This window comes from Haemaphysalis longicornis, unplaced genomic scaffold (assembly GCF_048455015.1).
Source record: "Haemaphysalis longicornis isolate Haplotype H1 unplaced genomic scaffold, Haemaphysalis longicornis Haplotype H1 scaffold_5, whole genome shotgun sequence".
Classification (NCBI taxonomy): domain Eukaryota; kingdom Metazoa; phylum Arthropoda; class Arachnida; order Ixodida; family Ixodidae; genus Haemaphysalis; species Haemaphysalis longicornis.
This window is the reverse complement of record NW_027526385.1, coordinates 119,016,066-119,088,154: the sequence shown is the minus strand read 5'-3', so window position 1 is coordinate 119,088,154 and position 72,089 is coordinate 119,016,066.

The following is a 72,089-nucleotide window of genomic DNA, read 5'->3' as shown; positions in this document are numbered from 1 at the left end:
TTATACAGAACAATTTAATTATTCTTAAGATAAAAATTATGAGGTGGAGGAATAAACATTTAATTGAGCAGTCAATGTTGTTGGGTTGACCGCCAGGTGGGAGACCTCCTTATTCGAAAACGCTCTGGGTCTTGGCGGCCTGTCTCGCCAGGTCTACCAGAGATTTTGATTTTTTTTAGGCTTAGGGACCATTTCAGAAATGTTTTTACCTGCATAGGGCTCAAACATTTCAATATATGTTAAATTCCTCAGGCTTTCTTGCGAACCAGAATAATAATGGTGGCCATAACCGTCGAATGAAAAAATATATAAATAGCAAAAACTCAACTTTGATTTATTTTTAGTGAAAAAAGTGTGAATAAAAAAAGAAATTTTGGTGAGAACTTGCTCATTCTGATTCAGAACGTGCATATAGCATTCATACCGAATTCATACAAAATTGGTTTCGGAAACTCAAATATTCAAGAGAAAATGTTCCTTTTCTCACCGGAAATGGTGTTTTGAGAAATCTAGCTTCAAAGTTTCCGTTTCATTTTTTTTAAATTGTTGCTCCTTGCGCAGATTATGTGAAAAGCTAGACAATGCTACTACCACAGTGGACTCCGGGGATTGCTCTAATATGTCGAGTCGAAAAAGCATGTAATGACACTGGCGCGAACAGAATGATAGGCGACCGACGTGATGTAAACAAACGTTTTGCAATGCACGTGCAATGTTTTTCAACTAACTCACCGCCATTGCGGCTTACAGTGAACTAAAAAAATATTTATCTAGCTATGCGCTACAATTGTAGGAAATTCTAGAAAACATTATCACGCGTTTTTAAATAATAAATAATAATGACAATACCACTGTGAATCACGTGAAACATGAAGTGACTAGGCGGGGCCACATGAGGGCACATTTCGCGCCATTTTTAAATCACTTCATATGTGCATCTGAGGATGATACTTTGTGGGGAAATTCTCGAAAAGTGTTCGAATATTTCTGCACTATAATAACAAAATCCCATTTTTACCCATTTTCCTCCTTCGACACCCATGATGATGTCGTGCCCAGGCTAGCTCTGCCTGGAGGCTGGCCAGGAATGCCGTGAGGTTTATGACTTCTTGATGTTAGTCTTTGATTACGCTAAGATAAGCAGGGAGCACACCAATGGTTTTAAACTTACACCTCGAGCACCACAACAAACTTTATTATTAAAACAGAGTGTTTTAATAATATCTGGGGACATTGTGTCTGAAGACTCGTTAAGCTACCCGCAGTTACAGGGACGAACCTCGGTGAGATTGGTTAAACGCGGCACCTCTGCTAGTCCAAAGTTTCGGGGTCACCACACGGTTTGGCGGAAACATGGTAGCACGCATGCCGTTCGTGCGGTGCCTGCCAGTGCGTACATTCGCAAAGTAGTAGAATAAAAATGCAGCATCTACAAGGAAAACTTCTGGCATGACGTGGAAGGTTTTGGGGATATCGAAAATTTACAAGAACGTTTGAGAGAGCAGCTAGTGTGGAAGTGCGTAGTGATACAGTAAACTCTTGGCTTACTGCCATACAAATTAAAAATAATAGGAAAATAAGTACTAGATACTGCGTTCACAGTAGGATGAATGATGTTCTGTGGGTTCGGGTATGCTGAATGCCCATTTATGTGTTTATTTTTTAGCCACAGTTATGTGCCGCACTCTGAGAGTTTGTTCCTGTACGCATTACGCTTCTGTTAGAGAACATTTAACATGGAAAAGTAACTGACGAATATTACTGAGCCAGGTTATTTGTTGCAGGTCTTGATCCGGCATCTATATTTTTTGTACGAAAGGTGGGGACCATGAATAAAGAAGATGCTGATTTTGTGGACGTTATTCACACGTCAATCGGAGATAGTTGGTGGCGAGGAAAAGTGGGCTACAAGGAACCATTGGGGCACGTTGATTTTTACCCCAACGGAGGTAGCACCCAGCCTGGGTGCAAATGGACGCGTGAGTATTTCCTAATTTACATGATGTTGAATTGGGCGAATATTTCACTATGTATGTGTAATAGCTGAACTCCAGATGCCCGCTGTGCCCTACGTTAAGTAGGTGCCATACCACCGTAACTTCCGCTTCTTTATCAAAATATCGGCGGAGATTTCTGATATCAACTCTGGAATCAATCATTGTTTTACCAAATTAACCGGGCATACAGTCAGAACCTGGTAACTTCGGGAGAGAAAGGCCCTGTTGGGCTTTACTTCACTGTAGTAAATTTTATAACTGCACAATCAGTCACTATCTGACATAACACTCTGTGAACTGGTAGGGCTGCCTTGTTGGTATTTTTTGAAACACTCTGGGCTACAAAAATCGCCGAAGCGGCAATTGCAGGTCTGAAAATCATAAAAAGAATGCCATTTTACCAGAATCGTACAGGCAGGCAAAACAACAAACAGGTACCCGACATATTAGGCATAAGATGGGAATCTAACTTTTAAGTTATTTTAGTAGATTTGCAGACTCAAATCATGACGCGCCAGTTTGTTCCAGTCTGGTATTAAGAAGGGAAAGGAGTACTAAAGCTGTTAGTGGTTGCAGAGATAGGCGTTAAGCTGTAAGAATTGTATCATATGGCAGTACGAGAAGATAAGGCAGTGAGACGCTTGAGAGGTCGATATTACTGCTTTACTTTGATAGGTAAAAATAAATTTGTTTTTCCAGTTTTTTGGGACTCTAAGGTAGAAAATGAATTTCTCTTCTATTCATTACGTCTGCATGGGAGTCTGAATGTCGGAAGCGATTAAAAAACGAAGAGCCAATCTATGGGTCCTCTCAAAATTGTTAGTGTGTTTTTAGTGTGGGGATCCCAAACCCCAGATGCATAATCCAAACAAGGCCACAAAACTGTGTTGAATGCGAAGAGTATAGTTATGGGGGGAGAATTCGGGAGGGGTGTCTTAGTAACCCGTATTTTAACACAAAAGTGTTTTATGCTCAGTTACACAAAGAGTTTGGTGAAGCGGTACCCGTCACGGAAGTGACGTCACCAGAAAAGTGCCATTGACGCGGCGGCGCCCGGTTTCGATCCCACGACTCTCTGGCCGCAACGGGAGGTACGTGGCGCTCTTCCCACTGCGCTACGAGCCGAGACGTGACAATGCTACGAACGCGCCTTATGTCTTGACCTATGACTCATTCAGATGGTGCGCGCCGTCTAGAAGAGGCGAAGTGAAGTAGCGCATCATGACGCTAATGAGCGCCGACAGTTGGCGCCTCGATACCGCCGCCTTCGTGTACGAAGGACGCGCGCGAATTGAGGCACCCTCCGCTGTTTTTTGTTTCTTGTGTGTCGGTGTCATTTTGTCAGGCGGGGTCAGGCTCGCGAACCCTCCGCACAAGAAGGAAATTCATTTAACATTCAACTGCACCTGTGAAGGCCCCTTTCAGTTTCGTGTTTTGCCGATTCCAATGAAAGAGGGATCAACCGCATTTTGTTTGATGGTGGACGAGCAAATCGTTTCTATGTGGATTGACCGAGGTAAATTGGTGGTGATTGTGAGGCCAAGATGTCTATAATAGTCGGTAAGCTAAGTGGGCGCTCTTTTGATACTGTAGAAGTACACGAGTAGTGGTTTTTTGTTAGTAATGCGGATAAAAACTTTTATCCGGGTGTGCGTGCACGTCCTAGAATTCACACAAGGTAATAATTGCCTCAGTAGTTTGGTCCCATATTATTTCGTACCATGTGGAGGTAATTGAATGATATAGAACCAATCCGTGCGTGCACGTCCTAGAATTCACACAAGGTAATAATTGCCTCAGTAGTTTGGTCCCATATTATTTCGTACGATGTGGAGGTAATTGAATGATGTAGAACCAATCCGCGCCCAACAGCCGCCCTCCAACACCATGTTTGATACATGTTGTAATGTCATTATTATAAATTAGTGAAGTAGATGTCTAAGGACGCTTTCTTGGGGAACCCCGGAGTTGACGGAAAGAGGATTACAGTAAGTACCATTTCTATCAACAAAGTTTGCGAGAAAATATATACGATTTTACCCATTTAACAATGGTCGGGGGAAAACCAAGCACATAAATTTTGTAAATATTATGGAGTGGGGTATTTTATAAAACGCCCTGATGACGTCAAAAAAGATGATTTCGGTTTGACCGGATGTATATAGAACTGAGGACAGAGAATTAATTCAAGGAACAAATATTATTGTAGTAATAAGACCTTTCCAGAAACCGTGTTGAAACGGTCATATTACGTGGTCACGTCTCAGAATTACTCATGTAATTAAGAATTATGTTGTCCAGTAGGTTACAACATGTGCTTGTAAGCGATATAGGTCTGCTGCTAGATAAAAAAGTGGTATTTCCATTTTAAGCACGGAATTACTTGAGCAATGCGCAAGTTTGAGGGAACAATGCCTGGTGATAACGGTAAGATTACGACAAGGAAGCGGGAAAGCGATTCGGCGTAACAAAATTGCATTTGGTATGTTGTCCGGACAGCAAGAAGATTTAATTCATTGTAGGACCTAACGCGGCGACGCAACGCAAGCGATGAGGCGCACCGTAGTGCAGGACTTCGGATTATTTTGACCACCTGGGGTTCTTTAACGTGCGCCGATATCTCGCACACAGGGGCGTTTTTGTTTTTCGCCTCCAGAAAAGCGGCCGCCGAGGTCAGGATTCGAACCAGCTGCTTCGTGCTCAGCAGCACAACGCCTTAGCCCCAGAGCCACCACAGCGGGTCGCCAGATTTTCTTTTTAGGTTCAAGAGACTGAAAAAAAAACCTTCAAACTTTATGGTGTCACGATCAATTTCTACAGACTTCTTACCACTAGCATTATTAAATAGGCATCGGTTGAAAAAAATTGAGCGAATATAACTGTTAATCTATGTGAACGTTCGCTTCGCAACTGAAGTAATTTGATTACCAAACACAATCCAATCTACAGTTTTTTTAATTAGTTTTTATGCGGTGCCAAATTTTAGCTGGATTACTTTCAAGAAATTGAGGCAGTTTAACGTAATAAAATAACGTTTGCTAGACCGTGTTTTTTCTGAAAGAATTTCTTTTACTTTTCAAATGAAAATTTTTTTATATTGACCATCTCCTACGTTTACCCTTTTGTGAAAATTCAATAATTTTTCAGTAATTCCACAAACGACTTTTTAGTTTTGCTTCCAAGTTTTGTTTCGAATAAGTTTTTTAAGGCAATAACAGCAGAGAGGCGGGAAATCGTTCCAAAGACAGGTATTATCATCACCACAAAAGCGATCACACGCTGGAACGAGGTAATAAAGAAATGACTCCTCATGGGCTTTAAAAAGTTTGATACACTCTTTGTTTCCTATGCAAATTGTAATATTTTTTGCAACGCGGCACGCAAAGAGAACCTATTTGTGATGAGACATTCCACCATTAACAGATACCTGCACGTTAGCGTGGGGTTTGCTAGGAACTACGAGACATAAAACCGACGATGTGTGATCCAGCAGCCTTTTCGGCACATTCACTGATTGTTCAAGATCGCATGGAGGCATTATATTGAAAACAAACTGAGAGTTGAGGATGGCGAGCTTAATGTGTAACACTATTTCTTTGGTAGAATAAAATGTTAGTAATATAGGTGGCTTGCAAAACATTCTCCTTAGAATTGATATATTTTATGCAAAAATTCACATCCGAACAAAAAGAACGATAGGCATTTACTGCAGTAATAAAATTCTCAAACACGTTTATTTCAACATCCTCTTTCATGGTCATCCGTTTGTTTCCGAGGAGTAACTGTCACGTGAGTGCTTAAACTAACAGCCAAACCTTCGTCACGCATACGTTTGCCCTCCTACATACTTTAATGTGTTGAGAAACAATTTGAGCATCAGTAAAACCTTCGTGAAACTGTTTCGGTTGGGATCATATTGTGGGCAGAGTAGGCTACCATTATGCTTTCTGGTTCAACGATTTTGTTAATAACGCTACGTGCGTTGATATTGAGACGGTGCAATATATAAATGGGCAATGGTTGGGTGATGCATTATCCGGAGGCTGAATTGTGTAGGCCGCACCTGTGTGATGCAGCGCACGCTGCCAAGGTACCCACAATGGGTTCAATGAGCCAAGCCGTATACGGCAGTGGCGGCCCTCGCAACACGTGTGCAGTCACTCCGTGAAGACGAAGTAGCTTCTCAGAACAGAATTTATTTCCGGTGTTTCACGGTACAGCAACCAGTCCTGGTATAACCCTTCTAACCCTGGGGCTAAAAGGGAGGTACCTGCCGGCTGTACGCGTCAAGTCACGAAGCCCGACCGCGCAGGACAGGTAGTTAGTGGAGTGGCTGTTGGTCCAGTGGCGGGAGCCACCGAAGCGCTGCGGGTGATGGACCCCGGATAGGACCGGAACCGACCACCAGCCTGACCGAGCAACCAACAACAACACAAATCACATGCACAAGCAGAAAGTGCAATGCCCTAGGGTGCATGTGAATCCGACTCCCGGTACGTTCGCCGACCTTGTGAGAAAACTGCGGCCGTTCAAGCCTAAACGAGCGAGCTGCGTGCACGGTTCCTGACGGAGTCAGCGCTCGGCAGTGGTCTTCTGGGTCAGACCCGCACGCGCGCCCGCCGTGAGTTCAGGCGGGGCCACTACGTCACGCCCCACGTGCGCACGGCCCGGCGCGCATTCGTTGACCCGTACCCCCTTATGGGGAGAGGGAGCGAGGGGCTATCCCTGCCCTTTTGGGAGAGGGGATCGCGGGCTATGGCCGACGTGATGGGAGCAGTCCCATCCGATCCCCACAAAAGTAGTTGGTACAGTTGGACGGGCAATGATTAGAACTTTTACGCGGCTGTTGCGGTTGTCATTCCACATGAAAAGGTCATCATTGATACAGAGCTTATCGTTTAAATGGCAGGGTGTCTAGCCGTTTGCCTTATCAATTTGAGCACTGTGCGAAAACAGTTTACGCCAGCGAATCGTGCAGTAGGAAAAAATCATTTTGGAGGAAGACCTCGGTGCCTTTATGCTTCTTGGTGTTCTTTAAAATTTCTTGCTTTTCGTTGTAGAGCGAAAGAAAGAGGACGCCTTTAATGAAAGCTGAAAAGTTCAGCCCCACTAACGGTGGGGCTTGCAGAAACAGGGCTTGAAGAGGTTTTCATTGTAATCCTGTACGTACAGAATTACGGGGCGATTGCAAGATTTCCTCCAAAGTTTTTCTACGCGTCCCTGGCTTGCAGTTTACGCCAAGCTTTTTCCCAAGTAGTTCATTAACGACCCGATTTTTCATAACATTTTCACTTTAATTAAGTTTTTCTACAACACCATACAAGAATTATTTACTTTAAATGACGGCTGCCATCCTCTATGTCATCAATCTTTTGTGACATGCCACTACCGAAGCGGGGCTGATTGTGCATACGTAGCAGCGCAGGTTTTCAGAAGTGACAGTTTGTGGGCTGTATAAATGTTGGGTTGCTCTAATTCCACGAGATTGTAATATCAAGTTTTAAAATTATGAAGTATTAAGAAGTTTTGCAATATAGAGGACTTGGATACTCGTACAATAAAAGCGAGTCAATTCGACCTCCACTAATATTACTTTAAGGATACTACGAACTGTATGATTTGGGCCAGCAAATCCGAAATAAAAGCCCATGCATCAAAAAGACTGCTTACTCAAAAACGAGTAGGTTCCGCAACGAATGGTTCGAACTACACGCCACTGCACAGGTGGCTTGCCGCCTGGTAAAAGCTCAGAGCAACGGACCCACTGCATATTCACAAGGCTGTGTCGCCCCCTGAACCAAAAGAAGAACGGAGAGCAGAAGCAAATTATGCAAACCAATCAAAAACGCCATTGCGGACGTTATGGTGCCGGTATTTTGTGCTGACGTCTTCAATGAAGACGCTAGTGGAGTAATGTGTATACACATTTGTAGGGCGCAGACAGATAGGGATGTCATATGTGCAGGTCAGAAGTGCAGAACAGGGAGTTGGCAGTGAATACGGGGAGGGAGGGACGAAGAACCCACGTTTCCGCTTTTACAAACTGGTGGCTTGATTTATTGCTACCCGTCTGTTCAGTTTTCAAGAGGAAAAATTCGAGGCGTCGTGTACGTTTGCTAGTGAAACGAAATAGTGCCGGCTATCTTTTTCAATGGCACCAGGAAGATTGCCATTTAGGGCCTTTTTAAACATTAAATTGTGGACATGCCTAACGCTGCCCCATCGCACTCTTTGTTGTTGACTTTTATTAGTGAGAACTTTAATTCATTCTAAGATGGTTTCTTTTTGCGGTTTGAATTGGCAACGTTTCACTGCACTAACCACATGTCCCTTCCTGTTTGAAACAAGGAATTTTAGCCGCGCTTAACCATTTTGTGTTACGCATATGTTGCTCGATGATTTCACTAAAAATAACAAAAGGTTTATATAATTCATAAAAGGCGCAGGTATATGTCTCAGAATGACTGTAATATAAAAGGGAACTCCCCTTACGCGGGTCCTACCAAACCTTGAGGGAATTGTGGCACACCATACAAGTTCTTCAGTTACGGGTTCAATAACATAAGAGCTCAACAACGCTTTATAAGGATACACCAAACTACGCGGAAAAGTTCTCAACCCTATCAAGGGTCCCCTTCATGTCCCCCCTATTATTCATAGCCGTACGGATTTCATGACTCTACTAATGCGATCAAAAATTATATGGTCGCCCTGTTCAACATTTTGTTCCTCTTCCGCTTAGTGCAAATTTAATCCCGGAGGCATATGCTCTGTGTCATCGTTGTCCGTCCGCACTGGGACTTATAATAGCGCTTCCTGCTCAGCATTTATGCAGTTTTGTATATCAAGAGTTCATTTCTTTCCTTTTACTTTTCTTTATCAATTTATTTTATGAATTTCACTGACACAAGACATAAAAATACACGAAGAAGCAGGTATAAGCTGCTTCAGCCAGCCAAACTTTGGCAGCAGCATCTGGTTGAGTCCAACCATAATGCCAATAAGTGCAAATACTGGAACATTTATGTGACAATTATTATCCTCTCATCCTTAAGAGATTCCTATCAATGCCAAAGAAACAAGATCTATGCAAACGGGTTTATAAATCTGTGAGGGAGAGTGCAAAATCCAGATACTTAGTAGCAACGCATTTAAGAAATTTATAGACTTTTAGTCAATGCATGAATTCATTAATTACGTCTAGCGTATAGGACGGAGCCCCGAGAATCGCTGAGAGTCGTATATATCTACCGTAGGTGCACAGAATACCGTAGGTTGGTGGTTGGTAGTGCTGGTTCAAGCTGCGAATCACGGACCAAGATGAGGTGTGAATATTTTGCTTAATTGGAATGATGTGGTGACGTCAACTACTTCATAGCGTACCCATAAAGCTAAAGGACACCACTCTTAGCCAACTGCCGCCGTGGCTCAACGGGTGAAGCATTGCGCTGCTGAGCCCAATGGCGCGAGTTTCATGCCAGCCAGGGTGGCTGCTTTTCACGTTGGAGTGAAAAGCCAAAACGCTCGTGGTTGAGAATTCGGCACTCGTTAAACGACAACAGGGGGTGAAATTATTCCGGCCACCTCCCCCACGGCGCGCCTCATAGCCAAGGTGTAGCTTTGGTGTGTTAAAGGGCATAATCAGAAGCAGTACCATTACCATAAGACGATGCTGGTGTACCGGTTGTGTTGAGTTTTTTTGATATGAGGACAGCCAAACTCCCCAGTTCACTTCGGACTGCGTGCGTCGCTTTATGGGGAAACTATTATAACATTCGTTAAAATCGTACACATACAGTAATTCAGCTTTGTTCGCTTATTTGAGGAGGAGAACGAAAGAAACTTTATTTTGAGCCTGGAGATGAGGGAGTAGCCCAAAAGGCCGGGAGACAATGGGTCAATAGTGTCGTCTCAGCCCTTGCAACTAAGAGCTGCTGGGCATCGAAGCTAGCGCTGGTTGTCGGGATCGCCCACAGCAGACAAAGGAAAGGGTAGTGCGTAAAGGCCGGATGGCGTAGTTATGTCGCATCCCATGCTAATATACTGTCACGTTGCCAAAGACGACGCAGTTGTCTTCAAGAAAAACAAGTTTATTCGAGCGAAGTTGTGCTCCCCTAACAACTCATAGAATACAAGGCGGCGATACAGGAATCAACAAAGTGACCTGCGTAAAGTGGTGTCGGCGATTCCAATGTCATGTTGGCTGCTCTGCAGGCTTTTATCTCTTGGCGCGAGTGTTTCTGGAACCGTCGAGTAACATCCAGAACATTGTAGATCAAAGAAGATCATTCTGGGCTAGTGACGTTAAGGCGAGGCAGTCGGCTTATCTGAATGTGATAGCCCGTGCGGGATAAAAATAAAGAATGGAAGACGCGTTTCGCTTTGGACGCAGATAACACAGCCGGGCATGGCCGGGCAGCAAAAAAAAAAAAAAACAATAAACTTATTCTTGGCTCGCGGCATTACCCCCCTCTAAGAGTGCATCGACCCGATGCTAAAAAAGAAAGTTCAAGCAACAGCAACAAAAACGTCCGTCATCTTGCATAGTAAGGTTTCAAGCAAGCCACGTGGACGACTTCGGGCCGCGTGTGCCGTCGTGATGTTCCGGAATCACCATCGGGGATCACCTCGTAGGTAAGTTGGCCGACACGTCGTAGAATCTGGTAGGGTCCGAAATACCGTCGCAGAAGCTTCTCGCTTATTCCATGTCGTCGGATGAGAGTCCAAACCCAAACACAATCCCCTGGGTGATACTCGGCGTCTCGGCGTCGGAGGTTGTAGCGCCCAGCATCCACCAGCTGTTGGTCCGTTGTACGAACTCGAGCGAGCTGGCGGACCTCCTCCGCACGCTGAAGGTATCCTTGGACGTCGGGTTAAGGTCGTCGTCTCCTACATGATTAAGCATGGCGTCAAGAATCGTAGTCGGCAGTCTTGCATAGACAAGCTGAAACGACGTCATCTGCGTTGTTTCCTGGATAGCCGTGTTGTACACAATCGTGACATACGAGACCACTTCGTCCCAAGTGTTATGTTGAACGTCGACGTACATTGACAGCATATCCGCGATCGTCTTATTCAGACGTTCTGTTAGTCAGTTCGTTTGGGGGTGGTACGCCGTCGTTCTTCGGTGATCCGTGTTGCTGTAGCGTAAGATTCCTTGCATAAGCTCTGCAGTGAAGGCCGTTCCGCGGTCCATGATAAGGACTTCCGGGGCCCCATGTCGCAGCACAACTTGGTTTATGAAATACTTTGCGACTTCTTGTGCAGTCCTCGTCGGAAGAGCGCCGGTCTCTGCGTAGCGCGTCATGTAGCCTGTCGCTACAACAATCCACTTGTTCTGTGATTGTGACGTAGGGAACGGGGCTAGAAGGTCCATGCCAATCTGTTGCAACGGCCTCGACACGACGGCGATCGGTTGCAGAAAGCCGACGGGTCTTGTCAGCGGCGTTTTTCGTCTCTGGCAGTCACGGCAACTCCGAACGTAGTGAGTGACATCGAATGTAAGGCGGGGCCAGAAGTACTTCGCCTTGATTTTTGCTATAGTGCGAGCTGTGCCGAGATGTCCGGAAGACGGGTCGTCGTGGCAGGCTTCCAAAATTTTGTCACGGAGGTCTGCGGGGACGACAAGGATATAATTCGTTCTCGTTCCGGGGCTGAAATACTTCTTCACGAGGACAGAGTTTTTGAGGCTGAATGCTGGTAAGTTCCGCTTGAATGCCCTAGGCACGGCGACATTGCGTCCTTCGAGGTAGTCTATCATGACGTGCAAGTCGGGGTCGGCACGCTGCTGGGCGCCTAGGTCGCTCTCAGTCACGACTCCGAAGAAGGCGCTATCTTCATCGGAGTCTTGTGGTGCTGGGTCAAGGGGGGCGTGGGACAGGCAGTCGGCGTCGGAGTGTTTCCTGCCGGATTTGTAGACAATTGTAACGTCGAACTCTTGCAGGCGCAAGCTCCACCACCCAAGGTGGCCAGAGGGGTCCTTCAAATTGGCGAGCCAACAGAGCGCATGGTGGTCTGTCACAACAGTGAATGGTCTACCATACACGTATGGGCGAAATTTTGAAATGGCCCATATAATTGTGAGGCGCTCTTTTTCAGAGGCTGAGAATTTTTCTCCTCCGTCGAGAGACCATGGCTGGCAAAGGCGATTACGTTTTCGCAGCCACTTTGCTTTTGGACGAGAACGGCTCCCAAGCCTATATCACTGGCGTCGGTGTACATTTCCGTTTCGGCGTTTTCGTCAAAATGAGCGAGCACGGGAGGGTTTTGCAGGAGTTGTGGCAGCTCGCATAATGCTTTCTCTTTGGCGTTTTCCCAGGCGAAAGGGGTGCTCTCTTTTGTCAGGCGCGTGAGTGGCTCTGCAATGCGTGCGAAGTTGGCAACGAAGCGCCGGTAGTATGCGCATAGTCCGAGAAATCTTCGCATGGCCTTTTTGTCTTTCGGTCTGGGGAAGTTCGCTAAGGCTCATGTTTTCGCAGGGTAAATCGGGACTCCTGCGGTGTTACGACGTATCCCAGAAACTTGAGTTCCTCGTAAGCGAAGCGGCACTTTTCAGGCTTCAGCGTTAACCCCGACATGCGAATAGCCTCAAATACAGACTCCAATCTTGCCAGGTGTTCGTCGAAAGTTTGGGCGAATACCACAACGTCGTCAAGGTATACGAGACAGGTGTGCCACTTCAGGCCAGCTAACACAGCGTCCATGACTCTTTGAAACGTTGCTGGCGCCGTGCACAGCCCGAACGGCATCACCTTGAACTCGTATAGACCATCCGGAGTTATAAATGCAGTCTTCTCTCGATCTTTCTCGTCCACTTCAATTTGCCAGTAGCGGGTCTTCAGGTCCATCGATGAGAAGTACCTCGCATGACAGAGGTGGTCGAGGGCGTCGTCGATTCGTGGCAGGGGGTACACGTCCCTTTTGGTGATTTTGTTCAGTCGCCGGTAGTTAACGCAGAACCTTAAAATGCCGTCTTTTTCCTTCACGAGTACGACCGGCGCAGCCCACGGACTTTTCGATTGCTTTTTAATGTCGTCGGTGAGCATGTTGTCGACTTGAGGCCAGGTGGCTTTGCGCTCGTGTGAAGAGACGCGGTACGGTGACTGTCGGGTACGTCGGGCTCCATCTTTGGTTATTTTCCTATGCTTCGCCAGAGGTGTATGACGTAATTTTGAGTTCGATGAAAAACACTCGCTGTAGCGACGCAACAAATCCAATAATTTCTTCCGTTCTTCTTGCGGTAACGCCGGATTCACGTCGAAGGAATTAATGAGCTTGAAGGTATCTTCGGGTGAGCGTTCAAAGTCGGCGATCGCAATCACGTCACTTGTTTCTTGCGTTTCTTCGAGGAACGCAATTGCAGCGCCCCTGTTTAAATGCTGGTATTCCTCTGTGAAATTAGTGACCAAAACTTGCGATTGGCGTTGCTTAAAGTACGCAATGCCTCTTGCGACGGAGACACCGCGGTCGAGGAGCAACCTTTGATCACTCTCTACTATAGCGTGGATGTCAGGAACAGCATCTTCAAAGTAAATCGTGATCATCAGGCTTGCGCGGTGTGGCAGGGTGACATGATCATCGGCGATCCTTACAGAAGAACAGTGTTCGGGGTTCGGTTCTGGCGTCATGGAGTGATCGGAGAAAAAAGGTATAGACTTGGCCTGTAGATCAATTATTGCACCGTTGTCCGTCAAAAAGTCCATTCCAAGAATAATGCCGCGGGAGCAGTGAGGCAAAATGACAAACTCCGCAGGGTACGTTGTGCCGTCTATGGTGACGCGCGATGTGCACGTTCCAATTGGAGTCACGAGGTGGCCTCCTGCTGTGCGAATGTGCGGACCATCCCATCTGCTCATACGTTTCCTCAGCTTAGACGCAAATGGTCCACGTATTACGGAGTAGTCGGATCCCGTGTCTATGAGGGCGACAACATCAAAGCCGTCGATGGACACCTTGACGTCAGATGCCGCCTTCCTCGAGTTCCGGGTGCGTCGGGGTGTCGCATCTCGGCTTGTGCCGTTTGACGGTCGCGCACTGTGCGTCGTCGTTGTCGTCGTCTTCTCAGTGGCAGATTCGGTCATGTCGGGTAGGCGTCGCACCGTGTGGCTGTCGTCGTGTTCGCGAGTCTCGTCAGGGTTAGGCCGGGTCGTCGGGATGAGGGCATGTCGTGAATTACTGTCTTCAGCGAGTCGCTGCGTGGTTGGAGGTTTTTCATTTTTCCGCCGTTGTGCAACTTTTCCTCCTGAAGTTTCTGCTTTTAGTTTCCCCTGCGTGGGCAGGGTGACCTTCAACGGGAGAAGTCAGCATTGCTACAGCGGTTCGGTGATTGGTATCGGTAGGGTGATGGCGAACGGTGGAAACGGGCTGTGCCACGGCTGGTTTGAGAAAGGTAGTCGTCAATTTCCCGTGGTCGTTGCCCAGGGAGAGGTAGAGGTTAGTCGAAGGAGAATCCACGCAGTCCGAGTCTCTTGTATGGGGAACGACGGTAGATGTGATCGGCCTCTCTGCAGTGGTATCACAGCGGACGATTATTGGGGGTTCGCCAAACGTCGGTCTTTCTCGGAGTCTGATTTTGGGCTGTGGACGACGGTACGGTGTATGGCGGTGACAGTGGGGACAGTGGCGAGAGTGGATGGCGGTACGGCGGAGCTTCTTGTACACGGGCTGGAGCAGGGCGGGGTTTCTGCAGAAGTTTCTGCAGAGGTTTCTGCAGAACTACAGGATGGCTCGTGGTCATCGTGGATGCGTTGTTCCTGACAACAGCCGTAACGTCTTCCGCTTTCAATTTATCTGGCAGTCGTTCAAACTCCGGCTCTAGGCCTTGCTGTCGGCGGCTGGCACGAGTTGGGCTTGCTTACGACTTGAAGACGGCTGAGGGTGCATGTACCCAGGACCTTACCAGATGTCACGTTGCCAAAGATGACGCAGTTGTCTTAAAAAAAACAAGTTTATTGGAGCGAACTTGTGCTCCCCTAACACTCAAAAAATACAAGGCGACAATACAGCAATCAACGAAGTCACGTGCGTAAACTGGTGTCGGCGATTCGAATGCCATGGCGTCTGCTCTGCAGGCTTTTATCTCTTGGCGCGAGTGTTTCTGGAACCGTCGAGTAAAATCCAGAACATCGTAGATCAAACATCATTCTGGGCTAGTGACGTTAGGGCGAGACAGTCTGCTTATCTGAATGTGATAGCCCATGCGGCATAAAAATAAAGAATGGAAGACGCGCTTCGCTTGGAACTCAGATAACACAGCCGGGCATGGCCGGGCAGCAAAAACAAAAAATAAACTTATACATGGGTCGTGGCAATATGAGGGCAAATGGGTTACGGCACAATTGACATGTGGCAGTGTGTTCGTTGCGGTACATTCAATGTTGCCAAGTTGGGTGAGGAAAGACGTCTTCTCTTTTAGTAAGATGTGGGTGAGGAGTTGGGAAACCTTGTTTTACACTGCAGTGATGTTGGGTGATGTCTTGAGATGTGAGTAGGGGAATGAGACTCGAGAACGTAAGAACTAGACTCGGCAGGGAAATGAGACTCGGTTTGGGCGAAGTTATAGCCCGTTAGTAAGGAGTGTCCTAGCGCGCACATAACGTCAATCTTCCTACTGCCGGCATCGTGAGTGAGGAGCTTCCATTCAGTTGAGCACACGTTGCCTGCTAGAAACCTATGACAGACTGTTTCACAGTCCGTACTAGCAATTGTTGCGGGAATTTTAGGGAGGGTGATGGCCACAGCAACTGCTTTCACGGCCCGGATAGAAATGGTCTTGATTGAGGCGCAGTTGACGTTCTTCTCTTTGAGGGTTACCATGGCTAAGCGATGAGAAGAACAGGAGTAAGGCCCGTTATCTGTGTATGACACATTAGTATTTGTACCGTAAATTCGTTCTTGGGCTTGAAAACGAGCTTGCCGACGAGCAGAGCGTAAAGCGCACGCATGTTGTTTGGAAGAGGGCGGATGGGATTGGACTGGCCTCAGTTATGGGTAAGAGATTTTCAGTCCGTTGTCTGCGGGGTTGACAATTCAATGTCCTGTAAAAGTGCTGGCCAAGTTGGTCTTTCAGTCAGGCGGAGACGTTGACTTGACAGAGGACCTTCAACGAGTTCCAACACGAGTTGTGAACGTCTAATTGGAAGAGTTCATTGGTCTCGGTGGACATAGAAAGTTTTAGAATTTTTATTGATTTCCGGAAGGGGCGATTGATGGCTTCAGTGTCACTTTTGGTGAGAGTAAGGTTGGGGCGATGTAAATGACCTGTGATTTGAGGAATGCGCTTGAGTAGTCGACTGCACTTTGCTGACTGAGAAAACAGACCTACAAGCAATCCAAAAGCAGAAAAACTGGAAAGTAAGCATTTTGATTTTTATTTCTTACAAAACCTGGGCAAAGCCGACGGACTCTTAGTACGTGGTTTGGGCTGTTTACAGTATAATAGAAAACGAGTTTTCATACCTAGACATGGTGCTAGACCATCTGGCAGCCTTGGCGGGCACAACATATTCTGATGGTTGCTCGCCGTGTGCCATTAAGCTACTGGTCCTGGGACCGGTTTTGCGATTTTGTGGTTTATTTTTCTCTTGGCACCCTCGGGAAACCGTGGTTTGAGGTGCCGCACGTATTATGTCGGGCTATACTGTGATGACTAGGGCGGGATTCTTGTATCAATGTGAACAGACTACCAGCTCAACAAAAAGAGTTATGCCTTCACTTTAAACATAGTGTATGCGGTATTTTTTTGGCCTTCAATATTTTTGTTAAACAAAGAATACGGTGAATACGACAATAGTACTGTGTCAGCCCATGCATCCCATGCGTTCCTGAAAATACTTGACGAACCATTCAGAAACAGGATACAAAATTTACAGCCTATTGCGCTTGTGCTTTACGCCCTCTCAAGACATTATAAAAAATACTGCACAAAGCGTTGACTACGCAAAAGTACAGGTAATGGTCAGTTTTTAAAGCGCGTTGTTCAAGCGATCAAACTGAAGGACACAATCTAAAATAAAGGGGAATGTAAAAAGCTCCAGGTTTTTTTCTTCTTCGGGTAAACTGCAATTGTAAAAAACCCATGACAGGAACTATTGCTGGCGGAGGAAGAAGGCCAGCGTAGTACGCTTTGAACCCCTTCAAAAAGTCATCCCGATTTTCTTGTAAAGTCGGATGCAGGGTCGGTGGACTCCATTCTCGTCTCATTTTACGGGCCCATCAAAAGTTTGGCATCTTGAAATGACTCCACTCCCTTGAGAAGCGCGAGTGATCTAGATGCTTTCGCCTTTATCTACACCCTCGGGCAATATTGCCGATACGATGACCATGAGAATGCTATGCTACACAGCGGACCACTTTCTGAAGTAATATGCGGATCCTCAATAGAACCGCGGTTCTCGCGTTTAGTAGTAAAGAAAAACAATAGCCGATATCATTATGTGTAATGCGGGTTTCAAATATTTATTTATACCCTCTAAATTAATGACAAACAAAATTTATTGACGCACAGTCTATGTCAAAATTTTGTAGGCTAAGCCGAAATCGCGCAAGCCGCACAACACAAAATTCAATCTACAAGCTTACGTCCCAAACGAGGCTGAAACGTTTTATGCCCGAAAGCTGGAGCAAACACCGTTCCTTATTGTTCTCATAAAATGTTTTTTGTCAAATTTAAAAGTAAGTATTCTTTGAATTCTTTCTGGTCTAGAAGCCTTAGGATTGGCCTAGAAAATTTGGACAGGGGGGTACATGGCCGTACGAATTAGTGTAACGTCTTTACTTCACCCTCCTCTTTTGTGCATATCATGGCCAAATTTTGTAGCATTGACCAAACGACGTTTGAGTTTTAAAGCAGAAAAAGACTGAAAATTACAAACTTTTTATTATGTATTTCTTACCAATATTATTGGGCTAGTCAGGAAATGTGAGCCATCGAGTCGTGGGCAGAGTGAAAGAACAGCAGCACACGGACAACATGTGTGAAGGTGACCTCAAGCAGAAATCTAGATTGCGGCGGCATTTGCCACGGTACCGCCGTGATGGCCGCGCAACAGACCCCTCGTACGGCTTCCCCACGCGTGCCTTCACCTTTTTACGCGTAGTATATTTGAGCGCACAACCAATGCAGTGCCGAGCAGCCATTACAGAACGTAGGAAGGGATTTACAGTGCCGAAGTACCGCTTCTGGTGGAGAATAATTGGACCGTCAGGCAGTCAGTTTCGCTGTTAAAAAGGACAAGCGTGACATCGTAGACGGGTACAAAAAAGCATGCTTGTACGGTGCGGCAGGAGATCGCGAAAAACCTGTGTTGCGGACCGGAACAATGAGTGTTATTAGGCAGAGCCTGACGTTCGCAATAGAAGGATAAAATTTTCGGGAATTCCTAAAGATCACCTAACTGGTTATCCACTTTTTTTCTAGTACACATAGAAGCGACGCTGATGTTCCTTAGGCACTCCAATTACAGTATGTATCTTTTTAAGCTTGGTACAAAAGTTTCCAGTGGGAGAATGTTTATGCCTTTTGTAGAGGACGCCACCTGATGATTGGAGTAATGGGGAGGTGGCGCCCGCACTCTGTATAAAGGCATTGGTGTGCATTAAACGAGGCTTTTGGTGGTTTGTTAATTAGTGATTACTGGATCATTCTTCAGGGGCATCACGCCCACAATCGGCCCGGCTAGCAGCGTCTGCGCTACCCTGGAGCGTCTCTAAATGGTGTCAGAAGAGGTATCCTGCGACAATCACGCAACATGCATGATGGCCCAGCCGCCACCTCCGCCGTGACCGCCAGCTTCATGTTGCGTTTGCATCATTTGCAAACCGTTTGCAAACAGACTGTTTGAAAAGGACGCACTGAACGTCGACGCTGTAGCGAATAAGCAATACAGAACGGCTGCCGCCCCAGCGTGCGAAACCCGAAGTAACGTCTGTCGGCCTCAGCACGGTGGGCAACATATAACCACGGTCGCATGAGCGGACGCTTCGCGGTGGTTTGCCGCTCGAATAGTAGTAGGCGCTTTAGCCAAATCCAGCTCTGTGCCTTGGGTGCAACGCTAACAGAACGCCGGCACGTCATCATTCATGTCAACGGACGCACCTTAAACTCTAGGTGGGCATTAGTAAAGGATGTTGTTAGGCTAGTTTGTGTTGCATATTTACAGTAGCAAAAACTGCGCAAATGGACGGGACGGATGAAGAAGGACAACAAGACAGGCGCAGACTCACAACTAATTTATTGGAAAAAAGCCTCGGCACCTACATACCCTTACACGCACATGCGCGCAGTCGCAACTGTTTAATCACAAGAAATACTTGTTTAGGAATTCATATTCACTGCGCAACCCATATACGGTGTAGTATGGGCCTGAAAAATGTAGCCGACAGGCACAGACTGCAGGTAGCCTTCTCTGCCCCCCGGAAGTTGGCTAGTCTGCGCCCAAAGATCCTGAGAGGATCGGACAACAAAAAAGGCTCCCAGAAGGCACGTACTACACCGTATATGGGTTGCGCAACTGGGGTCGTATACATGTTTCGGCTTACATGCAGGAAGGTATACACTGGCCAAACTGGCCGCTGTTTGAACGACCGGCTAGAAGAACACCAGTTGTCGATAAAGAATAAAACTGGCTCCCACCTTCTGCACACTGCAAGGACTGCTTATACAAGCCCTGCAAGCCGCCACCAGATAGAACCAAAATGCTTGGCAGGAACAAAAAAAAGGTGGCAAGAGAACTTATAGAGGCCTTTTATATACGAGAAAACGGTAATAACTGCGTTACGAAGCGTCCCAATTTTTGCATTGCAGTGAATATGATTTCTTAAACGAGTCCTTCTTGTGAGTAACCGGTTGCAACTGTGTGCGTGTGCGTGTAAGGGTATGTGGGTGCGTAGGCTTTTTTCTGATAAATTAGTCACGAGTCTGCGCCTTTCTTGTTGTCCTTCTTCATCCGTCCCGTCTATTTGCGCAGATTGTTTCCTGTAACTATCAAGGTGGGCATTAGAGCGGACGTTTCAGTGGCATCTCCGAGCTTGGCGGGGTGCACAATACACCTAGACAAACCCAGGGAATAACAGCTGATGGGTCCGGGCCGGCGTGCATTAAACGAGCCTTTTGGCTTTTCGTGAACTGGGCGTTGTTGGTTCATTCGTCGGGGGCAACACGCCCACATTCGGCCCGGCTAGCGGCGTCCGCGCTACTCGAGCGCGTCTCTACACCGTCTTAGCGCCTTTCGGGGTAGTGGATGTCTTTGGATGCCATCTTGTATGCGAAGGCAGCATGTGGCTTATGTGGCACCGGTACTAAGGTTTGTTCCTTGTTGTTCAACTTCTGGAATATCACTACAGAAAAATTGATTGGTATCTTCTTGAAATCTGTTGGTGTATACGGAACACAAAAGGATGGTCAATGAAACGGGTTGGTTTTCGGCAAACTCAGGAAAATGCACCAAAATGATTATTACATACACATTAGACGGAAAAATCCAACCTCATTGAGCGCACTAGGATATGGGTATTTAAACAGTAATATCCGTAAGCCTTGTACACGTTGTAGAAGATATGGCCTGTCGCATTTAAAAATGTGGGCACGTGCGTCTATTTGTAATTCAAACTTTTGGTTTGGTTACCTTCTCCCATTTATGTATGACGGGATATGTACGTTCCTGTTGCAAATTCTATCAACGAACCATGAAGATTCATTACTGAGAAGGTTGATGGTCATATTACGAAGCTTGATGTACGTAATCAATTGTAGTGGAAGGCACAGGAAGCGACGCTGGAAGATGCTGCCAGGCACGCTGCGCCGTGACAGCAGATGGAGTAATGCTAGGCTTGACTGCTATATTCATGATGGAAAGGAAGTTTCTGAATGAATAGGACAGCAAGCCAAAATTCAATTGATACTAAGGAGGAACCAACATAACCGTGACATTGAACGTTCCGGGAAAATTAAAAAAACGGCCTTTTTGAAAAGGTGTTGCCGAAAACTGTGCATATTCTACTTGAATCAGCGCTTCTGGTTTTTAGGCCCAAAATCTGGAAGATTGCATCGAAAGTATTCTCTTTATTCGCCGTTTTATGGGGGGGGGGCAGCGCCGATTCACTCGTGCAGAGCATAGCCAGCTTTTTTTCACTCCAACATGGTCAAAACGGTAATAACGGTCTCTGCGCTTCTATTCGTTTTACACAGGCTTAGGCAACGGACATAACCATTTCTGCATGGCTCATATTGTGTGCGGCAGAGACTACGGGCCTAGCGCTTTTGATCTTCCTTAGAGGTAATCAGCTGCCTTGAGACAAATTCAACCTGTGTAATCACACAAGACAAACCGCATTCCAGTGGCGCATGCCATTTTATTCTTAGCTACGGTGGCTTTCCTTGGAGCGGATGGCGATGTGCGATCACTTTTTGAATTTGAGATGGCTAGCTACATTGATTAAGATGGGGCTCGTTTTGGAGATCTGTTCGTTAAAAATAAGCGGCGTGACTGCACGAATAGCTGACATGCAAGAAAAAAGTAGACGTAACTGGCAATACTACTGTATTTGTTGGTCCCCCGATGTAGTGCGCTACTTAATACCGTCAGTTGGGGGCGCTCCCGCATTGGCGTCGGTACGGCAGTTGTTATGCACTTGGTTATTGTAACAAGAATAGGGGTTCGATCCTTTCTCGGCGGTAGTTTTTTTCTTTTTGTGGCGACACTGTAATATTTTTATTTACCAGTACAAGTGTCTGTTCCTCGCATTTGTTTTCAACCGCAAGCGATTTCCCAAAGTGACTTCGCAGGTTTATTTGCTACACCTTGTTTATGCAGAAAATAGCACAAAGAACTCTCAATTTTATGCTGGATATGAAACATGGTCTTTCAATTTTTATGCTGAGTGCGTCTATGTCAAGCCAGAATTTGGTTCGGTGTATTTGTTCAGTTTGAGTCTAGTTGTAAGAACTTCGGCGAAAGTCCTCGTACAGTGACTGACTTTAGGAACCTTTACTCTAGTGCTTTTGCTTACGTACTTTTCGTACGCACTTTAAAAAACTCCTGGTTATTAAAAAAAACCAAGGTAGTTCCGCATTCAAAACCTCGGAATCAAGGAGACTCCACTGATTTCTGCACGATCGCTAGGGCCAACGCCTCTCATTTTCCTCTGCGTGGCGAGTCACGAATGCTTGCCGGCTCACTTTATTTTTTAGTTCCTTTGAAGACTGTGGATCGTAGCTTAGACGAAGAGATACCGCCGGTGATTTAAGGTAAGTGCGAGTCAACGTTGCGTACTTGACTTGTGTATTTAACAGTATAGGGTGGTCCAGTGTTAGCGGTCTGCCTTGCAGCTTAGCCCTTATGCTTTGTGGCGGCGACCTTGGGTATTGCGTCTAGGACCAGCATCAGTGTTTAAGCGTAAAAGTGCCTGCCCAGTTGGTCTTTCAGCCAGGCGGAGATGTTGACTGGAGAGAGGACCTTCAAAGCGTTCCAAGACAAGTTGTGAAAGCCTAATTGAAAAAGTGCAGTTGTCGCGGTGGACATAATAAAATTAGCATATTTTATTGCTTTTGGGAAGGGCAATTCATAGCTTCAGTGTTCCTTTTAGTGAGAGGTGCAGGCAAAGTAGATGACCCCGTGATATGAGAAAGGCGCTTCAGTAGTCGATTGCACTTCGCCGACTCAGAAAGCTGACGTATAAGCAATCTAAAAGCAGAATGACTGGAAATTAAGCATGTTGATACTGAGTGCTTAAAAACCTGCACAATAACGACGGACCGTTAGTCCGTGGATTTGCGCGGTTTCCAGTATGACAGAAAAACAGTTTTCCTACTTACACATGGCGCCAGGCCCTCTGACAGCCTCGATGGACACAAGATACTCTGACGGTTGCTCGTTGCGTGCCGTTGAGCTACTGGTCTTTGGACCAGTTTTTCTATTAGTTGGTTTATTTTTCTCATAAAACCATTTCCTCCGAAAACGATGTTTTGAGATGCCGCTCGTAACATCTCCGGCTATGCTCTGATGACTCGGGCGGGATTTTTGTAACAATTGGAACAGAGTGCCGTCCCAACAAAAATAGTTATGCTATCATTATATACACAGTATATTCGCTATTAATGCGGCCTTCAATATTTTTAAGACGAAGAATACGGTGAATACGATCATCGTACTGTGTGAGGCCCTCGCATCCCATGCGTTCCTGAAAATTGCTCGAGGAGCGATGCAAAAACTGGTTGCAAATTTTGCACCCTATTGCGCTTGTGCTTTGGGCGTCTGCGACCAGAGTCAAAGTTAAAGCTGTTTCTTCGTTTTTTCTTTGGTGAAATGGGATCATCCTGCAACGTTGGCTAAACGGTTTCTAGCTCGCTACATATCGTCAATACGCAAGGTCGACCAATGTGACACTGATACGCCGCTCCCGGTTCAATTTACAACAGTTCCAATTATTTTTTGTAGCTACTTGTTTAAAGAAATCGAAAACGTCTTCGCATCATTTTTCGGGCCTGGAGCGCGGTGGTGCACCTTGGTTACCGTTCAATCCAGACGCAAAACACTACCCTATACTGCAGCTACTCGCAATTTTTAAAGCGATGACTCGGTTATTAGCAATGCTACAAAGAAGGATGTCTGCGTTCCGACTGAGGGTCCGATTGCTGAAACCGCTGTCACAGGCCACGCCCCGCATTCGCAGTGAATTTTCAAGTGTTTTAGTGGTTCAATAACAAGCATAAATGGCTGTGTACGTGTATCGATAGCACCAATAACTTGCATTGAACCCGAATTTGCTACCAAGTTTAAAGTACACGTCTGGGACAGCGGAGTAAGAACCACTAAACGCGCATCGTAGGTGTTGAAGCACCGCGAACGTTTATTACTGACACCGAATAATGCGAGGCCAGGCGTAAAGCCAAGTCCTAATTTGCGTTCGGCTCTCATTCAGCGGGTTAGGGCAGCCCGAACGAAAGCAGGTGCTCTAAAAATTTTTGGTCTCATGTGCACTGGTTCATTAGGAAAATCAGCTTTTTCCATTCACCATTTATAGCCGAAGATATCCTTCTAGTAGCTCGTGGACAGCGGAGATTACGCGGGTTGTCAAACACACTGCTAGATGTAAAAAAAGGAGAAAGTGGACTGCTATAGAATGCGTGGTATCACCGCCTTTTTCCTGATGTGCAATGGTTATGGCACACTGAATTTTTATGTTTTATAACAGGACATCACCTTGATCGTTGCAGTAATTATTTAGGCACTGGCTATATGCTTCTGCATTATTGGTTCTGTCTTTGTGGCCGATAAAATTGCGTCTCTAATTTTTGAATATACTTCAAATGGTTTCATTGATGTGAAGGTTATAAGAACCTACATTTAATGCCCAATGATTCCCTCCGACATTGCGGTCATCACTGAGACCCAATTAGATGCAGGTTTAAATATAAAAAGGGGAAACTGATATTGCCATAACTACTTGAAACTTGCACTAACACATCACATGGGCTTCAAGCACTGCACGTGAAGTGGACTTTAATCTTGTTTAAGCTGCAAACGCATAAAAAACCGTCAAAAGCAAAATATTGTTTTTCTTGTATTTTAGTTCAGAAGTTCCCCACATGACCCACCAGCCTCCTTTAGCGTAATCCTTAAGGCGTAGTTGTTATCACCATTTAGGTCCGGGCTTTGTCGCAAGATAGAGGAGGCAATAATTTGGCGAAGTTATAATAAGAGAGCATATCTCGGCACCTCTCCGTGCCCATACTTATTCTCACTACTCAGGAAATGGGTAAAACATTGCGATACCGAGGGATTAGCATATCGTAATTGTGCTTTACCTGAAGTTATTACAATGTTTCTCCTGCCTGCTGAGAAGCTTGTCCGTACAAGGAAGCTCTTTATGATTTCGTGTATAATACTGACTTCCCCTTTTTATTAATAAACTGGCTATTTGCACGTTGGATACAGCAGAAAGAAATACAGTGCAGCTAGGACAAAGGACAAGACACCATTCACGACTCCTGACATTGCCCTTCCTTCCAGCTGCAGGTTTTTTCCGGCTGAACACACTTATATTGTATATAGGATTTAGAAGGAGTGGGGAACATGTGCCTTGATTGTAGATTTCTACTAAACTCTTCTTGCAGGCCACTGACTGTTACACTGATACACTGAGTGCTGTGTAGATAAGCTTGCATGGCCAACTGTGATAGCCTACGAGGACTCCCCATCAGATATCCTCGACTGTTTTTCAGGTTAGTTGCAAGGGATCGACACCTTGGTTCTATATAATTGTAAAGTGTCTCGCTATAATGTGCACAGTGGCATTCATTTACTGGAGCTTGTTTGGTTTACTGGGAGAGTGTTTGAACAGGTGTTTTGGTTTTCTGATAGCGTTGTATACCTGCAGGTTGGCTTCATTTGAGCAATTCATTGCTTGAGTTTGGATTAAGTGAATATAGGTGTACTGTATTTTATTACTTGATATAAAGTCTATCCTGTACCTGTAACGACAGCGGAAGGGTGTGAGTTCTTAGTAAAAAAGAGAGAAAGAGTATAAGCAAAAATTGATATGTTCATTTTCCACACCTCACCTGACACGTTCAACTGGAAAAACAGGAGACCCATTTCAAACTGTGGTGGAGCATCATCAAAAATTTCGATTCATGCAACAAGGAATATGTGGTGCGCATTTGCACTTATCCACCCCTTCAGTGCACCTGGGTGGCAGAAGCATTGCAATGACTGGTCAGGCATTGTGGTCTACAGAGGCGCAGCTTGTTCTGACTTCTTGTGTACTGCGCAGGTGGCTATACCAAGAATGCTACGTTTTAAAAACAGCTGCCATCTGAGCCGAGTTGTCAATCTAATATAGTAGCATGTGCCTCTCACTTAGATCACAACAGTGGATGTGCAATATTGATAGCACATAGAAGTTTCGTGAAACCACTCGTACGGGATTGGATGAGAAAAGATTCGGTGATAGTCAAGATAGACAGCTTAAAATGCGAGGTATTCACTCTTGCACCCCTAAGTTGTTTCTAAATTTTTCGCGTGTAGTGCTAGATTCAGGGTTTCATTTGGGGAATGAGCGTGCAAGAAGGCAAAAATTCATAAGCGAAGCCGAGAACAATAAACAATCAACAAGTTCAAATTACAAAAAAAATATTTTGATGTAGTGAATTTATATCTGCGCAACTTTCCTCTTGTTTTTATATGTGTTTTCCTTGGACTATTTCCAAATTGCTAATCGTGCAAGAAATCTTACGCGCCTCATCCGCTTGTTACATTGCTTGAAACAGTGAATTGTTTATTGATACACCTTATGTGGTAATAGAGTTAGGACACTCTCCCTACGTTAAACATTTCAAGATCCCCACCCATTTCATCCTGGGTGCGAGCAGTTCTGTGTGCAGCTGTATTGGTTTAAGCATGTTGTGTTCACAACTGTTTAGACCACGTCCTGAGTGCAGAAGGCATGGCAACCACACAGTGGTCTTGGGGCAGAACTCTCAGTTGTTTGTATGAAAAATGTCCAGTTCCTATCCGTTTCAGCCAAAAAAGTGGCAATCGTGAGGCCTCTTACCTATCGATGTGCTGCGTCCCATATGGTGTCTGCTTTCAGCCAAGCAGGGCTTGTTAGCCACATACACCTTAAAGTGGACATGAAGTGGTCAAAACTGAGAATTCACTCCCTGTTTATACAATCACACAAAGGCGTTTCAGAAGTGAGAACAGCACCCACAATGGGAACATCCCGTCACCTGTGCTTTTTACCTAATAAGTCTCCGTCTAGACACCTGAAGTTGTGGAGCGGCTGGATTGAATTGTGATCCGAGCTTTTTGTAGTGCAGTGGTTTTTCTTTGTGCAATAACCACTGCCCCTATCTAGATATGTTAAATAATAACGAAACTGTATGCTAAGTATTCACAAGGAGAACCTTTACCAGTTCTGCAAGTGGTGGCAGAATTCATACATATCATTATTATTAAAAGCACTGACCTCCTAAGAAAAATATTACTGCAAATCAAGAATACATAAGGGAATATAACAGCATTCTGCAATAAAAAAACACGCATCAGACCTTATGTCCAACAGCTGCCCTCAGATAGATCAGTCTTGCCTCAAAAATTAGGTATATACACAGGCGTATGCTGGAGCTCAGAGAAAAATCCTGGGTAATATAACAATGGCAACTTTATTAGCTTGCAAGCTTACATGAGTTTAAAAACTGATATTTAGGATTATGGTTAAAATAAAAACAGTGGCCATGCGTCCTTGTTTGAATAGTGTCCATGTAATTACGATTTTTCTGGTGCGATGAATTTGAGTGACAATCTCTATGCACTGCACCTAAACTTACCATCCTCTGGCATGCAAGGCTGGGATGTTGGATTGATGCTTTGCTTGACAAAACACAGAGATACCGACGGAAAAAATGGCTAAATAGCCCGCAGCGCAAATTGCAGTAGAATAAATATCTCCGAAGTAGCGTCAAAAATATACTGGCACACCTCTACCCAACAAAGACAGATTCTCCTCTCAAATCTGTAGTGGAGATAAATTTCAACACAAAAATGTTTTTTTGGCGACAAACGACCATCCCGCCTGTTAACTCAATTTCTAATGTGACTGTGCTAGATCATCAACACTTATTTGTTTGAAGTCTCGATACGGCACCTGCTTGCTAAACTGGGAGGTGATGTTAAGCCTACCTTTCCTTTTCAGAAATCTGGCTACACCTAAATGGATGGAAATTTCAATAGTTCCTTGTGCTACCCGCAGTCATTATCTTATAAGTACATATGCTTGCGGCTAGTTTATCAGTTTGGGCTTTGCTCCTGAGCATTGTTTTCACTCTTGTACAACCCTGTAATTGTACTTCACTATCTCACGCATGGATTTTAAATTTAATTAGTCTTTAGTTCTGCTAGCCAATATTCTTGCCCACACGTGCATCTTACAGGCGCCAAGTTCCTGACTTCAAAAGACAAATGACTGATTTTGTAAAACTGAAATTAACAGATTACACAGGTCTATCAACGGTTCATCGGGTACCCAAAAATTGAAATCAACTAGACTTTCACACATGAACCATGAAAATGACGAACGAGAATTCTGTGCTCCGAGTTCGATTGCTTTCCTGGGTTATGCTCGTGCATGGCTGGCAGTAAAGGCGTTCTACTGGAAATAATAAAAACAGGACCTATAAATGCCGGGGTACAAATAAAAATGGTCTTTTAGGCAGCGTTCTCCAGTGTCTTAAGATTTCGCCTATTGTAGTCGAGCGGCGAAGATATTCATGTCCACCCAGAGGCCCCATGCAAAGATGAAATTCTGAAGAGCTTTTGAAAAAGAGCACAAACACAAATAGCAAAACCCTGCAAACCGCCAGTTCGTCAGAATATGGTTGCTAGACAGCTGAAGCGGTTGCCTCACTGGTCACATGGAGATAAATATTTTTGGGGTGATTAAAATGACGTCACGCTAGTTGTGTGACCGACTGACAGTATCACATGGTTATTGAAGATTCATCGAGAAATGAGCATTTAAAAGTCGTCTTCCTAATTATAGAAGTAATGAATTGTGAAAGTGTTTTGCATTTTTTTTAAATGGCTGTTCAAGCCTATAAAATTAGGCAAAGGACAATTTTCTTAACGGCACATTTTCTCTGAAGGGTTAACTGTAGAGTGCAAGCTACTACACTGGTGCATACCGTAGCAATGTTCTTACTTATATCCTTGTTCGAGAAAGACATTGCTAGCATTCGGTGCCTCCAATCACACAGTGCCTTGGCCTGAAGGGATTGCTAGCCGGATGGTTTCAAATTATTTTGTAAATGGACTGAACTTGTTGAATGGTTTGTTTTTTATATTTTCAATTTTTGGGGCGATGAAGCATGGCGGCAAGCTAATCAGTCAGAAGCAAAGAACCACATCGGAATCACGACGTCAGCGTTAACGAAAGCCTGTGTGTTGTGAGTATGCATTTGTATTGAGTTGATCGTGTTGTGTAAGTTTTGGTGTGTAAGAAAAATATTTTTTTCTTTTCAGCTGCCCACTTGTTCGGAGATAGTCATGCTTTTGTATATTTATTTCACGGCAATACAGTCGAAGTAAAAACAAGTTTGCTTCCTTTGATACTTTGAAGCCCCTCAGCACACACCTCTAAACAACTCCCATAAGATAGATGCTTGATGAATGTTTTGAGCATTGTGGCAGGATAGCAGAAAAATGATCACGACACGAAGAAACAGGGAAAAGCACAAGTACGGAGTATGAGCTTACTTATTTGCTGAAAATTTGTTTTTATAAAATTCCTCACAAGAAATACAATGAGTTCAAAGATAAAAATGAGCAGGCTCTTTTTTTACGCCATAATCTTTTTTTTGCAGTCTCTCCTATATCTGCCTTCATAGCGTCATCCAATCTGCCATCACTGACAATACCCATGTCACCATGGTCATCTACTAACATGCCATCGTCACCATCATGCCCACATCCAACATGTTGCCTTCGTGCAAGCATGCCATCATCTGCCATCGTGTTACCGTAAATGCCATTACAATACTTCACTATTGAGATATTTGATGGGTTCTATTAAGTCCACATTTTCAATTGGCACACCATTTGTAAAGCAGGATATTTTTATCTGATTACGTGATGCACATCATAGAATTTCAGTAGATGTTCATTGAAAGGCCCTTAATCAATCTCGCCGTTGCTTGGTTTTAAAGAAAGAAACCATACGGATAAGTGTTTGTTATAATGCTCTGGAGGAAGCTGCTAGGGGTAGCTGCAGAGATTTCTGCTCATTGCGTTAGGTACGCACATTATTACGTTAACAACGCTTAAAATTTCGCAGTAAAACATTTTAAACTTTCTTCGAGTCTTTTCTTGATATAAAATCATTCTTGCGTTTCCGAACTAGGATTACAATTTTGCCTTCTATCGAAACAACATAACTTGGACCTTAAAGTGGATTTCGCCAGAAATACTCGCAGCAATCAATGCAAAAGATCTGCTATGCGTGCAATCAAACAGAAGTTATTATTGTACTGCTTAGCGGCTTCGGTTTAAAGAGCTTCGAAATAAGGTCAATGCTATGATTGCTTGTGGAGTTCGCAAAGCATGTGACAGCGTCTATCAGAATATATTATTCTCTAGACGTTCCTTGCTAGGCTTTCAGGGTGCATTTTTGCGGCTGCTGAAAAAAATCGTATCACACAGGCACTAACGTGTGTCGATTGGAAAATTTCGTAGCAACTTGACAAAAATTAAGGCTCTCGTCCCTCAAGGTTCAAATTTAAGTAGGTTAGTATTTACCTTATATATTAATGATTTATCTGATGTTGTGAACGCCAAATTATACCAGTACGCTGATGACACTGTCCTTGTTTCCTACGCTCGAAATTACACTGACGCTATCTTTTTACAAATGGCAACCACAAAAGTGATGGACTGATTTTAGAATAATGTGGTCGCTATCAATGTGTCAAAAACCAAACTAATCTGTTTCCACAACCCTGTGAAGCAAATTACCATATCGTCCCCATTATATTGGTGCATATCATGTCGCAACATTGTTCGTGTAACCCTGTGCAATACGCCCGTTCAGTAAATACCTGGGTGTTTTCTTTCACAGTGATTTATCCTGGAGTTCTCATTTCGCGCATGTTTATCAAAAGCTTCGCGCAGTGTCTTGTGCTTTGTACAATAATAAATTCTGCATGCCATTGTCTGTCCGAAAGCTCGTAGTTCATGTCCTATGCTATAGTGTAGTAGGTTATGGGTTATCTATACATGGTCGTGGTGCTCAAAAGTTAGTAAACCGGCTCAATTCCATCCTTCGCGGTATTCTGAAGAGTGTTGCTTATGATATTTCCCCCAAATCTGCTGTGCTCAAAATCTTGCATTACCAGATTTCAATTCTCTGCTGTTCGAAACCGTTGTGTTAAAATATTTTTGGTACTGTCACTACAAAATTTCCTATAATCCTGCTCGTTGCCTGAGGTCTAAGAAGCCTTATGTTACACCCAGCTGTAGTACAAGATACGGTAGAACACTTCGTAACTATGTCCCTGAAATGTTTAATTCACTCCGCCCCTGCGTACTGGAAGCTGAAATAAAACGTATTCCCAGAAAGGCTCTTAGACACATTAACGCGTGATGGGAATCCTGTAATGTTTCCGAACTTTTAATTCATTGTTTTTTCTGTGCTAATTAGTTGCTACTTACGGCTCTGTCGCTGTATGCCAGGCACTGCCATTCAAGCCGACTGCGGCTTTGGCAGGCCCGTCTCTTCTATTGTATCGCACTGAGGCAATCAATAAAGTATTATTATTATTATTAGTAGTAATATTATTATTTCCTGTGAACGCTGTAAAATGAATATATACTCAAAACGCCCACGGGATGGAAACTCACTGCTCATGTTTTTTACGGTGAGTAATCAAAACTTGTGCAAACAAATTTTGTCTAGTATTGTGAGTTTTGCATTGTGAGAACTTTGTCTAGTATTAGCGAATTTTTTTTATAAATTATTTCTTATAATAAAAATATACACAGTGTACATATTTTTCTTTCAGTGAAACCGTGCAGTCATCAAAGAGCGTGGCGCCTTTTTCTTGCATCTGTGAATCACCCAGACTGCAAATTTTATTCCCGGTATTGCCCTGGGGGCTACGAGGAAGCAATGAAAGAAAGTTGTCCTCCTGTGGACCCTTTGACGAAAGGGCGGCTGGGATATTACAGCGACACAGCTCCTGGAAGAGGCGTTCAATATCTCACTACAACCGACCACGATCCATATTGTAAAGACTAGCAAGCAATTACACCTTACACGGCTCGAGCAATGGTTGCGCGTAGAATTCATGTGATAAAGAAGGCGAAATAAACAAATTATTAGAAGTACTTACCAGTTTCAAGGAAATAAATATCCTGTATACAATATCGTACTTCTACAATAAAGGCAGAAAGCAAGAACGACTTAGTTTTAAAAGAGTTTCTACGCAATACACGCTTGAAGTGCGCAATGAGAAATTAGGGTGGAATTTCGGCGAAATATTGCAGCGCCTTGTACCTTGTAGCTATGTCAGGGGGCATGATTCCGTTATGCATCGTAGTTGTTGCATGTACAGATCAACACGTTTGTGTTGAGTTGTATAGAAATGAAGCGTAAGTATTTCCTTCTTGCTGCGGTGGAGTTTGAGAGAGGAAGAATGGAAAAATGCTAAAAACAACGCAGATCGAAAACACCGCACGCCCCACCACACAGCATGGCTTTGAATTCATACCTTGGCCAAACCAGACTTGCCAAATATCCTTATTGCGCCTTCCGCTTAAGAGGGTAAAAACGCCACGCGAACACACTTGCATAACACACAAAAACTTGACACAGGGATGAAAACAGTGCAGTATAGAGCATAAAACAGCGTGGCGTAAACCATACAAAAGCGCCTTTTCGAGACACAGCAAAGGGGATGGCCGACAGTTGAAACTGATACTGTACAAACAGCTTTACGCACACTCAGCATGACGACGAAAAAAAAGTTGAAAAGGTACTCGTCAATCATTTTTGCAGTTCTTGAAGCAGATCAAATTACTTCCAAAGCTATTTAACTGGAATAATAAAATGTAGAACAACGATTGTAAGCGATAACTTGGTCGGTAAAACGAAAATGACCACGCCGGGCGATGGCGTAAATCATAAGAAGTGGCATGGCGTGGGAGTTGACGGATGGAAATAAACGACTGATTGTTTCTTCACATTTCACATTGCTATCTCGTAGATGCCGAACAATCTGAAGGCGTTATATATGGTATCTTGAGCACACGCTACTTAGTGAAATACTGTTGTGTCGGCGCATACCATGACACTTTTACAGTCAGTCTGACTCCCCCTTTTGATGCTACCAGTAACTTTAAAATTTTCTTTTTTTTTGTTGTTCCTCTTCGGACGGGTACCGTCCTGTATCAAGAGTAATATCTTGGAGAATGGAAGTTGTTTATGTACAGCTCAAGCATTTCAGGCTGCAGGGCGGTGACGTACATTTTAAGGTGGAAAGAGATGATGAAGGGAGAAAAGATCATTAAACAGCGAGAAAGGAAGGTAGCAATAAGGACGGGTTAAAATAAAAAACAAAAATAAGTGACAGAGGGAGATGGATAGCAACGAGGAAGCGAGAAGTAAAAACTGAGAACGAAAGGCAGTAATAAGAAAGGGCAAAAATAAAAAAAATAAAGTAAACATGTAGAAATATATGGGAGAGGAGTGAACGACCGACACGCATATTTGCCCGGCTAGTCGAAGAGCGACAAGGGACACATAAATGCGTGGTTGACAGGTGCGACGAGCTGTAACCGCCCTCGCTCAGTGTCGGTTACCAGAGGGGTGCAGTACGCATACGTGTGCGCACTTTGAAGACCCCGCATGCGGAGGGCGCGTGTTTTCGTCGGTCTCAAAGACGGCCCCAGTTCCTCTCCCTCCACTTTTCCTCTTTAACCCTCGGTCAGCGTCGGTTCCAAGAGGGGACCAGTATGCATACTAGAGCGCGCTTTGAAGCCCCCGCATACAGAGGGCGCGTGTTTTCGTCGGCCTCAAAGAGGACCCCCCGTCCTTCTCTCTCCACTTTTCCTATGTAGGCTGCGCCCGGCGCCAAAGACATAAGGTGTCTGCGTGTCGGAGAGATTTGGGAAGCGGATGCACGGGAGCCCCGAAGGCCGGTGAACAAGGTGCGCGAAAACAAGCCTCCCCAGTCGCACGGGCGACAGGGGGTTAAGCTGTCGGAAAGCTGAAGTAGAGAGAATCTACAGTCTTGGGACAATCTACTGTGCTGGGACAATCGCCGTGCTCCGATAGGATGCCCTATCGTCATCGCTTCATCTTCATCATCTCGGCTTCTGGCATCATCATCAACGCTTCCTGACGGGGTCTTCATCGGTTATCGGGTCTCGGAATAAACCGCTCTCCTTCACCAGTCCTCGACTCTATCAATATATATACTTGCCTGAGGAAAGTAAGTTCTCTGTGCTGAAACGTAGACCACAATCGTGTTTTTACCTTGTTCGAAGTTTTTCTTCTCTTATATATATATATTCTAGCGCATGTGCCGGGCGCAGGCGTCAGCCACGTGTAGAAGTAGTCCAATCTACCCGTCATGGTATGCACCAACACCACTGTCTGTGGAATAAGCACCGCGGAAGGCGCTTTTGTGTGTCAGATAGGCCTCCGTCTGGGGCTCAAATGTACGCGCGTCTCCTTCTCGCCAGCAAATAAATCGCCTGAACCATCTACGTGAGCCTCGACTATCTCCCTTACAAGTGGTGGAGGTCAAGGAACGCGGCTCCACCGTGGAGCTCCGTGCCGAGCAGTGATTGCAGGTGCGAGGCCAGGGAGCTGGTGAGACGTTTACCAGATATATTGAAGAAGTGATTAAGTTGTGTAAGCGCATCGACCTTTTGATGATGGAAGCCGACGAGATCAAGCACATACAAAAATGAATGGACGATGACGCTTTCCAAATGCTTCAGGCCAAGTACCTTCACACGATTTTTACCATTGTGAATTTGTGCCTGAGCTTTGACGAGTTGCAAAGGCAGTGGGCACTCACCAGAGGAACGTGGGCTCATGCGGAGCCCCTGTGGAGTTTGGCTGCGACCTATGAGACGAAAAAGCGCTGTTCGGCCGAACATAAGCTTTCATTCTGGAAGAAGGGGCCCGCCAAGTCTACCTTATTTCGTGTTGCCCGTAGCCGGCATCTACTCCGTACCCAGTGCTCAGGCACGTTATGCGGGATGAGGTAGCTGAGGCACTCCGAACTTCTCAGCATCATACACCGGTCGCTGCACCCCTCACGAACGCCACAGACGTGAGAACGCCGTCTCCGTAACCTGCTCCGTTGTTGCTTGTCACAATGCCACAGCAGCCGGCTCCTTCACCTCGGCCTGTCGTACCCGCTCAGCCGCCACACCCTCTTACTACTGTGCCCAGACGAAGCATTCTCTTTACTGTGAGTAGCCCTTACCCTTCCGGTTCATGGCGTTGCAGGAGAACCAAACAATTTGTTTCACCTGCCAATATCGTGGGCTTGTCCTCTATTAGCGCCGTCTCATACCGCTTCAGGAGGAGATCAATAAGCGCCTTATTACAATCGCGCCTACGCCCCGTCGTATATTCCGCAAACTACATGCCAAGTCGCATCTCAGCCGCAATTTACGTCGTCGACATCCCGCCGTCCTTCCACCTTTAACGACCCGCGCTCACCTCCACCTTCACCAGGTGATTCCTTCTTTCCAGGGTGGACTTTACTTCATTTGGTGTTTTATATAGTCGGTGTTATCCCTGCATACTCTCCTTAGTGTGGTAGCCTGTCCTACAAAGATACCTTCTTTGGAGTGTCGTGTTTGATGACTAGTGCAGTGTAGGTACTGTTGTCTGTCCGTTGGTTTCCTAGAAAGCGTGGTTTTTAGTTTACCATAGTCAAGAACAACAGTGGTGTCTAGGAAGTTCACTTGTTTATCCGAGTACTGAAATGAGTACTTAGTGGTCGGATGCGAAGAATTAAGATGCGAAATCAAACTTTCTAGGGCTGTGTGGCCGTGCTCCCAAATTATGAAGATGTCATCTATGTATCGAAGGTAAACCTTCGGTTTGAGGGGAAAGACTCTAAGAGGAAAGCTTCAAGTTGTGCCATAAAAATGGTGGCGTCGGTGGGTGCGAAAGGAGTGTACATGCTGGTTCCAAAAACTTGCAAGTAGTAAGATGAGTCGAACTCGAAATAGTTGAGAGTTAGAACTAATTTTAGTAAAGTATTGTAGACTTCCAACACCTGTTGGTGCCGATTTGCTGCTGAGGCCTTTGATGTAGCTTCTTTTCCTTCGGTGATGGGAATGTTCGTATAGAAGGCGGAGACGTCGAGCGTAACCAGAAGGGCAATATTTGGTATGTGCCAACCATAGTTTATTGCTTCTATTAAGCGGAAGAAGTGTGGGGTGCCCTGAACAAATGAAGGAAGAGAAGTCGGAATGTCTGCCAAATGGTGATTCAGAAACGCAGACAATGCTTCCGTAGGGGTGTTGTTGTTAAAACCTATGGGTCTGCCCAGAATGTCAGCTGAGAACAATGCTTCTGTGGGGAATTAATGGATTATGGGGAAGGGGTAGAAACGTCCTGCTTGTTTGTTCGTCGGTCTCGTGAAGTTCTGTTGTGGTGATTAATTCTCTGGCCAGCAGACCTGTGAGAGTGCGAAGGATCGTTTGACTGTATTCGTTGCTGGGATCATGGTCTAAAGGCTGGTAGTGACCATGGTTGTTAAGCTTCCTAAAAGTGTCAGCTTTATATTTTTCCATTGGTAATACGACAATGCTACCTCCCTTGTCGGCAGGTTTAATGATTATGTCCGTTCTGACTGCTACGTTATTTAAAGTGACTTCTTCTGAGAGGGTCAAGTTTTTGCGTTAATTTGATTTCTTCGTTGTCATTTATATTTCTTTTGATTCTAATTTTATATAAAAATCGAGTTCTGGAGATTCCTCGGCATCTGGCGTCCAAGTGCATGGTCATTGATTTCACTATTTTCTTGCTTATCGGAAAAGAATTCCTTCAGTCTCATTCTCTGGGAAAATTCGGGGAGATCCTTGTGTAACTCGTATTTATTCACGTGGTTGTTGGTAGGGCAGAAAGTGAAGCTGCGTTCTAGGATAGTTTTTTCGGTTGTCGATAATGATTTTGAAAAAATTAGTAGTGGCTTAGCTCTGCTATGCCAGGATATACGTAGCGTGAGCTAAGGTTCAGCAATCCAGTCCAATCCAGTCCAGTCCAGTCCAGCCCAATTCAGTTAAATTCAGTGTAATCCAGTTCAGTCACTGCTCCTCGTGCAAGCTCAGAGTGGCTCTTCACGAGCCACGCAAAACGGCTATCAAGCGCCTCCGGTGCAGCGTCAGACTTTGCTACTGCGCACACGTGGGTATGCGCCAGCACCAGTGCGTCTGCCGCGGCTATGACGCAACAAAATCCAACACAATCCACTTTAATCCAATCCAATCGAATCCAAGCCAAATCACGCCCAGCCCAGCCAATTCAAGCACATCCAATACACTCCAGTCCAATGTCCCTCGCGCTAGCGGAGAATGGCCCTTCACGGCACACGCGAAACCTCGGCCAGTGTAGCTTAGGCTACAATATCTATAACGTTGCGCTTACACGTGACGGGGGAGGCGGGTAGAACATTCTGTTCGGGAACACGTGTAATGTTGCTGCTACTGGTACTGTGGAAGCTAGATTCTACATTTTGATTATTAGGGAGGGGCGAGAATTCCCCCGTAGCAGATTCTGATGTGTCTGCGGGGGACGGCAGATCATTTAGTGCCACGTCTTCAGGCTTAGCGAGAACAGGAGGTTCAATGGTGCAATGTGTGTCATGCAAAAGGAGCTGGTCCCGTTCAAATTCAACTGTGTTTCTTGCACAGCTCGTGTTCCTTACGGTTTCTAAATGCATCAAGATCAATTTTCTCTTGCTCAGTGAGTGGAATGATTTCAATCTGCTCATGTAAAACACTAAGTTGTTTGTTACAGTGCTCGCTGAAAATTTCTAGAAGGGATAGCGATGCACGCTTCAGAGTGTCCTGCCATTTAGCTTGTAGTTGAGGGGGGAGAACTCCAAGGGAACAAATAGCTTTAGGGCAGAGGCCTTTGGGAATTTTCCTGGTTTGGAGGTAAGAGGAATAGGTGTGAGGTGAAATCTGTAGTGTGTTTGCGGGAGACTTTTTGAACACTAAGGAAAGCGCGGGATTTGAGGGTCAAGGCGTACGGTCCACTCGGTGCAGGTTATTTTCGTTTGTTCCGAGTGGACCTACGGGATGGCTCTTTTTTGTTCGGAGTCTGTTGTTTAGGGGTGTGGTTAGGGGTGATGTCAACTTCGATGTCTGTTTGGGTGCTTGTTTGCGTTTTAGTGCGTGTTAGTGTCTGTGTGAACATTGAGCGTGATGTCCTCAGTGGGTGGGAATGTTGTTCAACCTGCTGTTTAGCTGTGTTGTGGCTGCATGTACCGTTTGTGTGCTCGCGTCGCATGTTGGGTTCTTGGGGGGACAGGGTGGTTCGCTACTGTTGGGAATGTCAGGCTCAGTCTGCTGCTCGGTGCTGGCCACTGACGGGCCGGTGGTGCCGGTAGTGCAGAGCATCACCTCAAATGATTTGCTCAGCCTGTACTTGATGTTATCTGCCATTATCCAAACACCTCGGAAGTTAGGGTAAAAACCGTCTTTGGCCAAATGTCCTTGGGGGTCATGATAGATTTCTGTGTGGTAGATAAAGTCCACGTTTTGTTGGCGGAGTTCTAGGTCAAGGATGGCGCCGTTGAGCTTAACAGTTCTCTCGTAGTGAGCTATGAGTCTGTGGGCCTGGGGTGTGAGTGGCTGGTGCTGGTGAGCTGGGGTGTGCTGGGGTGTGAGTGGCTGGTGCTGGTGTGCTGGTGGTGGTGTGCTGGGGTGAGTGGCAAGATAACCGTTGGTCATTAAGGGTAACAGAGTGGATACCTAGAGAAGGCAAGCGTTGCAGGGGGTGGCAGAAAGTTAGATGGGCAGATGAGATCAAGAATTTTGCGGGGATAAATTGGTCACAGTTGGTACAGGACCGCGGTAATTGGAGAATATTGGGAGAGGCCTTTGCTCTGCAGTGGGCGTAGATAGGCTGATGATAATGATGATATATATATATATATATATATAAATATATATATATATATATATATATATATATATATATATATATATATATATATATATATATATATATATATTAAATATATATGGCGAATTAGAATGGGAATGAATGAAAATTTGAGCTCGTTGGATGAACACAGAAAACAGGGTAGGCAGTCAAGAAAGACAAGCAAACCAAAGGGGAGAATGTGGTAGGTCAGATGCATTTTTGAAGAAAGAAACAAAGTGGAGAAAAAATGCCCGCCGGGTGGAATCCGAACCCTCGACCTCCAGAATATGCTGCGCGGACTACCTTATAATTTGACAGCTCCGCGACAAGCCTGAGGTAAAATTTCACGTGAACGAACCTCACTTCTAGCCTTACGCATATTCGCATCGCTCTGTCTCCTCCCTGAGCTCTACATCGTATAGACTCCTGGCCAGACAAAAAAAAAACAACAATGTAGTGTGCCGTGGGCTATATACCAGATCTTATAATTTCTACTCGCCTATTTGGCGCCATTCATTTCAGAGTCTCCTGAAAATTGTTTACACAAATTTTACGCTGGCGAACTACGCAGCAAGCGAAATACTGGTCGACCAGTATAAATAAGAATGTCAATTTTTAAAGAAGACATATAATGACTTTTCGCCAGTTTGATGTAATACTGTGTAACCAAACATTAGAAAACGAGATGGTATAACATTTTTTCGGCCAACCTTATGTGCTCGCCTAAATAAAGCAAAATTTTGTTTTAGCCTATAAAATGTATAGCAAATGTTTTAGAAAAATTTTCTAGGTTGTCAGCACGTTTAGATCGGAGTTTTTCGTTCGAAGCACCTGAAAATACAAGCAGTTTAATCATGAACAGAAAACGAAAAATGTCAGTTCAAAATTTGTTGTCACCTCGCGAAGATGTTTATTCTTAGCGAGTGTAGTTGTCAACAAGGTAACAGGTTGGGATGAAAAATGAATACGACCGACTCACAAGTTACACATTCCTGGTGTTTGTTCTCGCTATTCAACTGAGGGAAACTGTATAAGGTAAAAATACTGCCTGTGGATTCCAAAACTTAGCCCCTTCGGTCTTTTGACAATTATTTTGTGACCAACAAACACTTTCAACTGAAAAAAAGGCGGCTTGATTTCTTGGTAGTCATTTATGCTATAAATAAACTGAAGCTAACGGGCGAAGGAAGAGTTGAGTAACTTCGATATTTCTCTTATAGTGCGCAAAAGTAGGCAGGTATTCTTCTTGCGCTATTTGGAGAAGCCGAAGCAGATGGTTCCGCTGCATCCATTGCGTACATTCAAGCAATTTTAAGGTGTTGGCCAAACACAGACAGGGTAGGTACTAAAATAAGGTAAGTTAAAGGAATAATAAACTAATAAATTATGATGTATTTAAAAGGAAAGTAGACATATTGCAAGTAGAAATATTTTATTTTATTTTATTTTATATGATTGACAAGGTATGCAATGCTTCCCAAACAATGGGTACCTGGCGCCCCTCGGGATAGGAGATTTCTGCTTTTGCAGACGTTAAAAGCATCCTGATTTCATTAACTTCTGCTGGATGCTATCTTTAGGTACCCGGTTACGTGACTGTTTTCAACTAAGATAATAAAAATAGAAAAATTAAAATCTAGGTAAAAAATTGTAAATGTTAAATTAACCAAACGCGGTAACAAAAAACAAGGGATATAACTACAGTGAAACACGGACATACCGAACGCGGATACATTCGAAATATTTTCTATACCGAACAATCTGAACATCCCCTTGGAAATCCCGTGGAAAAGTATAGCGCTGTTTTTCGCGTATATGGAAATTCCGATCACGGGCGCATTCCACCTACCGAATGCTGCGCCGCAAGTGCGCCTGCAAGTGCCCATCTCCTCACGGAGTAGATGCGATGATGATGACTTTTCGCGAGCGCTGATGCGCTCAGTGAGAAGGCATCGGTGCATCGCTAAGAATGCCGTCAACGCCTGCTGCTCGCACGATAGCATAGGGAACAGCCGTATATGGCAGCGAGAACGCGGAGAGTGATTGTGTGAGAAAGGCAATAAGGGAGGAGGGAAAACAGGCCATAAGCGCTCGGTTTCTGGCATATATTTCTGCGTGCTTAAGCGATTGCCAGTTGTGGCTCACTCAGGGGGAGGCATGCGGCGTGGCTCATGCTTATTTTGTTCGCGGCACTCGTCTCGGAGTAATGGTCACGAGAAAAACGGAAGAATTTGGATTTAGCGACGAAAGCCGATGTTATTCGACTTGTACAAACCAGTGAGGAGATGTCGCCTGCAGATGTATTCCAACTTTCTCACAGCAGTTTTGAACTGATTACTGGTCATCAAAACTCACGTAAAGGGGAAGAAGCAAGGTCACGGCCGGGCTGTTTCAGTACTCGTCGTGTGAAAGGCGGCTTTATTGCGCGGATCTAGACGAGAGGTGTTTTGATACCGAAGACGACGACGTTGACTGCTACGAGAGTGAATTCGGAGAGTCTGCAGCATTCCCATACGCCATTCCTAATGACACAATGGCCTACGAGTTCGTAAGTGCTGACGGCGATGCCCAGGTTGTGGCGGAGATCCCCGATGCCGAAGAAGCAAACACGACTAGTGGCCCTGACAACGTTCCCTACCGCCTACTGCAGGCGAGCTTGCGTCAGTGTTCAGATTCGCCACTTTGTGGCACAGTGGACAGCGCCGGACTTTCTCATTAGCGCGGCGTTGTAAGATTGAAGACAGCCTGGTGAACTTTATGGTGCAGAAGAAGAAGCAAAGAATCTCGCACACTTTTTTCAGGCTAAAAAAGTACGGTTGTCGTTCCGCTGTGTTTGGAATTTTTCGTCGGTGAGCTGCCGCTCGCCATAGACTCGGAAAGCTCTCGGGGATGTGCAGAGTTATCTGATATTCTTTGGACAGGCATATTTTATATTTCGAATATTGATGAACCGAAATATTTGGCGATCCCCTCTGAGTTCGATATATCCGTGTTCAGCTGTATTCATGTGTTATAACAAAAGCTGAAATTCAGCTGCCAAACCACAAAGATGAACTAAAGAGCTTCCTTCATAATAGTAATAAAAAGCAAGACTACCGTACTGGATTGTTTTGTTCCTCCACAGCTATCAAGAAAATATGAACTTGGAAAACATGGCATTTCAATAAAAATTTACACGAATCCGCAGACAATTCCTACAACATTTTTATCCTTTTTGGCAGCTAAGCATTTACTACCGCGTTAAATACAACAGCCACACATGCTCCGTCCTCAAAACTAAGGGGGAGTCTGTTTTTTGTGTAACGCAAGCGTAATAAAAAGGAAATGTGTTTTTTTATATTCTCTGGCTTAAGTAGCAAAGAATAAGAATTGGGGATATAAATGGCTGGAAGCGAAATGCTTAAACACTCCTGTAGAAATAAAGTCACTGTTCAAGCAATTCATTTATAACTATTCAGAGTGTTTTGCAGAAAAATCAAACACAAAGGTCATAGAGTCATATCGTAATTAAACATCGCATTCATATACTCTTAAAACTGTTCAACTAAAAACCAAAAATTTTAATTTGTGTGCAGCAACTAGTTTCAAATGAAATTATAGAGAATTTAAAATAATGAAAAAAGCGCTACGATTGGAAATAAAAATAGGGGATCAAATCAACCTAAATTAGAAAACAAGTGTCAGCTTAATACACGCGACAGGTGGCTTTGAAAGCAGGAATTTCACGTGATTTGGGTTAAGCGAACATTGTGAAAAGTACCAATGGAAAAAGAGAGCAATAATGTTATTGAAGATTACAACACAAGCTTTGTTTTCTTTGTAGCTAGTAAGATATGTAGGACAGCGTGTCAAAAGAAGAAGCATCGTGCACCTGAGGCATGGAGGTCGGCCCATTTTTGTAAAAGCGCAAATGAACTGATACAAAGCCCGTTTCACAGTCAAAAAGGCAAACGTGCAGCTAAACCAGTAGGGAATTTCCAAATTGGCGTTCAACATTAGCGCGTTCTTGCACTACGACCATCTGACGGTGGGCTGTTGTGATGCGCAGCTATTTAGTTGCGTTTTCTTTCGAATTAGGCGGTTTTATCTTTGTACTTTTTTGAACCCTCCTATTGTGGCGGTGTGCCTTTAAGGCATGATGCTTTACCTATTCGTTGATTTGACCTTCATCAAAACGTGCTCTGTAGCGCTATATTATACGCGATATTCGTGTTCCTGCTCATTCTACTATTCAGGGGAACGTAAGGCGGCGCTAATACACTGCAGCAATATTGCTGCGTTTAATAATTCAGAAATCGTCAGGCTTTTGCATTCTGACACGCTTGAAAAGCACATAAAACGCAGAACATGTAGAAAGGTAAATCATTTGGCACGTGTTCAGGCACCTTGCACACGCTAAATGTTTATTGACAGGCATCTTACATAACTACGCTGCTTGAAGTTTTATAGCAAAGAATTACACAATGATTAGACGAACCTCCTACAGAGCAACAGGGAAAATGAATCAACCCTCAAAATAAATGGACACATGTTGATGGTACCCTTTTATAGATCAACGTTTTTTATTGCATGCTTGGCATAACAGTCGGCATGCTCGATTTTAAAGTTGACGGCCGAAATAATTATTTTTATTGCATTTACGAAGATTTACTAATCAATGTCAAGTTATCACTATCTTTGGGTTCTCTTTATACACTGACTGTGACAATACCAATATCCCACACGGCCTTGCGGAATTGAGGTCGTTGGCGCCGAGAAACTTCAATATTCTTTACATTATTTACAGTTGGGTAGCCAGACTGAACACGTGGCGTTTTCTGGTAGAATGGGGTCAACTGGTGTACTTCCACAAGCCTTGTAACTTACATGAATAACACAAAAGTCTACACTAGTGTTGTTAAAGAACCGAGGCGAGGACCGCGGGACGTGAGTGATTCCTTTTAATGGCGGTTGGAACTTCTCAATGACAGTGATAGTAGGAGGCAGTTGCCAATCTACCTCTTCTTCCTCTAATATTTTTAACATCCTCCCGGCCGGCCGATAAGTAAAGGAAGGTTAAATTAATACCAGGAGTTACTTTTCAGCCGGAGCCAACGGAAACACTGTTGTCCAAGTTCACTAACAGTCCGTTGTAATCAGAAGCTACGTCGGGTCCGTGTTAGCCGCACAATGATAGTTCATTCTTCTGCTTCCACCTATGTTTCCAGCTTCTGTGGCACATGCGCTTTGTGGACTTGGGCCAGAGCACGCGGATTGCCTTGACCATCGTTTGTCCTGGATGACCTAGCAGCGTTCGCGCATGCTTCGTGTGGCATGAGCATCGGATCGTTTGTCGTGTCGAGGAATTGAGTCTCTGACCAGAGCAGAGACTGTGGGTAACAGTGCTAGATTGAACAATAGTGGTGACAGTACCACCCCTAGGTGGTGCCATGTGATGAGAATTCCAGGTACGATGATTCTAAGTCACCCAGATTTACCGTGGCTTTTGTGAGCTATAGAAAGGCGCGAACATAGTTGTCAGTGCGTACGCCGGGTCGTATGCGCTACAATCCTGGCAGGATAGCTTTGTGGGATACATTATCGAATGTCTCTGTCACGAGAGCAAGTGTCGTTCCCTTCATTCAGGAACGCCACTACTATCACCTCCCTCCAAGAGTGTGGAATTTGCCCCGAAAGCCATATTTTATTGTATAGGTGTAGGAGTGTTTCAAGAGTGTCTGTGTGTAGGTGTTGTATCATGGTCTACGTAATCTTATCTGCGCCTGGAGCTGAAGGTTTACATGTGCTTAGGGTAGCCCTCAACTCATAGAGTGTAAATTCAGAATTGTAATCAGATTTTGACCTGTTATTGTCATGTTGGAGGTCTTGTACCAGTTGGAGGTCTTTTATACCACCTATAATTCTTACACTGACACAGCCAAGGTATAGAATCCAATAAGGAAATTCAAAGGACACAAGAGAAACAATTTACCCCTTGTCAGCACCACAGGCAACACGCTTGAGCACCAGGCAAACACGCTTGCAAAACACTTTGAACACGCATCAAGTTTGTCACATTACACGTGCACATTTATACCGTATAAAATGTCCGCTGATCACAAACCCATACGGGACAACAATCCATCGCAGGGCTCTTAAAACTCCCTATTCTCACTCCAGGAGGTTCAGGCTGCCGTGGCCACATGTAAAATTCAGCACCTGGCCCAGACCACATCCCCTATGTAATGATACCAATCCTCCACGCAGATACAATTGACGCTCTTCTTTCCATATTTAATAAAATTTGGCCTAATGGATACTTTCGATGGGCGTGGAGAGAGTCAATAGTCGTAACAATTATGAAGGAAGGCAAGGTTCCTTCCTCTCCATTTGTTGCCGTCCCATTGCCCTTACCAGCTACCTAAGCAAGCTGCTTGAAAAGACGAATATTAGAAGACTTATGTACTTAAAATATCACAGAATCCTCGATAGCTGCCAGGCAGGATTTCGGTCGGGCAGATGCGTGACTGGCCAGTTGGTGGCCTTGGAGTCGTACGTCAAGGATGCGTTCGTTCACAGGAAGCACTGCATGTCTATTTTCTTTGATTTGGAAAACGCGTGTGACACTGCATGGCGTTACGGTATCCTGCGCGACCTGAAGTCATACCGTGTGTCATGAAACGTGCTGAACGCACTAGAAAGCGACCTGTCTGAGCGGGTCTTCCGAGCAAGAGTTGGTGCCGCACTTTCGGAAATACACACACAAGAAAACGAAGTCCCAGTGAGCGGGGTACTCAGCTGTACATTATTCACCATTAAGATGAACACTCTTCGAAAGGCACTGCCGTAAACTATTTTTTACTCCGTATATGTGGATAATATACATATCAGTTTTAAAGCCTGTAACCTATCCGTATGTGAGCGGCAGGTCCAACTGGATGTGAACAGGCTTGCCGAGTGGGCTGATTTGAATGGCTTTAAGGTGAACCCCGAAAAGAGTACCTGTGTTTTGTTCTCGAGGCAGCGTGGTATAAGGCCTGACCGTGATATTATTCTGAATGGTGCGGCCATTCCGGTAAAAAGGAAACATACATTCCTTGGTGTTGTGCTAGATGGCAAGCTTACGTTTATTCCGCACATTAAACAACTAAAGAATAAATGCATCAGGGCAATGAACATACTGAAAATCTTGTCCCAACAGTCCTATGGAGCAGATAAAACGTGCCTTCTGCGTCTCTTTAAAGCTTGGTGAAATCGCGCCTTGATTATGGCAGTATCGTATATGATTCCGCCACTAAAACAGCCTTAAAAATGTTGGATCCAGTCCTCCACCTAGGGCTGCGGCTTGCGTTCGGTGGCTTTCGGACAAGTACCATCCAAAGCCTATATGTTGAGTGTGACCAATGATGCTTAGAGCACCAGCGGACGTATACAGCAGTAACGTATGCTCTGAAGATAGCATCATCGACTAATCATTCATGTAAATCTATCACCACTGACACCTCGGCTAGCAATCTCTTTTCTAACCGTCCATCTATCACCGTGCCATTCCCCTTCCAAACGGGAATGCAGGCACAGGAACTTGGGGTCTCATTGAATGACTTGTACAAGAGTGCTCCCATCGACCTCGTTGCCCCTTGGAACTTGCGTCCAGTGTCTTGTGATGTATCTTTAAGCAAATGAGTAAAAGAAACGCACCAAGAGAACTTATTTTACAGCATTTTTTACACTTAGAACACACGTACCCCCCCACTACCTTTTACACAGATGCTTCGAAGTCCGCTTCTGCTGTCTCACGCGCTGCACATGACCCAAACTTCAATATTACAAAGACACCGAACGCAAACTGCACCATTTTTACAGCAGAAGCATACGGAATTTTAATTACGGTAGAGTACATCATGGAAACAAATATACGACAGTCGGTTATCTTTACAGATTCTCTCAGTGTCATGATGGCATTACATTTGTCAAAACCATGTAAAAACCCCGTATTAAAGCAGCTCACTCGGAAGATAATGTTGGCTTATGCTTCAGATATGAGGATAGTAGTGTGCTGTGTGCCGGGGCACAGCAGCACACGGGGGAACAAAATCGCCGACAGGTAGGCGGTGGCAGTTGCTCTTCGCACTCGCGTGGATGAACCTCTGGTTTCATATCTGGACATGAAACCAGCTCTACGACGGAGACTTCGTGAAATGTGGCAGCAGGAATGGAAAAAAGATTCCAACAACAGATTACACACAGTTAAACCGTACATAGGTAAATATCTCACCGAGAAACAAAATAGATTCACAGAGGTATCCATTTGTAGACTGCGAATAGGCCACATACACGCCACGCACGCGTATGTTTTGAATGGCGCACTCCCACCCGGTTGTGACGAGTGTGGGGAACGGCTCTCCATTCTCCACGTGTTAACTGAGTTGTACGTCCATGAATGATGCCAGAAAACGACACTTCCCTAAACTCTTCACACACAATATTCCACTAAACCCTTCCCGATTCTTAGGAGTCGAACTATTGTTCTCTTACAAATGTCTTTTAACTTATCTTGCAGGTTTCAATTTCTTAAAACTCATTTCATACAGGGCGTCACTTCAGACCTCAGACTCTCTCCTATTTCAGGGAGGTTCTGAAGACTGTTTTGTGCGCTCAGAGAGCCTGGCTGCGCAGCATGCTATGAGGCTCCAGGCGCCCTCATGTATCAACCATTGTTCCTCTCATCTGCCATCATCATCATTTTTGTTTTAGTCTACGGGCCCTCTACACGCATATCTAGTTTTTTAGCCAGTGCCGTGCCCAGGCTCATTTGATACACATTTTAAGTACAAACTCGACATAGAAGGACCACCTAACAGAGCCTTGGCGCTCTTTGGTCGCAGACACCCTTCCGCCATTAAACACAAACACAATAATAATAATAGCCTGGTCTTCGAGTCTGTCCCCTGTTGTCTGACCAGGGGCAGGCTTTATGTATATTGTCCTTTGTGTTTACGTATTCTTGTCCATACCTTGTGAGTGCCTGTGTATGAGTTGATGGAACTGAGGAAGGCAAGTCTCCGTTTTCGCCTCACGACGCACACACTTCCCGAATGCCTTTGCCCGTTTAAAAGAAATGAGGTTATCCGACGTTGGGTACCGGCGAAGGACACCCCACGCTTTGTTCAGGGCCTCTCGCGCATGCCTGCAGTCCTCATTCCACCAGGGCCTCCTTGGGTTGCGGGAAGCACTGGAGGCCTGGGGAATGAACTTTTGGCAAGCGTCGAGGATGTGCGCCGTGAGGAGTTGGGTGGCTTCCTTTAAGTGTAGGTGTCTTATGGATGTGTGGTGTAGTTTAGATGTTTCTGTGAATGTGCTGCAGTTTGCTTTTGATTCGTTAAACCTCTTATCGGAAGATGGACTGCTTGGGCGTGTCCCTATATACGTTAGTGAAGTGGGGAAATGGTCACTACTATATGGGTCCGTGCCTACATCCCACACAAGACATGGAAAGAGAACTACAGAACCAATAGCCAAGTCAAGATGCGAGTGTGTATTGTGTCCTACATTATGGTATGTAGGCTGTTATTTGTTGAAAAGGCATGCTCCAGGGGATGTTAGAAACTTCTCTATCAGGTAACCTCGGGCAGTCGTTCGGGAGGAGCCCCAAAGAGAGTTGTGCGGATTAAGGTCGCCTGTGAGGATGTATGGCTCGAGTAGCTGGTCAACCAGTGCCTCGGAATCGGATCTCAGAAGTGCAAAATCAGGAGAGATGTAAATGGAGCATATCTTTATCAACCTATAAATATTATCGTAAAGATCGCTACAGCCTCAACGACAGTGTTCAAAGAGAGAGGGTGGCATGCTAATGATTTCTGGGCGACAGTGGCCACACCACCCGAAGAGTGAGTGCAGCCAACCCTGTCCTTTCTGAATGCCATGTACCTATTTAAGAAATTTCTCTGTTTGGAATTGAGGTGAGTTTCTTGGAGACACATGATACTTGGCTCACTGGCATGCTGCATCTCGTACACATCGTCAAGATTTTTGACGAGGCCTCTGCAGTTCCATGGGATGATGTTTTCTGTTCCCGTTATTTACATTTAGGAATGACTTGAGAGTGTGTGTGTGTTCATGTGTTGTCTTTCGGGGCTGGTACTCTGGGATTGGACTTTTTGGGTTTTTCTGCAGGTTTGAACGTAGGAGGCCGCTCCTTGGGATGCGTTGCAGGCAGGAACGGCTCGATATCCATCTCCCCATCAGATGTCAGAGGGGTACCCGACGGGCCGGGCACCCTGAACTTGGAGCCCTTTCGGGGACCCGTCGTTTGATCCCCCACCGCCAAGGGCGTCGGGGGCGACAGAGGTGGCACGGGCGGTGCGGTGGCGGTGGGAGCCGATGCGGGACCCCCGGTGTCCATTTTCTCGGCACCCTTCAACTTACTGGAGGACGGGGAGGCAGTGGCGGGAGCGGCATCGGTTCCAACATAGACGGTTGGCACCACAACCACTGCTGCCTTAGCAAGAGGCGTCGTGACGGGTTGGGCTGCCTGAAGCAACCCAGCGGGGGGTGGAGGAGGAACCAGGTCAGAGTCGCTGAACTGGGTCCCTGCGGAAACCAGACGCCGCTCCACCCCCCGGTGAGCTGCGTCGGCGTACTTCCCCAGTGGGAAAGAGGCGAACCACTTTCTCGCCTCTGAGAAGGTGATGTTCTCAGTGACCTTGATGTTGATGATCTTTTTCTCAAGTTGAAATTTTTCACATTTGCGGGAGTACGCTGCATACGGCCCCCGCAGTTCACAGAAGTGAGGATGTCGGGTGGGCAGTTGTCGCTAGGGTGATCGTGCGCCGGGAATTTCGCACAGGTCGTTCGGCCACGGCAAGACTTTGTACCGTGCCCGAACCGCTGGCACTTAAAACAGCGCCTTGGGTTCGGGATGTAGTGACGGATGGAGCAACGGATAAAGCATGCATTTATGTGTTGTGGAAAAACTGCGGGGTCAAATGTCAAGATGATGTGTTTGGTGGGAATCTCCTTGGCGTCTCTGCGCATGGTGATGCGTCTCACGGCAGTGACGCCCTGATCCTTCAAGCCCGCAAGGAGATCCGCATTGGCTTCGTTCAGGCGATCTGGCTCGGATATCACACTCTGCGAGCTGTTGAGGCTCCGATGGGGTGTGACCCTGACGTCTTGATCAGCCAGTCTGGTCTGAGCTAGAAGCTTTGTAGACTGCTGCTTGTCAGTTACCTTGATGAGGAGTTCCCCAGACCTTTGTTTTCGGCTTTATACGATTTTCCTATTATGGCTTGAAGATATTTTGCGATCAGGAAAACTTCTGCGATGCAAGAGGGTGGGCTTGACTGAGGGATTCCATGACAAGAAATTGAGAGAAATGATCCGGTTCAGGAAAGGTTACCGATGGCAATGGGGAAAAGATACTTCGGTGCAGCCCCTTTTTAGGGACCGATCACAATTGGGGGGGGGGTTGAAAATACCATAGAGCATAGTAAAAAGCAGGGGACGGGGGTACTTTCTTCTCAAAGGCTACCCTGGCAGCTTGAGAGGCCGCGGAGCTCGCTGCCTGGTAAACAGACAGGGAGCCCATGCGCCGTACCTTGACCTGGGCTCCGACGGCCACCGTTTGAGGTTTCTACCCTTCACCTTAAAATCACATCACCACGGTAGGTCACAGCTTATTTGGGGGTATCGGGGTCCGCGGTGTCGCCAATACCGTCACCAAGATTACTCAAGGTGGCCCGTGCGGAGAATTTTACGGTTCGCGTAAAGTAATCGTCAGCTAAACGACAGCGCTGGGAGAGTTCCTCCCTTCTACCTAATCCTGGAGGGAGGAAGAGGAACGCGTTCCTGCGAGATCACTGCGCATTCTATCGGAGGGTGTGGGAACCGGTTGCTACGAGCCCGCCGGCGGGCATGGGAACTTGCTCCTACACCTGTGCGACGCGTGACCGTCAAGACTTACGAAAAGGGTCACAAAACACAGCTCCGATGTTAATACCATACGGTCAGTGCAATGCAATATGTCGATCTGGGAGACGACGGAGTGCAAAAGTGGAGTAGCAGCGGCCCATCAGACGTTCACTTTTAAATTTATCTGCAGCAAAACGAGCTTGCAATTTGCGAGTGGGAAAGCCTGGCGGCGCGTGATTGCTCCCCTGCGTCCCCCAGGTAGGAACCACAAAGGGGTGAACGGTGATGCACTCCGGCTTAGACGGGAAATACACCATCTCAAACATTGTCCTAAATACTTTTAAAAATATTTGTGTCTGCATGAAGAAAATACCAGCCAAAACGTCACTGCAGGAGAACTTCCAGTTGGCAACACAAAACACTAATTGGGAGGGGAAACATTTTCGTTGTAAGCTGATTTGTCGGGGCAAAGTTTATTGAGAAATCAAGGCAGATATGCATTGCTGTAAACCCGTTCTATAAGGACACCTCGTAAATTTATTTGGTAACAGCCACAGATTGAATTTTTTCATTGAGGTCGCCTACTATAGTAATTGTTCTGATATCTGAGCTTATCAAGGGATAACCTAATGATACATAAGGAAGTATATCTTTTTAAGTCTATTAAAAAATACAGCGCAGCTTGCAATGTCTGCAAGGAAGGTATTTAAGTGGACGTATGGCATGCTGACAAATATCGGGGAGCGATTGCAACACTCACAGTAGAGTGTGTGCGTGCATTCCTGCCATGCCTAAATACCAATAAATAGTTTCTGATATTTTTTTACTGGGGTGAACTTCTTTTAAACACATAACACTTAGTTAATTGGGAAACAGTATATTACATAAATACTGCAGATTTAAACTAAGAATCCCACAGTTCAATTATATTTTTTATTCTTACTATTATTCTTGTAGGGGTCCTCCTATTTTCTCGGAGGACTTGGACACCGCACCCCGTTCTTTGGGAAACGACGCAGAAAGGTATTCTGCGACGTCCATATCGCCGTCTGATACCTTACGTGTTCCCGACGCTAGGGCTCCAATTACCGTGCACCCACCGGGTGCTCTTTGTCTCTCCCACCTCCGCCTTGGGCATCAAGAGCGCCACCTATAGCCAAGGCGGTGGGAGGAGGGTGGGAGCTCTTGTGGATCCTTTCGTGTCCATGGCTTCAGTGCACTCAGGTGTGCTGTGCGCCGGTATTCCTGAAACGATATGATCCCCAGTAATAAAGAGGATAGTCTCGCTTGTGCTACATAAACTCAGAAATTTTGGTCTCTGCTTGTCTGTCTGTCTGTGCGTCTGTCGGTGACTCGATTCAGCCACCCAGCCAAAGTGAAACGAAAGCCGCGCATAGGCAAATCTGAACGTCTACGTCCGGTGTAAGTGTTCATACTCGTCAACATTGTTGAGCAAGAACAAGTAATTACGCAAAAATAAGGTAGCAAGCAATGCAAAGTGATATTTGCAGTGTTTCTTTAGTGAAACTTTAGGGATACTTGGTTTTTGAGATAGAAAATTAAATACTACACCAACGGTCGAAAACCGTCGCGTGCTATTGCCAGCGCTAGCTCGTGGGGGCACTTAAGAAATCAAACGGCAATAGCACTAATCAGTTCCAATAGATGGGATCCACGTTCCGCTTGGAACGGTCGTGAGTATACGCCAACATGGTTGTATAAACGTTGTGGCACGGTGCCTTATTCACGCGCGTCTCCGCCTTACGGCAGTGCTGGCATCGAGACACCCGACTTGGATCAGTGGAACGCGGTAAATTTAAATTTGTCTTGAGCAAACCTCTAGCGTGTTATCCCGGGAGTAACGAGACGGGAGAGGAACAGCATGAGAATTGAGCGGGAAAGAGAAGGTAGGCCTTTACTTGGCAGGGGCGCCAGTCGACTATGGTCTTTTGTCGACATTTTCGATGAAAGGAGCAGATACGTGGCCATTTTTTTTGCTACTGCAATTGCTGCTGGTTAGGCACACAATCCAGCAGCGGTTTTGGCTGGGAAAGGCAAGCCAGCAGCATTTGAAGGCCGAAAAAAGTCCATGTCCTGCCTTTGCGGCACTGCCATGAGGAGGTGTAGCTCTGGCCCAACGAGCTGCGTTCGCGTATCTTTGCAGGGGAAAGTGGCAAACCTTTCGCGTCAATTCGAAGATATTCTGGGTTGTTTCGACCATAATGTTTCAAAATCCAGTTTCGTGTAGGGCCGTAATTATGCACGGTATAGTCTTTGGCAGTTAGCGCAGGTGACGTTTCGGGATCACAGTTTTCAGTTACTTGTGCGACTGCGACCCACAGTGCACACGTTAATCTGCTGCAAAAAGTATTTGTGCTGTGCCCGAACTGCTATCACTTAACTGGTAACTGGGATTCGTTTGTAGGTTTGGAAGAAACATGAATTAAAAGCTTTATTGATTGTGCTTGGGAGAGATGATAGATTAAATTCTAAGATCATGTGTTTTGTGGGGATTTTGTAAATAACTTTCTCGCTTTAACGCGGCAGAGAGCTGTTCCGCCCTGATCCTTCTGGCCACTTGAGAGATCGACGCCAGTTTGTTCATTAGATTCGGGTAAGATATCACGCCCTGCAGCTGTTAAGGCAGCGGTGTGGCTTGTGAGCAGGCTAGTCGCTTGTTGCTCGTTGTCAACTGGTATAATGGCTTCTCACGCTCTGAGATTTTCTGGTTTGAAGAACTGCTGAATGATCTATTGGAGAAATATTCAGAAAACACGCACTTTGCCCCGAACGGGGTTTGATTTATCAGCAGAATAAATTACTTGTACAGCACGACAAGCAGAGAGACAAGGAAGTGCTGAGTGCGCTGGATCTTTCACGAAAGCCAATAACGTCACGGACCTCCGTTCCTGATAGACAGCAAGGGGCCCATCGGGCCCACGTTGACGCGGGCTCTGATGACCACAATTGGAGGCCCTTCTCTTCACTTTAACGGCATCGCTACTGGTAGTCACATCCTGAGTGTGGGAGCTCTTGGTGTGCGGTATCGCCCCTTTCCGTCGCGATATATACTCGCGGTGCCTCGAACAGGGATGAATATGATCCCTATTTGGAAGCGGCCACCTGGCCACAAGTCAGTCTGGAGTCCGATGTCTGAAGGATTTAAACCAGGACACGTGAACAATCTCAACACCACGGTGAAGATGGTAGTCGTGTGATGTGGTAATTGACCACAGAAGTCTGTTCAAAGACGACGTACGACCAAATAAATCGGAGAAGAAATTTCTCACCAAGTTAGCATGTACGTACAGGGGCCCAAACTGGGGCCTCGTCCGCGGGGAGGAAGCGGACATGACGATGGGTCGAGTGATAACGGGTCTTCCATGTTTCTTGGTGAACTTCGGAGCGCAAGCGGGCTCTTCGCCGGCAGTGTTTCAATCGTGGAATATAGTGGTCATGAGCTGGTGCATCAGAGGGAACTAGTGCGGAAAAGAAGGACGACTCGAATGTGTAAGAAGAAGACCAGCCGAAGAGGAGAAAGAGGGCTGAATAACCAGTTGTACGCTGTAGGACAGTGTAATAGACGCAGGTGACAAAGGGGAGGATGATGTCCGTATTACGATGGTTGGGCCTTTTGTACATCGATTTCATGTCGAAGAGGATTCAGTGAAAGCGTTCGGTCAGGCCGTTGGTTTGGGGATGATAACCAGAGGTAGTTTTTTTGCACAATTTTTGAAACACGCAGAGGTTTTTCACCGATCGAGGAAAAAAACCTCCGGTCGTGGTCACTAATGGGTATTCGGGGTGGGGGGCATGGTGCAAAATAATGTTGTGTAGGATAAGGCCAGCCAATTCATCAGCTGTGCCGGAGCGTACTGGTGCTGTTTCTGCGTATTTTTGCAAGTGATCAACCACTGTCACTACCCACCCATAGCCGGATTGAGTTGATGGCACGGGTTCATAAAAGTCTGGAGGTGCTGTCGAGCACTTGCGCTGCTGGCAAGAGGCACACGAGGCTACGCATTTCGCCACTCTTGTTGAGAGGCCCAGCAAGAAGGAGCGGCTGCGGATTCGGTCATATGTCTTCGCAAAACTAAGGTGCCCAGCTGTTGCATCGTCGTGGCAAGCATCAAGAACAGACCGTCGAAGCGAGCGGGGTACGGTTTGAACCCAGTAGGGGCAATATGCTGGCAATTGCGATGTTGAAGTCTGCCTTCTAAAAGCCGGAATAGATCGAGTTGACGGCGAGAAAGGCTGTTTGTAGGTGACGCGGGGCCGGTAAGGTGGTTAAATATAAGTTTACAGTAAGCGCCAACTACCTTCAGAGACGGCAACTCAACAAGGTCTGCTTCGCCGGAAAACCTGACGGTGGCTACTGGGGTTGCGGTGCTCTGGAGCTCCATCACACCATCAGATGATGAAAAAGAAAATGGGCATCGAGACAATGCATCTGTGTCCAGGTGCTTTTTCCGGATTTATACTTGACTGTAGAATCGAACTGCTGAAGGCGGATAACCCAGCGGACCAGGCGTCAGGACGGATTCTTCAGACAACATCCAGCAAACAGCGTGGTGGTCGGTCATAATAGCGAAGTCATGGCAGTGTAGGTACGGACGGAATATCTGAACGGCCCAAACCACTGCCGGGCACTGTTGCTCCGTAATGGCGTAGCTTTTGCAGCAATTGTTAGGGAACGAATGGCGTAGCAAACGACTTTTTCGTGAAGCTGTTGGTCATGCTGAAGGAGGACAGCGCCAAGTCCACAGCCGCTGGCATCCGTATGAAGTATGGTGGGCCTTGCATTGTCAAAGTGGAAGAGAATTGTTCAGGACGTGAGGACAGATTCGAGGGCATGAAAGGTGGATTCACACTCATTCGTTCACTCATAAAGCGTGCGAGACTGCAAAAGCGCGTGTAGAGGTGAAACAATGGCTACGAAAGTACGTACAAAAAGAAGAGAGTAAGAAGCCAAGCCGACAAACCTCTGAAGGTCCTTAGAGTGCGCTGGACGGAAAAAATTGAGTACACGGAGATCTTGGCAGGATCGAGCTCTATCCCTTATTGGGTGACGACATGTCCCAACACGTTGATAGTCTTGCTTGCAAAGCAGCAGTTTATCGTACTGAGTAAGTCAATCAAAAGCAAGTGAAAATCAAAATCTTTTGCTTAGAACATATTTGCGATTTGGCGCAAGGCACCAGGAACATGAAGTATTTTATAGACACCTGCTAAATCCAACACAACCTATAATTAAGCAGGCAAACCAAAATTACCTGGCTCACGAGGGAGCTTGCGACTGATCGGGAGAGGGTAATTTCAGACCTTACCGACAGATGCGCACCAGAGGGGAAATTATCGCCTGTGTAGTGTAGATCAATAAATCAATTAAACCCGCCGCGGTGGCTCAGTGGCTAAGGCGTTGCGCTGCTGAGCACGAGGTCGCCGGTTCTATTCCCGGCCGGGGCGGCCCCTTTTCTGATGGAGGCGAAAAGCAAAAACGCCCGTGTGTACGAGATTTCGGCGCACGTTAAAGAGACACTGAAGTGATTTGTAAACATTGCGGGATTACGAGCGCAAATTGTAGACCGGAGTCCCTAGGCCCTGTTTCGACCACTCTGAGCGCGTTTACGCGAATTTATTTAGTAGAAAAATCAATTCGAAAATGCTGTCCTCCTCTCTGCACCCTCGCCCATTTTCTGTGGCGTTTTCGTGTGACGTTGGGAGGAGATGAGCTGGCAATTGGCTGCGCTACTGCACGGCTTCTCGGCCTTCAGACAGAGTCAGTCAGCCCAGCGTTTCGTCCGCCGGTCACCGACGAGTCGTTGCAATTTGTTCGCTCAGTTGAAACGAACCCAGGACACGTTTGTGAATGGGATAATGTGCTTTTATTTCCTTCGTTAGTTTGTGCACTGTATCTAGCTCCAAGTCAAGGTCGCTTCACACAAGCGCTGCACAAGCGCACATGCGACGCTTCTCTAACTGGTACGCCAGTACGAAAATATAAGGCCTCTTGAAGGCGGGAGAAGAGTCAGCGAAGTCAAGATAGGTACTAAGGAAATAATCAACTGATACTTTTACCGCACAGTGTAAAACTAGTGTGCGGGAAGCACTTTTTTGCGCTGGGCGAACAAGCACAGCGGTCAGCAGCATGACTACGCATCTGCGAACGCTTTTTTATCTAAGAAATGCAATTGCTAGACGTGAGCTATTGTGGAAACTTGGGGGACGCTTACTGCACGAGCGCAATACAAGAGATAATCACCTAAGCTGCTTGAAATGCTAAAACTAAATAAAAGGGTAAACTGGTTATACATTATATACCTTATATTTCCGAGGGCAGCAGCGTTTGCACTGTAAATACTTCAGGGCGTTTGATTTGCTGTGACCTTGTCCTTGGGGGTGTTGAATGGCGTATCATTTGCCTCTATGCACCAGTTAATTGGCGAGACCGTGATACCTTTTTGTTGTCGCTGAGGCAGTTCCTCCGAACACAAAGACAGCTTCTCTTTATGGGCGATTTCAACTGTGTCTGCAGTGAGCATGATCGTTCTAGGCCAGCTGGGCGCTATGACCGCAGTGCTGCCACACTGGCCGATTTAGTGCACGAGCATGGTCTTGTTGATGTCGGTCAGATGAAAGGAAGTGCAGTGCACGTTACTCATTTTCAGTGCAGTTCGAATGCCCGCCTTGACAGGATATATATTTCAGCAGAGGAAGTTTCTGGCGTTCCGGACTATAATGTACGTCCACTATTTTTTACTGACCACTGTATGGTCTCAATCTACTTCGGAAGGTCAAGACCGCGTAACAAGCCGACTGAATGGGATATGTGGAAACTTAATACCTCTCTACTGGCTGACGAAATTTTTTGCAAAAGGGTATCTGATTGCTTACACCATATTCTAACAACTCCTGAACTATCTCTTTATCAGAAATGGGATCTCTTTAAACAGGAAATTAGGAACGAAGCAATAGAGGAGTCAGCTCGGCTTTCATTTTTAAAACGCTTTCATGTACGTGAACTTTCCCGTACATTGGTGGCGCTTCACGAAAAGGAAGCAGTCAATGCGGGATCAACTTTAGACGAAATTTGGATTGTTAAAGGACAATTGCAAGAATATGTAACCGAAAAGTATCATGATGCCTTAATTCGGTCCAGAACTGCAAGGGTCTTTGATAGTTATCTTTCTCGCCGGTGTCGTAGTGATGAGCGCCAATCCGCAATTGCAAAGGAGATAATTGAAATTTACTATAACGGTGTTAGGTATACTAAAGCTTATCAAATAGTCAGTGCTTTCCACACACATTACAGCACGTTATTTGGGGGTCCAGTATTAATACTCGGCAATTAAAGTTCCATTCCCTCATTTACTTACTTCCCAGGCTTACAGAGGACGAGTGCATGATGATGTCAGGGCCTATTACACTGGAGGAAGTTAAGGATGCCATCTCCGCGCTTACGACTAACAAGACCCTATGGCCAGATGGCCTTGGTGGGGAGTTCTATCAAAAGTTTTAAGTGCAATGCACTTCTTAAGCGACCCTGAACCTGCGTCCACCGGCGATGTCCGCATCACATACCCACGTGGGGGATTGGCCAGGAATCTCCTCGTCTTCCTTGGCAACGGGGGGAGATGGGCGCGCGTTGCCTGGCCGCTGACATGGCACATACCCACGTGGGGGATTGGCCAGGAATCGGGCGTGAGAAGGGCTAATGCACCCCCTTAAAGGAGTACTGACACGAAATTTCAAAGCTGAGATCCGCTCTAGCAATCAAGTACAACGACAACACAAATAGGTGTCTGTGAATAAATGCATCTTTCTTTCTTTGTAGTTGTGTGTGTGTGTGTGTGTGATCTCTCTTTCGCGAACATTACCGAACCGCGCAAATTTGACTCGTGCATTCGCACTTCCACATTCTTCCCCTCGGGGAAATGCGGGGAATTTTTCTGGTATCCTCGCTCCAGTTCTCTTGGACGTGTTTACGGCTGCCTATGATCATAATATCTTGCCGCCAACCTTTTATTCAGGCAACACGGGGCTAATCCCCAAAACTGCGGATGCAGAGAAACTAAGGTATGTAGAGGGTTACCGACCAATCTCCCTCTGCAACGTTGACTACAAAATTTTTGCGAACATTTTATCTAAGCGCCTTCAATTTGTAATCACTAGTTTAGTGGGGTCCCACCAAACTTGCGGTATTCGGGGCAGGAATATTCACACAAATATTCATATCGCTCGTGGTGTGTTGGAGTGCGTGTCCGATTCGGTAGATCAGGTGGCCCTAATACAAATTGACCTTGCAAAAGCGTTTGATCGGGTTTCTCATGATTTCTTATTCGCACTTCTGGCAGCAGTCAACTTAGGTGATGTCAGGACATCAAGGATATAAGGACATAAGGACAGGATATAAGGACATCAAGCTGTGCTATGATCGGTGCAGTACACAGCTTATCGTCAATCGTATTCTGTCTGAGCCGATTGCGATCAAGTCGTCTGTCAGACAAGGCTGCCCCCTGTCACCGTTGCTGTTTGCATTGTACCTCGAGCCTCTTTGTCTCAGCATTCAGCAGAGTCAAAGAGTTAAAGGTTTTTGCTTACAATCGTGCGAAGTTAAGGTGCTTGCTTATGCAGATGATATAGCGTATTTTTGCGCTGACAAAAGGAGTGTCCAGGAAGCCCTTACAGTGACTAAGCATTTCTGCGATGTGTCTGGAGCGGATGTTAATATGGAAAAAACTAAGGGATTTTGGATCGGAATAGGGGAACAAAACCATCCAGATTCGCTGGTATTATTTGGGATAGTGCCCCACTTCAGTACCTCGGCGTGCCGTTACATCAAATACGGAACACAGGGCCTCATTGGTCATCAGCGCTAACGCAAGTTAAGCGCGCATCGCAGGCATGGAATGGGCGCGACCTCTCTGTATTTGCACGTGCAAGAGTGTGTAACGTCTTCCTTGCCACAAAGCTCCTTTATGCGCTTCAAGTGCTTCACTGTGCGCGAGCAAAAGTTCAGGCCCTACATAGAGTTTTTGCAACATTTGTGTGGGGCTGTCAATGGGAACCTATGCGCAGGGACAACTTGTTTCTTCCTTTAAAGGCAGGGGGTGTTGGGCTCATGCATTTTTTTGTGCACCAACTTGTGTCTCGTTTTTTCTTCTACAAATTGGTTGATCATCCACCTTTACTAACTGTACTTCAGCAGCGCATAAGTTTCCATTTGCCTTTTTTGCTTGTATGTACGGGCGAAGTCAATACGAAGCCTCCATGGGGATTTCTCAAAGGGGTCGTGGAGTCATTTAACTTTCTTACCGCGCGGTTTTCCTTAGAATATCTGTTCAGCATGTCAAGGAAATCTATGACGAACACTCTTATTGAAAGTTTATTCCCGATGCCTGTTTATCGCCAGCCTTACCTAGGCCACGGGAAAAGCAATGTTTTAAGACGCCTAATGAGCATGTGTATCCCGCCAAATGCAAAAACATTTTTCTTCAAGCTTTATTCTTCCACACTCCAACTTAAGACATGGCTGCGCAAAAAAAGAATGTCTATTCCTTGGTCGGACAATTGTAGCCTCTGTAATCAACCAGAGACAATTGATCATTGTTTTGTGTTGTGCCGGGACGCTGTGTTCTTCTGGGAAGTTTTGCAGAGGACACATCACCCCGTACACCATTCGCTTCCTGCCATTTGAAGATGTTAATCGGGTACCATATGACGTTTTCGTTCTCCTAGGATTGTTTAGCTTGTGGAAGTGCCGCATGACTGATCGGCAATGGAACCCCCTAGGCCGACCAAGTGCATTTTTCGGGAACAGGCGGCGTTGGTGCGGAGCGTTTATGCTGCCCAGAGTGATCCACCAGAGTGGCTGCCTCTTTTGGATGCGTGTGTTTGCTTGCCTGAGTTTTGATCTTTGTTCGACTGATGTCCTTGCCCTTTGCTGTCTGTTAGTGTTTATATTGTGTGTTAAGTGTCTTGTCTGTTGAAATTTTCTAAAATTTCCATGCATTAAAAAAAAAAAGGTTCGCCCGTGGTCTAGTTGTCTGGAACGCTAGGTATGACGTTGCAAGTGTTTTGCAAGTCACCAGTTCGAATCCCCGCGGGTACTCTTTTTTTTTACAAGTTAACTTTTTCGTTTTCCGCCGATGTTTTCTGTGCTGAGTTCACCTTTTTTTGGGCCGCAACGTTCATTGCTCCACGAACTAGTTCACAGAACGCGCGCAGGCTGACACTGGCGCGGTAGCGAGAGTTCTCGTTGGCGTGATGTTGCCATAAGCACCGACTGCTTGCGGGCAGTGGGCACAGGCCAGAATAAACAGACCCTTGGCCTGGTGCGAACACGTTTTTTACGATACAGGCATGAGTGAAGCAAGCTCCAAATATGGGGGAAAAGCGCATGGCATTTGAGCGTCTGCGGGGACGCGGAGGGCGTCCATCCACTGCGTAGCCTTCGGTTAGCGATTGCTACGATTCCAAGCCGTCCTGGGAGGCTTATCTTATGCATTTTACAGCCGACAACATGGCAGAAGCGCGGGACGACGATTACTGAGGTATTGAGAATTGCCATCCAACGATGCCGACGGATGTCAAGCACGTTGTTTTACAGAACCGAAACCGAAACTTATTTGGTTGCTAATCTTGGGCATCGTCCAATCACGGTGCGTCTCCTCCCGTCGTCACAGCCTCTAGTTGGTGCGGCCGCCGCAAACCGCGGATGGTAGTTTTTCTTCTTTCGCACTTTGTAAAATAATTACCGACTTGCCAACTGGATAAACGATGAAAAGTGTGCTAATTTGAGCCAGTCTCCGCAGTGCAAGCGAGAGCTTGACAAACTCACTTCAGTGTCCCGTAAAGATCCCCAGGTGGTCAAAATTAATCCGGAGCCCTCCACTACGGCGCGCCTCATCGCCTGCGTTGCGTCGGCGCGTTAAACCCTACAGTCAATCAATCAATCAATCAATCAATCAATCAATCAATCAATCAATCAATCAATCAATCAATCAATCAATCAATCAATCAATCAATCAATCAATCAATCAATCAATCAATCAATCAATCAATCAATCCTAGCCGTTGGTATTCAAACAACTATCTCACAAAGCCATCCTGGGAAGGCTGGAGATCATAACAAGAGGCGTGCGAATAACAACTATGTTCGAGAATTCCTACCGCACAGAGCGGCCAACTTTGACTGGGTGACTGAGAATAACCAGCACTCCAACTGCCTCGCCATTGCATGCTAAACGTGTTGGCCATATCCTGTTCATCCAAACAGGAGGGCCACACATTGAACTACGCTATTATTGCAGTGTCCATCTTTGGCCGCCATAACAGCATGTATGAAGATGATGCAACCAAGCGGATATTTCGAGGAAGTGATGCATACATAAAGAAAACTCTTCATGCTGACAAGACAGCCACTGTAGAAGGAGAGAAGGAGCACGAGAGGTGGGTCTGGAGAGCTTTTGACCGACTCAGAAATTCTGGTCCGGGTGCTGCGAAATTGGCGAAGCTTGCACTAAGTTATGCAAGGCATGAACCACAGTGAAGCTGGGGGTTTTCTTTCTACGTCATCACTGAAGGAGACACCGCCATCCCTTGAATTTTGTTTGAAATTCTTTATTTACATGTTCTGTCGCCGTCATGTTCTGTCATGTGCTTCTCACAGTGGCAGTAGTAGTGATCGCCATATACATCTATATAGTCGCCTTCCAGGTGCATGACTGCCCTGATCGTTTTGTCCGCACGCTTTGACATTTCTCCTAAAGTGGAACGCGTCAAAAAGCGATAGAACATCAAGAAACCAGGCTTCGTGAAGTGGGCGTCTGTAACGCAAGCAGTCTTGTGCTCCCACTTGGCGTGCGAACCCACGTGGCCTGTTTTCTTGGTATTGTTATGAGAACGCGACGCGCAGGCCTTAATGACGCCGGGTGCTCTTTCCAAATCGCGTTTTCTCCTGTGCGGTAAACGGCTGAGTAATTGTGACCCCGAGTTTCTGATGACGCCGGCACAAATTATGACCAGCTACAACAGCGCTGCTGTTAAGAATCGGGACCTTCGCAAGAAGCATCCATCCATTTTTTACTAGATAAAAACGCGTAGCCCGGGTCACGAGCCTCACAATTCTAGGACCATGGCTACCTAGTAATTGGCGAAACGCAGAGGTTGTCCTAAAGCTTTCCACCCATGTTCGTCTAGTAATCGGCGTGCCCTGACGGAGAATTTTTACATGGCACAGAATTTAAACATGACTGCCAGACTCGTTCAGGCGCCCATTAATTGCCGCCGGATTATACCTCCCGCTGCTGTATCATCCCTCCAACAATAACCCGATCAAAGAGTCGCTGTACACACACAAAATAAAAATGTCGCTTACACAAGTTCTATTTCTTCAAGCGGAAACAGGCTGCTTTCCCTCTCTGCACTCGTTCTGACGTGAGCGAGGACTTGAACCACGGATTATGTGAATGCTCGCGGTATCGAGCAGCTGGGACTTCCCTTTTAGTGTCCTTGGGCTATCAGCTTTCCAGAAGACTGACTTACTGACGCGTTAGACCCTTGGTCCAACTCTAAATGAGCATTTCGTGCGACAAAATCTCTAGTGACTTTTCTGCGACAAACAGGGCTTGACCACACTCTTTAAGCAGGACTTAATTCATGAGCGCATTATCGTCAGCATTGTCATCATCATCACTTCATTAATTCTGTTTCTTTTCATACATCTGGTGTAGCAAGCTAGCTGCCTTTGCCAGGCTAACCTCACCAGTATCATTAACCTCTTCAGTCCCAAGAATGCGCAAATACAAAAATCTTTTGTAACACACTTTTATTCGATTCATTATTCATATAAATAAGCACAAAAAAAATTACAATAGCTAAAAAGCAAACGAAAGTATAGAATTTGATGGTACCCATTTGGCTACTCAGGGTTACAGTGCGTGTGGAATGCAAGGACCAATATTGTCACGGAATACCTATGTGGACAATGCCCCATAGCGCCATAACCCGTCACCGAAGACGACGAAGAGGATGCGGCTGGCCCGAGCGAACATGGCCACTTGTAAATAGATCGCATCGCTCTGCGGCAACATCTTGTAAATACATCACTTCACCGTCGCCCATGGTTCGCCTCATCATTTTCCTGGTGCCACGTAACATTTTGGTGAGGTGCGGGTTTCACTCCCATCCCGGCCCCGAGCTTCACCCCGTCTCGGCTCATGAAGCGGTCTCATCCTGGCTCTTGGAAAGCGTCGCCCCGCCCCAGCCCCGGTGAGCCACGGACGCGACATTCCCCAGCCCCGTGTCCCCTGCCCATGCCCCGCCGAGACCAGACAAACTGACCCGCCACGTTAGGATAAAACGGAGGCGTATTTGCGTTGTTCACACAATCTGCGATGGTTGCATGCAGCAGCGCATAAACGAACAGTTCGCAAGCTGACCGATCAACCTTCTCTTCTTTCTCGAACCGAGCACCGTCCAGTGTCTCTCGTCGTCTTCGTCGTTTGCCGGTATTTCAAGCGTCACGTAACAATATTTTCAAAATTCTACAGTGCTTCAAAAATGCTACTAAAATGCTACAACACACTTTTATTTGGTTCATTATCCATAGAAATAAGTGCAACAAAATTACAATAGCAAAAAAGCAAACGAAAGTTATGAAATTTGATGGTACCCATTTGGGTACTCTGGGTCTTCTTACCCTGTTGACGCATTGGAGCGCTCGCGCCGGTGAAAGCCATTTTTGCCGCCTCGCTCTTAAGAGATGCCTGGGCACATCGCGCAACCTAGAGGGGCTTAGTGAAAGCAAGGCCTGCTTTTTGCGGGGAGACAACTTTTGAAGCGCTAATTTCGAATGGGGGAAAGCTATTGCCTTTATGCTTGTGGTACCCATTTGGGTACCCCGGGACCGAGGAGGTTAAAGACTACTCTCGCTCTGTCGCCGAAAAAGCATTCGGAGTCACCCTGCTCTACCACCCGAAACTTTCGCTGGCAGTGTGGGAGCAAGAGGGCCATGCGTCACGGCATGAGAAATATTACAGGACTATCTCAGTAACGAAATCAGTCACCTGGACCGCTGCTCCTAGGGCAGTCTCCGACTGGAGATACTCTGGATCAACCCACCTCAGGAGCATAGCTCTTTGTTTAGCAATAAATAGCCTGTCAAAATCATGTCCTCGTTATACGCACCCCAAAAATAAGCGCTCATCTTTTCAAACCCAAAAGCGGACACATCATACCATGGCCTAACTCAAAATTCCCCCTCCGTGATAGACACGCGATGTGGATGCCTCATAATATGCACATCAAGCCATAATAAATATTTGTTCCTTTCATCGATTTTGTAAAGGGGTACTGACACAAATTTTTGGAGGCGAGAAAATTTGGGAGACCGATTGACGTGAACTCACACACATTATCTGCAAAATAGCAGCGGAAAATACAGCCCAGAACACATTTAAATGTATTTTAAAACGTGCGAAACGCAACTCAGCAGCCAGCGGAGGACCTTGCGCAGTCAACATCCCCATTATTTGAGGTAAATAAACAACATACAAACACGTCACTAGTTTGCGTGAGCCGCTTCCGCACTGCCGGCGTTTTTCACCGGCTTGGCGCTCCGCTCGGAGGTGGGGGCTTCTGGTCACGAGCAACGAACGATGCGATCGTTGGCAGCTGAGGCCGCGGGAATTCGTTGGCTCATCGGGAAGTTGGCGGCAACCTAAGTTGTACAGAGATTCCAGGCGCTCTATTTTTATGGCTTTTCGTTACATTGGACGCGAAAACGCCCCGGGGACGCCAAAAGCGCACTGAGCGAGCAGCACAGTCGCTGTGCAGCGGCGGCCCCGGCCGAAAAGTGGCGCAGGCAGGCGGAGGTAGCTCGAGCGGTAACTTGTTACCGCCGCGCGAAGTGGGACTGAAGTACCAAGCAAGACAGCACATATGAGAAAGGAAATAATGATGCGATGGCGGGTTGAATTAAAAACCGTCATCTGCGTCACCTACGAAGCGGCAATCGATTATCCGCCGCAGTGTTAAACCGAACATATCTTTAGGCGGACCTTCAGGAAGACCGGTAGGCTACTCCCAGCGCGCGTCCCTTAACCCACTGTGTTCAGCGTCACGCGTCGTTTTTTACCCGCGGCAGCAATGTGCACTCGTAGCGCCTGCGTCACGTCCACGGTCGCTGTTAATTAGGCGGGTGACAAGATACTGCCGGCGGCGCGGATTCGACACTGCAACGGCCGCTCTGCTCTGTGATATCCGTCCGATGGTCACGTGGACAGCTTTGTTTATACAAAATCTCACGTTTCGCGGCACCCGCTGAGACCGAAACTGCGACTGGCCGCATTAAAAACGTCTCTAATAAAAGAACCGCTGCACGCTGAAGCAATTGAGGTTTCCACATGTGACTGAGGTTTCCACACGTCATTAGCTACTTATCGCCACAAAGAAAAAAACAAGATGCAAAATTTTTGTCCCAGTGCCCTTTAAGGGCAGTTTCTTAAAGGGGCACTGGGACAAAAATTTTGCATCTTTTTTTTTTGTTGCTATAAGTAGCTAATGACCTATTTATCACGCGTAGAAACCTCATTTGCTTCAGCGCACGACTCTTGATTTAGAGACATTTTTAATGTGGCCAGTCGCAGATTCGGTTTCAGTGGGTGCCCCGAAAGGATGGATTTTTTTTAAACCAAAGCTATCCACGTGACCACACAAAACTGTGACGTGTGCCGCACCCTGCAACGTGCATGGATAGGTCATGACCATAAACGCTCTTAGTCTGCTACAGAGTTGTTATACTACCCTTGCTCCTGTTTCTTGAGGCTGTAAATCATAATTTTTCCTGCAATCGACCATCCAATGTGACATGCAAGAATTAGTGTGCTGATAGGCACCCGTAACAGCGAAAAAAGCGTAACACAAAAATTGTATCAGAAAGTTAAGTTTGCAAGTTAGGTTTGTTTGCCTGGAGGCAGGCGTACATCACATTCTGTGACGAAATTGCAAGCTGAGGTTGCTACAGAGACTGATAATGAATGCACCACTGATGCACCACAATGGCGACTAAAAACCTTTTATTGTTCTAAATACGCAAACGTCATACAATGAAAGCTTGTTAATTCTAAATTGGTTAATTTGAAATTACAGCTAATCTAAATTGATGTCCAGGTCGTGGTGGGGGAAAACGCTTGATAATTTGAGCGGGGCGGTATTGACATCAGTCAGTTCGAACTAGGAGCCCCTGGCTTTCACCGCTCCTTGGATATATAAACATTGGCCCTTAGTGAACACAGTGCATTGCAAAACCAAACCAAATTTACTAGACACCCAATAGTATGAGGGAGAAGCACAAGCAGGTGTGCACTTAGTACAAAGTTCACTTGACTGCCTCGCCAGTGCTCTGGAGCATTGCATAGCATGTGTTGTCTTCCACAGCGGGCGCTGTCATTGTTCGGGTCAAGCTGTTGCAGGTTTTTGTAGTGTCTGATCGTTGGGCCTGCAATCAGCTACAGTTACAGAAAAGGCCGAAAAAAGGTGAACTGTCGTTCCCAGCGCCTGCTTCCCATTTCGAACTACACTTAAGCTGAACTGGTTTTTGGTCCCCTTCAGGTTCAAATATTTGAGATTCTGTATTTCATCATCATCAGGCTGGTTTTGTGCACTGTAATATAAAGGCATTTCTCTAAGACCTCCAGCCCCATATTTACACCTAATATTATGCAGCACTGTTGCATTCTTGATTCTTTATGGCAAACCTTAAACTTTATGGCAAACCTGGTCGATAATCTTTAGTTACTACACCAAATTGTTGCAGTTATTTTAAATTGCTTGAACCATGGTGTCTGGCTTTTGGTTCATTTGTGTGAGTGTTAAAATTTTGAGCGTGTCTTTACGTAAACTGTTTGTGGGTCTGAGTGATTTTTCTGTTTTCGTTGCTTCGTTGCCTCGCACCCAGCCTGCAGTTGCCCATGGATGCTGTTGGCGTGGACGCATTAGCCAGCTTTGTTTCCTTGCATCCTTACTGTTTACAGGACTGTGGTGTTTTTTTGCGCATTGTTTGGATATATAATGTGAAATACCCCAGAAGAACCCGCAGTTTTCAGATTTTTAGCATGCTTTTTAATAAAAAAATCTCAATATAGTTGCTTACACATTGTTTTAATTTATTACCTTATATGCTTATGTGTGAAACAATTTTTTCCAGTTTGTATTTGGTCATTACCCAGAAATAAATCTAAGAATGTTACAACCATTTTTGATTCTTGCATAAAAATTTCTACCTTTCATTAGGTATGAAAGTAAAAGGGCACCATAGAGCATGCCTATATTATCTTTAAACCGCATCTATGCTGTAGGCCAATTACAAAAAAACGAAGTCAAGTACTCCATTCCAAGCATTGAGAAAGCGACCATTGTACTTCGAAATGCCACCCCAAGTGCCAACCTTTCATTAAAGCTCTTTAATTGGGATTAACATACTGCTCTTTCTTGCAGTAGAGGCTCGAAAATGTTTTGCGAGTGCAAAAAGAAAATTTTTTCCAACGACTTAATACTGCCTTGGGAACAAAAACTCCCTTCTTGGTTTGTAAAAGCCACCCAAGAAAGAATTAAATACTACGATGAGGTACCTAAACCTCGGTAAAAAGTCCATTAAAAAGAATAAAATGCTCGCTGAAACCCACTGAAAAATACCCCCACTTTGTATATATGCTCCCCCAAGCGAGGAAAAATATCTTTCTCAACTACCAGAAAACTCCATAAAAATCACTAAAAACACCCCTGAGGGAGTTATAAATGCTCCACATTACATCCCTAAATTCTCCCAAGCATTTCTTAAAACTCCCAAAATACCACCTTTCTTTCTCTTCACAAAATCCTGTATTGGGGTAGTAAACAAAACCCCCCAATCCTATGTTAAAAAAAAATCCTAGGAGAAAGAGCACTAGACTACAGGCGATTTACAACCTCTCGCTAGTATATATTTTTTACAGTGTAGAGTCCGGTGTTCTGACGGAGAACAGAGGGTGCCTGCTTGCGCTGGGTGTTGCCTGTGATCGGTGGGTTCTTTGCTAGCTTCAGAACGATGTTAGTCCGGTGCTGAGAACGAGACCGGAAGAGCCGGGCGAAACTGGTCGAGACACCTGAGCAGCACATCGACCTGTGATCCTGACCTCCCTATCGGAAAACCCAGCGGCGCTGGAGCTCCGCTTCCGGCGAATGCCTGATTATGGGACTACCTAACGCTGAAATACGCCGGACGCGGAAACGCTGGAGCGCACTGGACCCTGGGCGCTGGAACACGCCGGACGCGGAAACGCGTGGATCCGGCGCGCGCTGGCACGTGACGCAGGAACACGCCGGAGACCACGCCATCTCCAGTGCTCGCGCTAGGCCTTTTTGTCAATAATAGCCATGTAATTACAAACCCGCATGGCTGTTGACAAGAAATACAGAATTCCTTCCTTCGGGGAAACGTAAGTAGCGCTACAAAATTTAGCTAGACTCATTTCAGTTTAGTTTCAGTTTATTATTCGTAACAAAGTATACAATGTGTGAAGAAATATTATACAGCTGATTCAGCTGATTTTTCAGCTGATTTCGCCCTGCTGAATGCATTGTTTCATCATCGCGTTCCGTCAGTAGCGCTCAATCTGTTCATAAAAGCAAATTTATTCTCCCGGATAAAAAAAATATTAAACGAGCATCGACAGTAACCGTTCGAAAATTCGTTCCTTATATTTTTTAGGGCCATTAAAACACAAGTACACATATTTCTTGAACCTCTTTTATTTTAACAGAAAAACGGGAGAATTAAAATAGAAAGTCAATCCTTAGCTGGATTCCTTGCCTTGGTGAACCTTGATCCGTTGACAATGCATTCGTACAGCAAGGCCTGGCAGGGTATCCTGTGACGAAAAGCGCACGTCTCCGTGGTGCAGCACTATCACGAAGAGTACGCGCGCACGATACCTGCCCAAGTCATGCAGAGGTCTTTGCAATTTCAGTCGATCGTCGAAGCACATCGTACGTATTCCAAATCACGCTGCCTCCGAGAGTCGTCGTATCCACTCGCATCAAAGTGCCAATAATCCCAAGCACCACGGTGTGTCGTCGCTAGTGGAGTCGTCACTTCGAGATGCTTGGAATCCGGACCTCTGTTCTTGCTTCTACCACAGCTTTCGTAGCTTCACATGTTGCTGCTGACACTCCCGGGAGACATACGATGCACGTTTTTACAAAAAAGTTACGCGTAACTTCAACTAGGCACAGCGCCGATGTGAAATGTGGACGGGCCACTCAGCCACGCAGCCACCTACGAATTTTGACCGAAAGACGAAAAGCAGGGAGGAACGAAGTGCTCCCCGGCCGATCACGAGAGCTGGTTCCGCGCGCGCCGTGGCCCCTCCGCACCCCTCTCGATTCTCCGTATTGTGGGCTCCCCCGCCCCGCGAGTGCTGTCGCGCGACAGGTTTTCGTCAGTGACGGTGCATCCCCGGACTTTCTTCCGAGCGGCCCTGCGGGGGCGTTTTCTTTCTTTCTACATTTCTTCTTTTTTAACACATCTTGATATTGTAATGGGTTCACTGGCGCCATTTCTTTTTTTTTTAACACGGGTAGCGGCGACTGGTTAGCTGGTTTTAAAATGTTGTTTTAGCTATTTAAGCTTGATTGGACACATGGTTCGCGTTAAAATAAACAGGTTCCTCGCTAAAAAAAATAATACAATAGCACGCAGATGGAGACAATGGGGCTCTAAAAGGCCCAAAAATACATGTCACAATGTGAACACCACGTCCTCAAAAAGCAAGTCTTGCTTGCGCTTTATGCGTCCGTTTTGCCAACGGGCTACCCTTATTGCCTGATTTTTTCATCAAAGGTTGTCCAAGGTACAATATATGCAATTGCAACTCACTCAAACAACCCCAGGAATTTGTGAAGGGCTTTATTTATCCATTATTTTGGTTAGCGGGCTACGCTTAGATGTTCCAACATTACCGTGATCTGCGATGAGTTGAATTGTTAACTGCAAATATGTAGCAAAGGTTTTTTCAAACACGACCGGAATGCTACTGGCAGCAACACAACAATATGACAGACGCTTGCAACGCAATTGAACGACATGATCGTCACTCGTATGGAGCATTGTTTCCGCGAAGCGCAGGCTAAAAAGTGGGATTTTGTGGCACCGCACGGGCCGCAAACGCCAAGTTTCGGAGCACCTGCGTCGATCGCGGCGCTGGATTACAACCAGTCGACCACGTAACCGGCGCGAGGCATTGCTGTGTCCAGCCAAGCAGCGGCGCCGTGAGAACGTACTGACCCGTTCGCCCTATCTGAATCCCAGTATCCAAATGCAACGTCCCCGTGTTATTCGATGCTTTCCAGCAACCTCCCCGCGTTGATGTCTTCCAGCGCGGCGTTTTCCAGTGCTTTCCGTTCTTTCCGGCGTATTCCATCGCTCTGCTAACGCTGGAAAATGCGGGGTTTTCCGACAGGGCTGGCAAGTGGTACCTGTTCGTGGAAAGGAGCGTGGTGGAGCCGCCTTTTCCGGGAGCACTGGAGGTGAACCTGGATGAGCCTGGCGATCGCGCGCTCCCGGAATCCGAGCCACGAGGAAGCAGCTCATCTTCCTGGCGCATTGTCTGGCGGCGGGGGTGCTGCTGTGCCTGAGCGCTCAGCCCGAATTCGCTGCATCCGGCGAAGAACGACGGTGTGGCCGATTCGCGGCTCTACTGAACCGCAGAGTCGCCTCTCGCCGAGTCGCAGCCACGCAGAGCCGCCTCTCCATTCTCCTTCTCAATGGTTGGGCCTAATCGTGCCATGGATGAACGGCCCACGGCAGACTCGCAGCGACATGCCTGGAGACGGCACCGCTAACATGGCGATGGCGTCGGCTTTCCTTTCCCCGTCGTGGAGGCTCGGCTGATGCAATCACTTCGCCTCCATTCGTCGGATTAAAACTTCGGCCAGCGAGAGTCCTCATTGAAGAGATCCAAACGTCTAGAAGCTGCAGCGGACTCCCGGGGGTATAAAACCCGCACGGAAGCGCAGAGAGCGCGGTACTTTTTGGAGGCACCGAGTTGAGACGTGCTGTCGCCTTTGTGCGAACCATGGAACGCTGTTGTTACCCTTGTACGTACTGCATATAAATGTTGCTTCAATTCTTCGTCGGCTCGAGAACTTTATCGCTCTGCTCTACGCCGCGTCGATAGCGGACGGAACAAGGCAACCTCGCTACACCGGTGACTGCGCTCGGATAGCCAGTCGCAACACCGCGTCCCGCGTCTTAGGCAGGGAACGCACATCACCGTCACGCGCACGCCCCTCTCACGGTTTCGCCAGCGTCGCGCAGGAGAGCGTCTCGTGCGGGAAGAGGATACTGCCCCCCTCCCCAATCGCAGACTTTCGGGGAGCGCTCGCGCCACCACAGCGAAGCGCCCTCCCCTCGCAATTTCGCGACTCCCCTTCTTTGCTTTCTTTCACTATTCGTTCTCTCTCTCTCTCTCTCTCTCTTTCTCCCTT